Source organism: Nuphar pumila, chromosome 3 (assembly GCF_984573655.1).
Source record: "Nuphar pumila chromosome 3, dmNupPumi1.hap1.1, whole genome shotgun sequence".
In the NCBI taxonomy this organism is placed as follows: Eukaryota; Viridiplantae; Streptophyta; class Magnoliopsida; order Nymphaeales; family Nymphaeaceae; genus Nuphar; species Nuphar pumila.
In genome coordinates, this window is record NC_143251.1 from 27,970,774 (window position 1) to 28,042,862 (window position 72,089).

Consider the following 72,089-nt stretch of genomic DNA (forward strand, 5'->3'; position numbering starts at 1 on the left):
ACTATAAGTTTACACCTTATGAGGAGGCAGAAGGTAGAGCAAGACTCTTAGTATCATTGTTTTAGGAGAGCATTGAACTCATTGTGCATGTCATGTCGCCAATGGTAAACTTTATAGGCTTTTTAGGAGAGCATTGAACTCATTGTGCATGTCTTGTCGCCAATGGTAAACTTTATAGGCTTGGAAAAAACAAGTAGGTTCAAATTCTCCATAATTTGGCAAGTACAACAATTGAAATAAGATATTAGGTAGAAAGAAAGGCTTTTTGGGTTTAAGGGATCCTGTTTGGGACCTAGTGATAATGTAATGGATACCAGCCTAAAAAGGTTCTGATGATGGGGGAAGCCAAAGCAGGAGAGAGGAGAGTGGTTTAGGATAGAGTGGGGTAGTGGGCATGGGTGTGGAAGCAGGGCCTTGTAGGGTACCAGGGAAAGGAATAAAAACAGGGTGGGATGACTTAGATGTTGTGGGACCCACAACAGTATGAAGTACGGGTTTGAAGGGAAAGTCCTCATCAAAGATAGCATTCCTGCTCAAAAGCACTTTCTCACTCTGAGGATTATATCATAAATATTCTTTATGCTGACAACTTTACCCCAAGAAAATGCATTTACTGCTTTGAAAGTGTAACTTCTGAGCATTATAAGGTCTCAAGCATGGAATGCTTTTAAAAAACTTGTAGTTATGTGCACTTTCTAAAAGAACTTGTCCCATAATTTATATGGAATTATGGAAGACCATAATGAGCAAGCAAACTGAAGACAATTTGCACATCCATTCTGCTCATGTGTGTGGCTAGGTGATTCTATGCTTTATCCCACTTGACTTGAGGTAGGTGGAGATAGGCTTGTATTCATCTTTCCAATCACTTTGTAGAGACTTTATTAGATAATTAAACTTATTATTTTGAAAATTTTGAAAAACAGCGAACACCTCATAGTGGTGCTTAATAACATATTTTCTAGAGAAAGCATCAACAGAATTAACATAATAATAATATCTATGCAACGTTGGCACAGGAACATGTCTTAAATCTAAAAGTCCAAAAATTTTATGACACACCTCACATCTTATTTTGAGTCTCATGATAAGAAGGTAAGTCATATTTGCTAAGAATGGACAATCTTAAGCTATGGATGCCACATCCACAAGTGCCACCGGTAAACCGACACCCTCTCAACAATGAAAGCTCCTACATCATGCACGTTATCGGGCTGGTTCACTTTATTGATCTTTGTATAATCCTCTAGCATTGGTACTAGGGATGGCAGTGGACCGGGGCGGGGGACAAGGTCTCCACCCCCACCCGTTTCAAAATCCGAACCTTCATTCCCGCACGGGGATGAATTTTAACCTCCACCCTCGCCTCCATCCCCGTTTCATGTCCTCCATCCCCGGTCCAAACGGGGGCGAGGTGGGGGCAGGGCCCGTTTCCCCTTAGTCTATAGTCATCCCTTAAAGGATTGGGGACGGGGCGGGGCGGGAAAAGCATAAGTCCATCCCAGCACGGGGATAGATTTTAACCTTCATCCCCGCCTCCATCCCCGTTTCATGCCCTTCATCCCCGGTCCAAAGTGGGCGAGGCGGGGCGGAGCCCCGTTGTCCCCCGGTCCACTGACATCCCTAATTGATACCCTCCAAGAGAACTTTCCCCGTTTTGCATGCCTTCACGTAACGTTGGTCAGGATTCAAATAAAGCTTTACTGTCTTTAGAAAATTTATGCACATACAAAGGCGGAGCTAGGGGGGGGGGTGTGGCAGCTGTAGCCCAGTCCTGCCTCCAGAAACAGTTAATTTTTTTTTTTAAAAGCCCAGTCCTAGCCCAGCCCTGACTGCAGCAAATAGTTTGATTTGTCCATATGAAATAGATTTTTATTAATAATTGTAGCCATTTTTTATTTTATCTCAAAAAATTTTTTCCGGGGGCACTGCCCCCGAACCCCCAACTATCACACCATTTTTTTTTGCTACACCCCTGTTTGCCCCCCCCCCCCCCCTTCCTCACATGAATCCTAGCTACGCCACTGTGCACATACGATAGATTTCGAGAAATAGCAAGAACATGCAATGTCATTTATGACGAAACTGAAATATAAAGTACAAAGAACTGAATTATCAATGCTTTTAATGTTCAGACCTATGCCATTGCCGATCCATACTTGGTCGCTCCCCTGCTAGTCCGAGTGCACCAAGAGGTTATTGAAATCAGCTGAGTCGAGTCAGGATAACCACCCACCATCATCAATATGACTAGCAACAATAGCATTATAAACCTCAGGACTTGCTGGCTCCTTTTGAAATCGACAAGCTTGGCAAGTGGTCCTGCAGTTGGCTGCTATGTGACCTCGGTTGGTGCAAGAATGACATGTGACAGGGCTGGACAAGGTTCATCGGTGATTGCTGATTGTAACTTATATTTCCATTGTTGTAGTTTTTATTCTGACCGTTCCTGCCTCCATGGTTATATGATCTGTTCTGACCACCACGGTTTGTCTGACCGCGATAAAATTGACCTTGATTTGATTTCCTAACAGCCATGTTGGCCAAAAGATGTTTTGGTCCGTTGGTAATAGGAACCGCTCTTGTGTTTAACGAGGTTCTTAGAGAACTGTATTCACTCATGGGCAGACCAGCAAGAATGTGAAGAACGAGATCGTCATCATCCACGGGTTTAGAAGCCATAGCACTGTACGAGGTATTCAGGCCTGTGATTTGACTATGAATCGTATCAGCTAACGACAATAGGATCCAGCTCAAGATGAGTTGATCCATCCTTTGCCAACCAAGGAAAGCTAGATTTATAACAGTTTTTTTTCCTGGTTCAATTGAAAGGAATTCATGGGGACATGGGAGCAACCCATCTATGTATGCCATCAAATCGTAACTCTTTAACCGTGGGATAAATTGTGACTCCCACAAGAGAAAGTTATCAGCATTAAGTTTCACTGATAGAAAATACTGCAGGTTTGTTGGAGCAGGGAGAATAGCAAAATCACCTGAAAACGCAGCACTTGATCCAACTATGGTGTTTCAATTGTTGCTGTTGTTTTGATTGCTGCTGTTGTTGTTGTTCCCATCCACCATGGCTGAAACGAAACAGCAGGATCAGACCTCAAAGATCGCAAGATGACACTACACACAAGTTACGTGGTTCGATTCTCACTAGTCTACCTATCTCAAACTCTTTACATTTAAGACAAGATCCATCCTAATCTTCCTGTGAGTTGGAACTCTTATCAACTTGATCTCCTGATATGGCCAAGCATTTGGTGCCTTTGTTGATCTCATCTGAATTGGATCCCATGCTTTGGTAATGCAGATCCAAACCTGCATTATCCTTAACAGCACTCAACTGAAGCAGGAAAAAGAGGAAAAAAAGACTAAATCCATACAATCCAGCTTTTAGCAGTCTTATCTTACAAACCAACATCTTGTTTAATATAATATTGGTTGTAGCTCTTGCCTGTGTATGTCGGGAAATTATGCTGCCAAGGGAACAAACTTTAAAGTCAAATATGTATCCTGCCTTGTTTAAAGTGACATAGAGTCAGCTGAGGGGGGGCAATGATGCAGCTAGTGAGGTAAATTTGGACCTAAATTAGAGCCTTATTTGTGAATGGCAAGGGTTATGTTCCAAGCAATGGCACTCAACAGCTGTCACATGGACAGGTAAATCAGACACTTGACACAAGTTCAAAATATGAGTTCGTATTTTTCAAAATATAAAAAGTTTTTTATTGAAAATTATTTTAAAACTATTTGAAATAATAAAATAATATAATATACATCTGGACGTGTCCCATAGGCCGTGGGAACCTAGATGGCGTGTCCCAGTGACAGCTCAACATAGACGCAATCAAGGCTGGCTCCCTAAACAACCATGTTTCCTGTTGATTGCTGTCTATCTGAAACTGCCATTACCCCAAAAATGTAGATCTAATATAACTAAGACATCATTGGATTGACTTTATGCGAGGTATATGAATGCAGAATGGACGTTTTGAGGCTCAAATCAAGCAAAACCTATATTGGCATCAAGCCTGCCTTGTGCCTTCAAATAAATCAAAATGTACTCAAACAAACAATGGATACATCATTCATTACTTTTCATGTATTAATATGGCATCCAAGACTCAAAATGACAAAATTGGCAATAGACAAGGCAATTGTCAATGGGAAGTTGTAGCAAAAAGGACTCCTCCCCCTTGACTCATAAGCATCTTATACATGTTTAGTGATGAAAGGACTAAGATGACACTGATTTGGGCCCTGTTTTAATGGTGAACTCCAGCATTTCCTATTCCATGGATGGGACTCCTTCACAATGATGACAAAAAATGGAGGTGAATCAAAGTTCGAAATCAAGCAGTTGCTTGAAGGGGCCAACGATTCGGTTTTTCTTCATCATGATTCATATCAGACATGCATTCGCTCAGCAGAGACTAACAAGATACCGGTTTCTCCATCTTGATGCCATAAAACTCCAACATCTCCTCTTCCATGGGGTGCGTCTCCCCAACTATGACGAGGCAATGCAGAGGTGCACCAAAATCTACATCAAGCAGTAGCTTCATGGAGCCAGCAACTACCATCTGGCTTTCACTTCCAAGGCGAGCAAAGCCAACACAGGTGGAATCCTCATTGTATACTGCAAACAATAGCATAACTGACTGAGCCAAATAAGAATATAAAGAAACAAATAAGAGTAAATAAACTAAAAAGAGAAGGCACAACAGAGTCTAATGGTGCAGAAAGAGACATAAAGGGAAGATGACCCAGTACGAGAATTTGTAGCAGTTGATAAATATCAGCCATGCAATTATGAACAGATTTCTATAATACTTATAAAGGAGCAATGTAAGTGGATCAAAAGTTTTTTATGTTGTAACAATTTTAAAATGACAAAGTCAATTATTGGGGGTTTCATGTCATTTATTGATTTGTTTTATCATTCTTTGTTTTTCTAAGAAATATCCCCATCACTCGACTTTTTGCAAATGACATGTTGAGCATTTGGAGTTCAATGTCATTTACTATTTTTTTGTGGTTTTCATGTCATTTATGTTTTTTTAAAGAAAGGGTGATACGTTGCCTCTCTCTCTCTCTCTCAGGGTTTCTTCACAATGAAAATGGAAACTCCAAAAATAATAGTTCCCTTCTAGGGTTCCTTCACAGCCGTCTTCGATATCACCCCTCGCCTTTCCTTTAAATTGATTCTGCTCTCTGAGTTTCTTGGTGCTGCCCTTTAGCAAACTCCCCCCATTTTTGGTGATGTTCAAAAACAAGTAAATAGAGAGGGAGGGAGGGAGGAGAGGATGGTCCTTTGAAGAGCATTGAAGAAGTCTTCAAAGATTTTAGAAGAGTGATGCAGCGAGACACCGGCCTTCATGCGAGCTTGAATGTGGAGTTGAAGAGAACGACTCCCACGACGTGCAATGAACAGAAAGAGGCTCAAATAATACCCCCCCCCCGAAACACAGTGGTATGAATCTTTATTTTTATTTCAGTAGAGATCAATCGAAATAAAGAAATCGGTCTTAAGAGGATACGATACGAATAACATTAAACTAAAGAAGGAACAAGAGATGAATGAAGAATGGCTGACAAAAAGAAAAGCAAAACAAAAGACAAAGCTGCTGCAATATTTTTATCTTCTCTGCGCACAAAACCCTAGGAGAGGGTATTAATAGGCTGCGAGTGGACCCGGGTCTCGGGTCTCGGGTCCAGTCATGGGCCCGAGACGTGCCCCCAAATCCACCTTCTGCTGGATATGTGGCGTTTGGATCCACGCTCGCCTGGAGTAAGTACGCAACACATCCTTGCATTAGGTCACCTTACCTGCGATCGGATCCAGCTCCTGGGTCTGACCGTCCATCCTCTGAAGTGGATCGGGTTCGTGGGCCGAGTCCGGGTCACGTGGTACAGACCCAGTCGGGTCCTGCTCTGCATCATTCTCCCCTGGTTGAGAAGAAGTCAGCTCTGACACATTGAAGATGGGCGAGATATGCCAATCATCGGGCAGTTCAAGGAGGTAGGCATTCGGGCCCAGTCGTCGAAGAATCTTGAAAGGACCATACTTCTTAGGACTCAACTTACCATAGGCACCTACTGGAAAATGCTCAGGACGCAGGTAAACCCATTCTAACTGACCGACTCGAAACTGGACATCACGACGGCCCTGGTTTACGAAAGCTTTGTAGGCTTCGTAACTCTCAATTAGCTTGGCTCAGACTTGTTTGTGGATATCACACATGTATTCAATGACATCAAATGCATCTGGGGCTGGATCAGGGATATTAGACACAGGTGCTAAGTCAACTACATGAGTGGGTGACCGCCCATAAACCACTTGAAAATGAGACTTGCCTGTGGACCTGTTGATGGAACTGTTATATGCAAACTCGGCCTGAGGCAATACTAGGTCCCAGGTTTTGACATTTTCCCCTACTAGACTCTGTAACAAGTTCCCTAAGGTGCGGTTCACAACTTCGGTTTGACTATCGGTTTGTGGGTGGTACGTACTATTGAACTGAAGCTTGGTTTGCAACAAGGCCCATAACAATTTCCAAAAATGGCTCATAAAACGCGTGTCACGATCGGAGGTGATCGTGTGGGGTAAACCATGGAAGCGGGCGACGTCCTTGGAGTAATAGGAAGCTACTAATGAACCGTCGGTGGTTCGCTTACACGGGACAAAAATAACCATTTTGGAGAACCGATCAACGACGACTAAAATTGAATCAAAACGACGCGGGGTTTTGAGAAGACCCACGATAAAATCCATGGACACGTGCTCCCACGGACGCTCAGGGATGGGTAACGGAGTATACAGACCACTATTCTGACGATGACCCTTAGACACTTGACACACATGACAACTTTAAACGAACTTGACAACATCTTTGCGTATTTTGAGCCAAAAGTATCGTTCATCTAACAGAGCGAACGTCTTATCATGTCCAAAATGCCCAACTAACCCCCCTTCATGTAACTCGGAAATTAACTGAAGCCTAAGAGAGAAATCAGGAACACATAACTTGTTCCCACGAAAGAGGTAACCATTATGAATACTAAAACGGTGGTCGACGGTGCGATCAGAGGAGAGGCACCCTTCCCAGGCTTGCTGGAAATCAGGGTTCGTCGGATATACCTCCTTGCACTGCTCGAACTCAATGACTTGCACTGACATAGTCATCAAAAGGTTGTTCTTCCTACTAAGAGTGTCAGCTACCTTGTTCAGAGTACCAGATTGATGGCGAATCGTGAAGGTGTACTCTGGTAAGAAACTGACCCACTTGGCATGACAAGCACTCAGCTTTTTTTGACTATTCAGATACTTCAATGCATCATGATCCGTGTATAAGACAAACTCCTTATAAATGAGATAATGCCTCCAATAACGAAGGGCTTGTACAACGACATAAAACTCAACGTCATAAGTGGAATATTGGCACCTGGCCTGAGTCAGCTTCTCACTAAAGAAAGCAACAGGTCAGCGGTTTTGACTCAAGACGACGCCAATTCCCACATTAGAGGCATCGCACTCCACCTCAAAGACTGCACCGAAATCAGGAAGGGCTAAAGATAGGGGCACTAGTCATTTTTTCTTTGATGATCGTAAAGGCCTTTCCCGCTGCAGACATCCAATGAAAACTAGTACCCTTTAGGCATTCTGTGATAAGGGCCATGAGGGTGCTGAAATTTCACACAAAACGACGGTAGAAAGTGGCTAACCCGTGGAAACTACGAATCTCTCCTATAGTCTTTGGGGTAGGCCAATCTACGATCGCACGGACTTTCGCAGGATCTCCCTTAACTCCATCGGATGGCACAATAAAACCAAACATGACACTGGACATCATAAACTCACACTTTTTGGTATTGACGTACAACTTTTCGCTCCTTAAAATCTCTAGGACCTGACGCAGGTGACTCCAATAGTCAGACAAAGACGAGCTATAAATCAAGATATCATCAAAATACACAACGACAAACTTTCCTATACAGGGACGCAACACTTGGGTCATCATATTCATGAAAGTACTTGGGGCATTAGATAACCCAAATGGCATGACTAATCACTCATACAATCCATCACGTGTCTTGAATGTCGTCTTCCACTCATCCCCCTCCCGGATACGAATATGGTGATACTCGCTTTTTAAATCTATTTTGGAGAAAATGGAAGCACCAGACAACATATCAAACATATCGTCCAAACGGGGGATAGGAAAACGATATTTGACAATGATGCGATTGATCGCTCGACTATCGACACATGCGCATGGACCCGCCTTTCTTAGGAGTGAGCAGGGCAGGCAATGCACAAGGGCTCACACTCTCACGAATAAAGCCCTTTCAGAGCAACTCCTAAACCTGCCTCAACAACTCGGCATGCTCGGATGGGTTCATGCGATATGCGGGGAGATTGGGGAGACTCGACCCTGGCACAAAATCAATAGCGTGCTGCACAATTCGCGTGGAAGGAAGGCTATATGGGAGGTCTTCTAGCATAATGTCGCGAAACTCATCAATAAGGGCCGCGATATCCGCGGGAACGGGCAAGGGCGTACTCGTCGACGGCTTGGCCACAAGGGCATAACAATAACCATCCCCCCGATAATGGTCCAAAAAAAGATCGGTAGGATAGGCCTGCAAGTCATGGAACTCGCTCAGGCTTATCCACGGTGGGAAACCCGGTCTCCTTGACGGGAAGGACTATCTTATGACCCTTAAATATGAATGAGTACGTGTTCCTACGGCCATCATGAATGGTCATGCGGTCAAACTGCCAGGGATGTCCCAAAAAGATGTGGCACGCGTGCATAGGGGCTACATTACACCACACCTCATCGTGGTAGTGTTCCCCCATGGAAAATCAGACTAAACAACGCTGGGTGATGGAGACCTCGTTTTCCTTCTTAAACCAAGCCATCTTATAGGGTTGGGACAATTTCTCGGTTTTTATGTTCAAGGTAGACACTACACTCTTGGACACCATATTCTCGCATGCTCCGGTATCAATGATAACGTCACACGCGTGACCCTCACAGTTGCACCGAGTTCTAAAAATATTATTCCTTAACCATTTTGATGGGGCCAACTCCCGGGCTGCGGTCAACACATGACGGATGGACAACAAATTTTTTATGTTACCGTCGAACTCTACACCTTCCCTCTCGTCATCCCCCTCAATAAACGACTCACCCTCACTCCCACTATCGGACACCGACTCGACAATACCCTCTATGAAGTGCGTATTCTTGCTCATGGTAGGGCACTTGGACGCAACGTGACCTAACTCCTGACACCTAAAACAACGAATAGTAGACTCACTAGACTTGGCTTTGTATCTAGTGTGGTAAGCGGGTCCAGACTGGTCGGGTTTGCTAGGGTCAACTCTAGGGTGGACTTTGAGTCTTCCTTCCTAAGGGAGCTCGAACCCCTGGTTGGGAAACTCGAGTTGGGTCGACTAGACTGGTCACTACGGGTGGTCCTATATTCCTGTCTCCTCTTCAACTTTTCCTCCACGTTCATGGCATAATTGTTTGCCTGATCTATTGACTCGACTGTGATACAACTAAAGTCATCAGAAATGTCAGAACGGAGACCAAAAATGTACCTCGTGACCTGCTAGCAGACGGTCTCCTCGATCTGCACTCGTAGAGAAAGACGATGGAATTCAGCAATGTACTCCACCACAGTTCGGGTGCCCTGACACAAGGTGAGGTACTCTTTGTAGGCTCGCTCGGCGTGATCTGATGACACGAACTTGGACTACATCAACCTTTGTATCTCTTCCCACGACTACACACGCTCTAGTCCCTGCCGCTCCCTCGACCTCTGCAGCTCAACCCACCATGTTTGTGCTAGTCCTCTCAACCGAGTGGAGGCTAGAGAGACACGACGGTGCTCAGCTATATCGTGGTAATCAAAGAAAAATTGGACGGCATAAGACCAGTCGAAGAACTGCTCCGCATCGAACCGACCTGCGAACTCTGGAAGCTCTAGCTTCACCCCGTACGTGGAGGGGCGCCCTGGTGCTCTCTGCTGACGGGCCTCCACCATGCCTGCGGGGTACTCGTTCCAGAAAGTATCATCGTTTCACACTGCTTCATCATTGCGGTCTTGCTCGCCTGGCGGCTGGAGCTGACGTACTTCGACGGGTGGTCGGCGCTCAGGTCGCGCCGGTCCCTGCTGAATCTGCCTCGGTCTGGCTTGCCCATGGGCAGGAGCCATCTGCGGCCGGCGTTGGGGCACTGGGATGACAGGAGGTCGAAAGTAAGGTGGATGGGTATGTTGGGTCTCAGGCTCTAGGTGGGTAATATGGATCTGGATTAAGGGTCGAATTGGGGTAGGGGTAGTGGATTGGGTTTGGTATTGGGTTTTGGATTGAGGCTGTGTTAAAGACCTGGGTCGGGTAAGGGTATTGGTTTTGGGTAGTGTAGTGTTGGGATGAATCATCCGATAGGATCTGGATCGGGTAAAGTCCTAAACTACTCGTCGGACCCAGATTTGGATAGGTTGGATTGGGGATCGAGTTGTGGGGATAAAAAACTTGGTTTGAACTCGATCCACGATCCATTCAATAGCACCACATGCATTGTTAAAATGTATCTCCCAAAATCGTTGATGTAAATATAAATATATATACTTATATATATAGAGATACATATACATATAATATTTATAATATACATAGAGATACATATACATATAATATTTATATGTATATGTATCTCTATATATATAAATATATATATTTATATATTTTTTCTTTTTGTTTACCCGATAAGGGTATAATTGTAATTTTCCTTCTTGCGCATATTCCATTTGGAATATGCTGTATTTTTCTTCTTTTTATTTTTCGTATTATTTTTTATTTTTATTTTTATTTTTGTTACCTTTTCATAAAGGTGCATTGGGGGTCCCCCAATAGAGTCGTTGGGGGCTCCCCAACGACTCCTTTGGGAGCTCCTTTGCACCTCCTTCCTCTTGTATAAATAGGGGTGTTCCCCCCTTGTTTTCTTCAAGCTTGAGAGTCTCAAGCATTTGCTTCTTTCTATAAAATACATGCCATAGTGCATGTTTATTATTTTTACGCTTTTGCGTACTTTGTTCAAGTGTTGTGAGAGTGCCTTCGTGCACATCCTTTCTAAAGTATTTGTGCTCGTATGCGTATTGTCTTATCATAGACAATTTTACATGGTATCAAAGCAAGGTTGATTATTGAAGATCGTGGGATTCTCCTTTTTTCGAGTGCCTCGAAAAATGTGCCTTCCGATCTTTGAAGTTTGAAGTGGTGGATCTCTCTTCTCAAATATTTTAGAAGAATCTTGTGCAAAGTTGGTGTTGGAAATATTGTGTTGGTACGCTTTTCTCCCTCCCCCTTTGTTCTCTAAAGGGCGAAAAAAAGTCTCATTTTGCTCTTGGGTCCAACTATCATGTTTGGGCCGGAAATATGGAGGCTCATATAAAAGGGAAAGGGCCTATGGGGATATGTACTTGGCACAATTCCGGAACCGGAACCCAAGATTACTGTGGTAAATGGAAGCGAAATCAAGATTCTTGAGGGAGAAGAAAGAACCAAAGCCCTTGAAGAATACTCCAAAAAGCACGATGAATGGGAAATAAAGAATTTCAAGATTCTTTCAAGGTTTTTCTCATCCGTGGAAACCAAGATTAATGTCAACATTATTAAGTTCAAAAAGGCATCGGAAGCTTGACATTATCTTGAAAAAATGTACACATCAAGGGATCTATCTCATAAGTATTATCTTCAAAAGAAGGCTATCTCCCTTACTCAAGGTGAAATGATGATTAGGGAATATTTTGCCGATCTTTCCTCTATTTGGGATGAGCTTGCAATGCTTGAACCAAAGTGGAGTGGAGAGGCAATTGAGCTCCGTCACAAGCAACTTGAAGAAGATCGGTTCTTCAACTTTTTGAATGGGCTAAGGCCCAAATTTGAGCAAATAAGGTCATCTCTTCTTTCCTCCTTTTCCCCCCTTCTCTTGAAGATGTTCTCACCAAATTAAGTGGTGAAGAGACTCGTATGAATTTATGTAAACAAGGACCAAATGTTCTTGCGGTTCCTTGTAGTATTGAAGAAAATAGTGAGGTTAATGCCGTATCAAGACCCGAAAACAATGTAAGAACCTATCGTCCCCCTCACTTTAAATTTCAAAATCAAGGTGAAAATGGTCGTCAAAGAGGAAAAAGGGATTATAGCAAAACTATTTGTCATTTTTGTAAAGAACCGGGGCATATCAAACCCGTATGTCCCAAATGGAAGAAGCTTCTAGCCATGGCTACCACTGGTGTACCGCAGAAAGAGGAGGCATCTTCAAGTGGGACCCTCTCCATAAATCAAATAGTGGAAGCTCTTCAACCTCTCCTCAAGGGATCTACCTCCGATGCGGCCGTATCCACTTCTTACTCTCCAGGTAAAATCTCTTGGCTTTTGGACTCCGGTGCATCCTTTCATATGTCCCCAAACATTTTTTCACTCTCCGATTACTCGAAAAATGGTTCCCCATCTTATGTCTCCACTGCGGATGAAACCTCTCTTGAAATTAAAGGAATAGATAATTTTGAAACTCAAGAGTTCTTTATTCCAAAAAACAGATTTATACCTAAACTAAACTTAAATCTCCTCTCTGTTTCTCAACTCACGGACCATGGCTGTGATATTAAATTCCCTTGTGATAAATGTTTAATACAGGATCGCCAGTCCGGAAAATTGATTGGGGAAGGCTTTAGAAGAGGAGATTTATATTATATGGAATCTCTTCAAGTTCCAAAAGTTTTGTGCAATGTTGCCCGACATAAAGATATAAATGTGTGGCACAAAAGACTTGGTCAACCTAATATCACCAAGTTATCATACTTACATTTTGCAAAAGACCTATGTAAAAGCTCATTTTCTTGTAATGACTGTCTTCTTGAAAAAATGTGAAGTTTACCTTTTGAGCAAATAACTATGTTCTCTTCTAAAACTTTCGAAATTGTTCATTCAGATGTTTAGAGACCTGCACCTGTTGTTTCAAAAGGAGGTTTTTCTTATTACGTAATATTTGTGGATGATTTTTCCAGATATTCGTGGATATATTTTCTTAAGTTTAAACATGAAGTATTTTCGTGTTTTAAAAATTTTCATTCAATGATTAAGAATCAATTCAACAGTAACATAAAGATTTTTAGAAGTGACTCTGGAGGAGAATATCTCTCCAATCAATTTAAGGTATATCTTGAGGATCACGGTATTGTTCACCAAAGGTCTTGTCCTAAAACGCCTCAACAGAATGGTTTGGCTGAAAGAAAACATAGGCACAATATCGAGACCACTAGGACTCTCCCTATATCTCAAAATATTCCTAAAATTTTTTGGGCTGAAGCAGCTCTTGCTTCTGTTTATTTGATAAATTGCTTACCATCTAGGATATTAGGAAAAATATCTCCCTTTGAGGTATTACATAAGCTTGAACCTGATTATAATAGGTTACGAGTCTTTGGATGTAAGTGTTTCATACTTACGGATAAGAATGACAAGTTCTCTCCCAAGGCTATTCCTTGTGCCTTTCTTGGTTATTCCGAAACTCAAAAAGGTTTTCGTTGTTATGACCTTCGAGATGATAAGCTATATGTCTCTAGAAATGTAACTTTTTTAGAAAATGAGAGTGGTTTTGAAAAAAATGTTTCTCAACAAGAAAATTTTGATTACTCCTTATTCGACTTATTGTCTAGTAATGATGATATATCTAGTGATGATGATGTATCATTAAACCATGATGAGGAAAATGATGGAGATATTGGTGAACATAACTCAATCAATGAACAAGAAAGTAGAGTTCCAAGTGAGCCAATAACCTACTCTCGTAAAAACCAAAACACCTTTAGAAGTGCTATTGATCAATATAGTGAGCTTTCTACTACTCTCGACCATAGAAGATCTGAAAGGAATAGAAGACCTCCAACTCGTTTTGTCTCTTTTGATTCTTTTTCACCCCGATATAGGGCTTGTCTTAGTGCCATTCACTCTTATTTTGAACCAAGAAATTTTGAAGAAACTAAAAAATGTATAGAATGGCAAGAAGCCATGCAAAGTAAACTTGATGCTCTTAAAAGGGCAGAAACTTGGGATTTCCAAACTCTACCTATAGGAAAGAAAACTATAGGCTGTCGATGGGTCTTTAAAGTTAAAACTAAGAGTGACGGTTCTCTAGAAAGGTATAAAGCTCGCTTAGTTGCAAAAGGGTATGGGCAAGAGTATGGAATTGATTACGAAGAAACTTTGCCCCGGTAGCTCGAATGGTCACGGTTAGGTGTCTTATTACTATTGCATCTATTAAAAATTGGAACATTTTTCAAATGGATGTTAAAAATGCCTTCTTGAATGGTGATCTTAACAAAGAAGTATATATGGATGCCCCACAAAGCATGATAATTCCTAAAGATAAAGTTCTTCGTCTTCGAAAGGCTCTCTATGGTTTAAAGCAGGCCCCCAAAGCCTGATATGATAGGTTTACCAGTGTAATGCTGGAAAATGGATTTTCCTCATGTTATACTGACACTGCTTTATTTACTAGAAAATCTAATGCAGGGATTGTAATTTTGTTGCTCTATGTTGATGATATGTTAATCACAGGTGATGATATTCAAGGAGTCAAGGGTATTAAGTTCGTCTTGACTTCAAAATTTGAGATGTCAGACTTAGGTTTTCTGACATATTTTCTTGGAATTGAGGTTGCCTATTCGCAACGTGGATATTTTCTATCTCAGTCTAAACTTGTCTGCGAGATTATTGACAGGTCAGGTATTTCTAATAACAAGGTGTGCGAAACTCCTAAAGTTGTGAGAGCAAAAATGAAGATTGACGACGGGGTTCCTTTAACCGATCCTACTCCTTATAGGCAGTTGGTAGGTTCTTTAATGTATCTTAGCATTACTCGACCCGATTTGTCACATGCTATACACATCGCCAGTCAGTTTCAGCACGCTCCTACAACCGTTCATATGAGTGCTGTGTTTCGCATCATCAGATATTTGAATAGAACTGTGAATAAGGGAGTATTCCTATCTTCTTCTTCTGAATTGAAATTGCTTGCTTATACTGACTCAGATTGGGGAGGTGACCCTAGTAACCGTCACTCCACCACTGGTTTCTGTGTTTTCTTAAGTGAGTCTTTGATCTCATGGCGATGTAAAAAGCAACAGAAGGTCTCCCTGTCATCCACTGAAGCCGAATATAGAGCCATGGCATCTACCACCATGGAAATTGTATGGATTCGACGCCTTTTGGCAGATATGGGAGTGTTTATCAGAGAACCAACAAAGTTGTGTTGTGACAACAAAAGTGCAATTTATATTGCCAAGAACCACACCTTTCACGAGCGAACAAAGCATATAGAGATGGACTGCCATTATGTCAGAGAAGAATACTTGAAGAAGGTCATTGATCTGCCATACGTAACGTCTGAGTATCAGCTTGCTGACTTCTTCACCAAAGCTCTATGTTCGCCCAGATTTCATTTCCTCCTTGGCAAACTTGCGGTTATCACACCGTAAGTTTGAGGGGGGTGTTAAAATGTATCTCCCAAAATCGTTGATGTAAATATAAATATATATACTTATATACATAGAGATACATATACATATAATATTTATATGTATATGTATCTCTATATATATAAATATATATTTATATATTTTTTCTTTTTGTTTACCCGATAAGGGTATAATTGTAATTTCCCTTCTTGCGCATATTCCATTTGGAATATGCTGTATTTTTCTTCTTTTTATTTTTCATATTATTTTTTATTTTTATTTTATTTTATTTTTACCTTTTCATAAAGGTGCATTGGGGGTCCCCCAATAGAGTCGTTGGGGGCTCCCCAACGACTCCTTTGGGAGCCCCTTTGCACCTCCTTCCTCTTGTATAAATAGGGGGTGTTCCCCCCTTGTTTTCTTCAAGCTTGAGAGTCTCAAGCATTTGCTTCTTTCTATAAAATACATGCCATAGTGCATGTTTATTATTTTTAAGCTTTTGCGTACTTTGTTCAAGTGTTGTGAGAGTGCCTTCGTGCACATCCTTTCTAAAGTATTTGTGCTCGTATGCGTATTGTCTTATCATAGACAATTTTACAATGCATGTCTACTTTGGATTCAAGGCCACCCACCCGGCTTCGACCCCGTCCATACGCTTCGACAAACCAGCGATGTCCTTACGCGCATCATACCCTCTTGAACTTTGGTCATCATGGCCATCAGTTGCGCCATTGGATCTTCGTTGTCGGTCGCCACCCGTTCCTTTCCAGTCGCCGGATCGCTCCTCGCCTCTTGACCCATATCGCTGTCGAAGGAGGAAAACCATGGGCTCTGATACCACTTTGATGCAGCGAGACACCGGCCTTCACGCGAGCTTGAATGTGGAGTTGAAGAGCACAACTCTCACGTCGTGCAATGAACAGAAAGAGGCTCAAATAATAACCCCTCCGAAACACAGTGGTATGAATCTCTATTTTTATTTCAGTAGAGATCAATCGAAATAATGAAATCGGTCTTAACAGGATACGATACGAATAACATTAAACTAAAGAAGGAACAAGAGATGAATGAAGAATGGCTGACAGAAAGAAAAGCAAAACAAAAGACAAAGCTACTGCAATATTTTTATCTTCTCTGTGCACAAAACCCTAGGAGAGGGCATTAATAGGCTGCGGGTGGACCTGGGTCTCGGGTCCAGTCATGGGCCCGAGACGTGCCCCGAATCCTCCTTCTGTTGGATATGTGGCATTTGGATCTGCGCTCGCCTGGAGTAAGTACGCAACACGTCCCTGCATCGGGTCACCTTACCTGCGATCGGATCCAGCTCTTGGGTCCGACCATCCATCCTCTGAAGTGGATCGGGTTCCTGGGCCGAGTCCGGGTCACGTGTTACAGACACAGTCGGGTCCTGCTCTGCATCAAAGAGGGAATAGGATGGCATCCTATGGCCAGAGTGACCCTTATTATAAGCAGGACCTGATGTTTCCTTTACCAAAATAATAGCAGAAACAATCAGAAAAATATAAACATAATTGATAATGCTGTTTGTGATCCCTTTATTTTATTCCAAATTAGGGCAGTTCTGTGGTTGAATATGATACTTGTATTTTACTATAAATGCAGCCTAGCAATTTTGCTTGCTTTAGAATTCAAATGTTTTGCTCCTGCACTGAAAATTCTTCATTTGTTACAGTGGTTGTTCCTCACCTGAATATGTAGTTATTTTCTTCTCAAAGGGTTGGTCTGAAGATTCTGGACCCCATTATCATGATTCATGACATCAAGGGTTATAACATTATGTAGGTGGTTTTGTTCTATGTAGGGGATGTCACTTGGCAGCCTGCATTAGTGCTTTCAAGATTTTTGAGGAACTGTAATTTTCTAATAATGTAATAATGTGATTTTTTTTTCTTTATATTGGTGGAAGCATATTTTTCTTTTCCGCTTAATTAAAGAATGATTTGATATTCATGTCTTAGATAATCTATCAGTTTAGTCAAATTCAGAGTCATAATCAATATAGATACAAGCTTGTGTTTCAGATCTTACATGCATCTATTTTCCAGTTATATAGAACAAAATCCCTTGATTAGATTATGATTTGCTTTCCTTTCTTTTTTCCTACTTTCAGCAACTCCACACATTAATTTGCACATTGAAATATTAAAATTTCACAAACTAAAGCATCTTCATGTGCATATATATATGTAAATTTTAAAAATGCAACATGACCATGTGATTACTTATATGTTGCTTTCAATTATAAATGTTACCACTGACATGACCAAGAGGTTGTTTGCTCGAAACCAGTGAGCAGCACAATGATTTGATAGATTTCCAACCAGCTCTATGGGGAATATCAAGACTATAGTAAAAGGCTATCAAGGATGGGTAGGTTGCAGGTGGGACAAAACGATCAGCAACAGTAACTATGAAGGCAAGTCCTATGTAGAAGGATTACATAAGATCCTCTATGGCACACCATATACATATCCCTTTTTTTGTTTTTTCTTTGAAACATGATGATGTACCTTGGCTTGTCAGTCACGAATTTTGGGAGAGCACGATTTGTCCTTGGAAGCTATCTCAGCTAGTTTGTGAGTTGCAAGATGAGTGCATTTAGTCTCCAGCTATGCAATGTTTTGTTCCAGCATATTAATTTAAATAAACTTGTCAAGATTCAGTTGCTCCTCAAATATTCTCTGTGAGATATTTCCATGTGGTACATAAGCATTAGTAGAACAATCTATACTACTATGATGAGGGGCATTAAGAAGCTGAAAATTAGTTGTGCCATAACGTTTTTCCTGTTGCTCTGCTCAATAAGAGCAAAAAGCCTCAAGCAGTCAATATTGATATACTTGCTGGCCCAAGATGGGAATTCTCATAGGCAAAATGAGATCCCAGGATTGTGGTTGCAGGTGAGGATGGTGAGGGACTCTCCTCTTCTTCTATATCAAGTTGTATGTTGGTGGTGAGGACATTTTTAAACTGAGAGAAGAAAGCGTGCATGTATTCATTTATTCTGGCTGTGTTATGTAAAATTTGGGATGGAGGCTAGCAAAGATGAGGTGGACCATGAATGCTAATTAAGAAATGGGATCAAGCATCAGGAAGGGGTGAATAGACCTATATTGTTCATGATTTTCATAAATTTCTACAATTTTTTTTTGATATTTTCTTGTTTTTGTAATTTCTGACATGGGATGATATTGCCACTCATCCGTTTTGCATTTTGCGGACGAGAGTTTTATGTCTTGCCTGTATATATTTTGTATGTGGGAACACTGCCAGTATCTGTAACAGATTTTTTTTTCAAATGCTTGCACTTGTGTATTTCCTCTCTCTTGAGCGTGTGCAAGGACGGGCCATTTTCTAGTCACTTTAAAGCAAATTGAAGTAATCAGGACATGCTTATTATAATTATATTCCTTCAGATATAACATACAAGGATGCAACCAGCTGATCTCACTGCCCTGCTCAAATCGCCATCCTCATGCAAGCTTCTGAAAATCTTTTTCCTGATGTGTTTTGTTTTGGGCAGCAAGCCACGGGATTCTGGCCCCCTCTTTGATTGATTGAATTCAAATCTGACATAAAACATTAAGTGTTACATTGTGAGCTCTCCTTCTCAGGAGAGCAGTCCAGAGGTTTATTTTTCAAAACATTGTGTCTCCCCCAGGGTTACCGGAAGCGCCTACCTAAAAGGGGAAGCGCGCTTCGGAAGCGTGAAACGTCACGCTTCCGAAGCGTGGGGGGGAAGCGTCCCCCTTTTTTGGGAAGCGCGCTTCCCTTTAATGGGGGACGCGTTTCCCTTAAATGGGGGACGCGCTTCCCTTTAATGGGAAGCGCGCTTCCCATCACGCTTCCCCCTCGCTTCCCCCACGCTTCCCCCTCGCTTCCCTTGTTTTTTTTTCAATTTTTTGTATTTTTTATTTTTATTTTTTTCGCTTCCTCTCGCATCCGAGACGCTTCCTAGGTCGCTTCCGAGACGCTTCCTAGGTCGCTTCCGAGACACTTCCCGAATCGGTCCTAAGTGGTCCCACGCTTCCCCGCTTCCTAAAATTTTGAAAGTGCCTCGCTTCCCGCTCCCGCTTCCCGTATCGCTTCCCGCTCCCGCTTTCTCAACTGGCAACCATGGTCTCCCCAACTCTTCTCAAAGAGAACAGAACATTACAAAGCACCATGTGGGGATTCGTGTACTTCACTTGCCAACTTGCTTCCTCCCGATGTGTTGCAAGGAAAATCTGTTCATATGGATTTTCATAATTGTGTCTTTCTTCCAATCCAATTTCTTGACTGATCATCAAACCAATTAGAGCTCCAGACATGAGCTAACTGCAGCAGCTCCATCAAAATTTTGGTGCAATCACTACATACATTTATCCAGCCATTCGCAAAACAGGATCAACTTGCAGTCATGGAATACTCACTAAAATAGGGACTTGGTGCTTGCATGATAGCTCAATATAGGTCTACAAACCAATGACAATAATTTACTTTCTCCATAAATCTTGAGAAAATATTAGCATTTTAACAACAACTATGCCTTCATCCCAAAACAATTGGGGTCGGCGACATGAACCAAAAAAGAAAATCATTCTGGGTCTTCTACATGAATCCCTCTCCTCTAATCATTTCTATCCAATGCCATGTCCTCGGTGAGGTTCAAAGCATTCGTATCCTTTCCTATCATCTCCATCCAAGTCTTCTTAGGCCTACCCCGACCTCTTTTAACTAATATATTTTCCCATTTCTCCATCCTTCTAACTGGAGCATCATTAGGCCTTCGCCGAATATGTCCAAACCACCGTAAACGATTCTCTCTCATCTTATTTTCAATGGATGCAACGCCTACCTTCTCATGTATCTTCTCGTTTCGAATCTTATCTTTTATTGTATTTTCACACATCCATCTAAGCATACGCATCTCAGCTACACTCATTTTTTGAATATGATGTCTCTTGACAGCCCAACATTTCGTACCATATAGTAAAGCGGGCTTAATTGTAGTCCTATAAAACTTTTTCTTCAACCGCAATGGCATTCTACGATTGCATAACACTCCAGTTGCACTTTTCCATTTCATCCACCCAACCTTTATCCTATGATTTACATCTCCATCAAATACTTTTGAATGATACAACAACAACAACAACAACTACACCTTCATCCCAAAACAATTGGGGCCGGCGATACGAGCCAAAAAAAGAAAATCATTCTGGGTCTTCCACATGAATCCTTCTCCTCCAATCATTTCTATCCAATGCCATGTCCTCGGTGAGGTTCAAAGCATTCATATCCTTTCCTATCATCTCCATCCAGGTCTTCCTAGGCCTACCCCGACCTCTTTTAACTAATATATTTTCTCATTTCTCCATCCTTCTAACTGGAGCATCATTAGGCCTTCGCCGAATATGCCCTCTGTAAATGATTCTCTCTCATATTATTTTCAATGGGTGCAACGCCTACCTTCTTATGTATCTCCTCATTCCGAATCTTATCTTTTATTGTATTTCCACACATCCATCTAAGCATATGCATCTCAGCTACACTCATTTTTTGAATATGATGTCTCTTGGCAGCCTAACATTCCGTACCATATAGTAAAGTGGGCCTAATAGTCATCCTATAAAACTTTCCCTTCAACAGCAATGGCATTCTACGATCGCACAACACTCCAGTTGTACTTTTTCATTTCATCCACCCAACCTTTATCCTATGATTTACATCTCCATCAATTTCTCCATACTTTTGAATGATAGATCCCAAATATTTGAAACAATCATCCACCGGTATTTCTTGCTCACCAAGCTTCACTACACTCCATCACTACTTCGTTGCTTACTAAACCAACATTCCATATATTCTGTCTTACTCTTACTCAACTTAAAACCTCTTGCTTCCAATGTCTGTCTCCACAATTCTAACTTAGCATTAACCCCAGCTCTAGACTCATCAATCAAAACAATATCATCAACAAACAACATACACCACGGCACATTTTCTTGAATTGATCTCATAAGCTTATCCATCACTATAGCAAATAGAAAAAGGCTTAAAGCAGATCCTTGATGTAACCCAACCGTTATAGGAAAATTGGTTGTCACCCCTCCACAAGTGCAGACATTGGTTACTACTCCTTCGTACATATCTTTAATTATACTAATGTACTTGAGAGAAACACCTTTCTTCATCATTATCCACCAGAGAACATCCCTAGGTACTCTATCGTATGCCTTCTCCAAATCAATAAAAACCATAAGCAAATCTTTGTTCCTCTCTATATATCTCTCAATAAGATGTCTAAGAAGATGTATAGCTTCCATAGTTGATCTTCCAGGCATAAAACCAAATTGATTCTCCGATATCATGACAACCTTCCTCAACCTATACTCAATCACCCTCTCCCAAAGTTTCATAGTATGACTTATGAGTTTTATACCACGATAGTTTGTACAATCTTGTATATCACCCTTATTCTTATATAGAGGCACCAAAGTACTCTTCATCCACTCATTAGGCATTTTAAAATTAATTAAATTCCTTTTCTTGGAATAATATTGAAAATATATTAATAATGCATATAAAAAGCAAGGATATGGACAAGAATAATGCTTCATTAAATTTTTTTACATAACATTGTGATCAGAAATATTTTTGACATATCGCTGACATCGCCCTACGTTTAAGATATCACAACATTTCAGAAAAGAGTGAAGATAGGCACACAGTCTCCGGAGGCTAGAGCCATTTGAAGTTATCACAATATTCGGTAGATGGTGTATCTTACATTCTTCAGGCTCAGTGAGAATTGAGCCAAGAGAGACCAAAACTATCCTGCAAGAAAGGTTCCTTAAACCATCCCCATCTCCTCCCTCCAATTAACACAATAATTATGTGCCAGCATTGCTAGGAGATCGTACATATGAATTCTCCTTCCCCTAGCAATGAGGAAAAGACCATCGTCTGCTGATCTGATTGTGGTCCATCTGATAACTACCAAACCATGAAAAACTTCCAGTTGGTCTAAGTATAATTCTTACAAGCTATAACTCAGACTGGCACTCTTGCATCAGAGTAATTTGAACCCATAGAGCCTACAGCCTCTTTGCCGCCTACTTCACTTCCATCCCTAGACCTGATCTTTCAAGCATACCTCCTTTTTGGCTAGTGGAACCCAAAGCATCACAATATATGCTGCAGGGAATTCTCTTCCAATATTAATTCGATTCACATACTGGAGGATCTGCTACTAAAATAAATTGCATTTCTCCATCATCTAAGCACCCAAACAAACTTTCCATGCTTTGTTGTTGCACAGCTTTCTATTAGTTTGGTATAAGATTGTCTTCAGAGTCATGGGTTGTGAATTATGGGCCACTGGTCTTGCCTTCCATTAGCCTAAGACATTTCTCTCTCTCAGATTATACTGGAGTTTGAGCATGTTTAGTGTTGCACATTGATAAAGACACTTACTATAATGCAATATGCAAAATTTACTGAAAACAACAAACTTACAATGAAGTTCTCATTGGTATAGAGCGCACATAATAACTAAAATACTCAGTGCTAGACTGCTATCAGCAATGTATATTTTTCAAAAATGAGATATGGATGCTTCAAAGAAATACAACAGATAAGAACTATAGCAGTTCAAAAAGCCTAAAGCTTGTGTTACCTGATTCTGCGTGTGACTGTTCAACCTCTAGAAGTTGTTCGATCCCAGTTTTTATTGTCATGAACCTTGGTGGTTCATAGCTTTTCTTTCCTCTGGGTAAACTCACAAAGAAAGAACCATTTTCCATATTAGCTTAAAGATTACCACGAGGTGAGAAATGAATGAGACATATGCTTCATTTACACAGGCACAGGGAAAGACAATGGATTATTCAACTGGCATGAAGAGTGTATATCTTTCTGATAGTACAGCATAGATATCCTAAAAACCTGACTGCTACGCTCCTAAACATCAGTTGTCAAATAAAATCTGGCCATGATCAAAGAAAATGGAATATGGCCTTTCTGTGTACCATAATCACATAAATCTCAAACACGGCACTTGAAACACAATGCAAAAGTAAATGCAAGAAAGCACAAAGCATGAATCCCAAAATATTCATCTTCTAGGTGTTTACCTGCATAAAGATTCTAAAGACGGTTCCTTCACGCGTATATCTGCAGTTGAAATTATTTCCCATGAGATGCTGGATATACAAAAATAGCAGATCAATGTAAAAGGAAAGAATACATAAACATGTTCCATATTAACTGCAAGAAGGTGACAAAATTAAAGAAATATGAAATACAAAAAATGGATGTGCATGCGTTACCATATAAATCAGAAAATGGTAGGAAAAAATTTTCACTGATGAAGGTTATACTAATTTGGCAGAATCTGTGACTTCAAAATATAAACAAAGGACTATTTTCTTAGGGAGCATTAGCAACATGGACATCTCATAGCCAAACAAAACTAAATTTACAGCACGCAGATGCCATATGCTCAAGCATGCGTGTGCATGCAAGTCTGCTCACTATTCACAAACTTATCTCTTGACATAGACAAGGGTTTCACCTTTTAAGAACTAAAAATGAGAATGGCCAAGCTACAAAAGCTAGGGTTTGGAGAATTCAATGTTAACTGATATCAGCAAAAGTTTTTTTTTCCACAAAGGCACGATCCAACCAATGAATGAAATTTGTTGCAAGGCCTGCCAACACTAAAAACAACAGTGGCAAATAATAAGTCTCCATCAGATCTACCACTTCAATGAAGGGCCAACATGTTCGATCATGCCTTCATGAACTCCCCAAATGTATATATATATAAAAAATCGCCCAAACAAAAGAACTACTATAGGACTTTGAACTGGCTTATCCTAAGAAGACTTCTTATGTTGTTTCATCTGATATCAAAAGTTCATACATCAAAAAAGGCTCACAGGAAAAAGAAACTTTCAGTTGTAAGAAAATGAATTTGTTTCAATTTTTTACCATTTAAAAGAAATTGCATATTTTCTGGTTCTTATGGGTGTGCAATCATTTTCTAGAAAGACTGACTATCTTTCACCAAATGATCAGGCCTTTAGGTTAGGGGAATTGACATTTACTGCTAATATTTCATCACTTATTCACATCTTCCTGATTTCCACGTGTTCCTACAAGAGTTGCATCCACATGATAATGATGATGAATCTCCAGTGTTTCATGATAGTGAAGCACATCATAATGCAAAAAGATAGTGTGTGCATCACCTCTCAGGTTCTATCCTCAACATTGCTGGCTTCCCCACAAATGTCAACCTTTCCCCATCTTAAAAACAGTTGACTTTAAAATCTCTATGCACCCTTGCACCCTCAAGAGATGGATCAAGAATGTTATCATTATACTTTTACATTTCATCTCTTTCTCAACCTCATCTAGATAAAAGGGTGAACAGACTATATATAGGGCTCTTGACATACAGGGCAGGATTTTGTACACATAAAAATAGATGTTCTAACATATCTCTTATTTTCATGCACATTAGGAAGAAAACAAAGTGATACAACCATGATCTGTAATAAAACACAAAAATACAAGTAGATGCCTCTTATGGGCTTACAAGATATACAAGAGTGAACACAACCAAGGACCACTTATGGGTCAATACAAGAACACAAGCACAAAGCCACTAAAGGGCAAGAGAGAGCATAAAAAATATAAAATGAATTTTATATAAATGCGTGAGACAAGCATAATCATACAAGAGGGGGTTCACATATGCGAGGACACACACAAGGGCCATTAAGACCTTCCCCAATGGCTAGAAATAGAGTCGTTGGGGAGGTCCCCAATTACAATAATGCCCTTAACCTAAGGTTAAGGAACAATAAAACAAAAACAAAAATATTAAAAAACTGTTGTGCCCCTAATGGGCACAGCCTATTCCAACTCTGTGAAAAGACTGAAATACCCCTAATGGGTATTTCCTATTACAACACAATAAGTAGGTAATATATATATACTATATATATGTATAAATATACTATATATATAGGAAAAGTGGTAGGTACTTTAACATTAGGTACTTGAACATGCTGGCCGTCCATCGCGCGCTTGATGGACGACCAACATAAAAAAAAAATTAACATAAAAAACAAGTATTTCCGCCCAAATGAGCAATAGCGGCGACAAAAATTGCTGCTATTAACCTTTAGTGGCGATTTTTGTCGCCGCGATAGACCTTTAGCAGTGACTTTTGTCGCCACTATTGCTCGTTTGGCGGCAAAACTTGTTTTTGACATTGAACGTCCTTCAAGTGTGCGATGGCCGGCCAACATGTTCAAGTACGTGTCAAGTACCTAATGTTCAAGCACCTACACACTATTATATATATATATATATACAACTTAACACTCCCCCTCAAACTTATGATTGGATGACTGAAAGTTTGTCAAGTGAGAAATGAAACTGAGAAGAAGGAAACACCTTTGTGAAGAAATCAGCTAACTGAAATTCCGATGCTACATACGACACGATAGTCTTCTTAAGGTACTCTTCGCAAACATAGTGATAATCCATCTTGATATGCTTGGTCCATTCATGAAATGTCATTACCAGCTATGTAGACGACACTTTTGTTATCACAACATAAACTTGAAGGTGACTTCATCTGCACCCCATGTCTTCTAATAATCCCAACCACACAATTTCAGATGTCGTGGTGGCGATGACACGCTATTTAGCTTCAGTTGATGACAAAGATACTTTTTGCTGCTAGTCTCTTTCATACATACTTCAACCAAGATTTCATGTAGAGGTGGGGGCTCATCTTTGTTACGATGAGTAACGGTGACCCTCACTTGTTTGAATTCAGGTATAAGGCCTTGCATAAATTAAAAGGATTGCTCCTCTAAAATTTGTTTATTCATTAGACGAGAATCATTTGATATGTCCCGAATAAGCTCAAATTTAGCCATTTGGTCCCAAAGCCTCTTTAATGATCCATAGTATTCTTGTATACTTTGGTCATTTTGTTTACAATTGTGGATCTTGTTACATATTTCCCATTTATGGGCACCATCTTTTGGGTATAGGTTTGCTTGATAAAAGTCTAAGCCTCATCCACTCTCTCAAACTCTAAAATGTTCTCACATGGTTTCTTACACATGCTTCCCATGAAAAGAGAGTACTTTAGCATGGTCTACTTCCTATGCTTTATATGTATTTTTGTAATCTAAGAGAGCCTTATCTCTTTCTTGACCTTTAAGAGCTTCTGCTTTAGTCCCATCTTCTCCCACAACTGTTGTAAGAGTGAGTTGAGGTTCTAGAGTAGAACCATCAACCAAGTGTCGTAACTCTTTTTCCACTAGTATTCTCTTTACCGTAGTGGCCCATATGTTGTAGTTGGTCCCTTTGATGGGAACAACAGTTACAACTTCTTTGTCGACCATTGAAGCAAAGAGAAATCAGTAGAAAAAGGGAGAATACAAGAGGAAGAAGATAAGAAAAGAATAAAAGGTTGAATAAGGTTGATAGCATGCTTCCTGAAGCAACAAACCAACACTCCTCCAATCTTCATAGTCCACCACGCAATCTTCCAATACAAATTTTAACAAGAGAGCACCAAAGCTCTGATACCATGTAATGAAATACAAAAACACAAGTAGATGCCTCTTATGGGCTTATAAAAAACACAAGAGTGCACAAAATACAAGAACACAGGCAGAAAGCCACTAAAGGGCAAGAGAGAGAATAAAAAATATAAAATGGATTTCATATAAATGCTTGAAATAAGCACAATCATACAAGAGGGGGTTCACCCCTATATATATACACCACACACACACACACACACACACAAGGGCCATTGGGTCCTTCCCAAACGGCAAGAAATAGAGCCGTTGGGGAGTTCCCAATGACTCTAAAACCCAACTACAATAATGTCCTTAACCTAAAGTTAAAGGACAATAAAACAAAAAGAAAAAATATTAAAAGACTGTTGTGCCCCTAATGAGCACAGCCTATTACAACTTTGTGAAAAGACTGAAATACCCCTAATGGGTATTTCCTATTGCAAAACAATAAGTAGGTAATATATATATATACAACTTAACATGATCCACCTGGGCAAAAGAAAGAAATGAACATAAGAACAGTCAAATACATAGACAAATAATAAAAAATATGAATGCAAATGCAAGTTTTTCCTAAAAGAACAATGAAGTTTCATCAGTGCATCTCAACATACAATTAATGTAACATGGCCTGTGTTTACACTCAAAGAAACAATTTGAGTACCACTAGTACAATCTAAAGAGAAGCTCACCTAATAAACAAAGAGTATGCAATCCAAGTTCACGGTTTCTCTTAATCTTTTCATAAAAGCTATCAGGTCTCCATGTCTCTGTAAAGAATGGTATTGAAACTGTCTCACCGTAGCGATAAAGTTGCAAGCCACAAACTCCAACAGCATTCACTACAGAAGCATTGTGTACCACCTGAACTTCAACACCTATCTTTTTTGCCCGAAGAACCAGATCGGCATGAGTTGTTGCACTGTTCATAATAATCGTATCTCAATAGGCACATAAGCATATATTATGCAACAATTGTATCATATAACTGCCTTTTTCTTAGATTTCTACTTTCTGGACATGTCCAGGTAGAGGGGAAATCTGCCGAACTGAGAAAGAATAAGGCTGGCAAAAGCAAATGCCAAGGAGGGAAAACAAATATGAAAATGATGCACACACTCATTTGCCTAATTCATCCCACCAAGATTTTGAACAAATGACTGACTAACAATCACACTAAGTAGAAAGGGAAAGGGTTTTGATGACGGCACATCTGGTCTAGCATATCATGCAAAACATGTGGTTCTCAAGATCTTAGCATTCCCAGCCAGCTAGCTGGTCATGAGATGTAATTCGAACCATTTAATCACCAATTTGGGGAAATCATACTTAAAACACGAAGTGACCAATAGCTCTATCTGACACAATCTAATTGCTTTTTTGTTACTGTGATTTGTAACAGAAGTTTGCATCCTAAAGTTACATATAGGAATAAACTTTTCATCTTTAAATATATATAACAAAAAATAAAAACTTTGTTCTTTTAAGTCACACAAATTAGAAACTTCTATGTTATCGAATACTACAAACTATAGCAGGCAAACTGACCCGTGATGCTTAGTTTTCACAAAAGAAACTATCTGATTATAAAGTTTCTTTGAAGAAAAAAGGAAAAGGAACTCTGTGAAGTAGTTCCATACTAAATACTGGCCTTTGCTCGTGATACATTAAGATTGAATATGAAAACAATAACATTATTGGAGCACAAATCACACTGAAAATAGTGCCTCTAGTTTGAATAATGACAAACAAACAGTCTACCAAAAATCTAAATGAATCATAGGTGTAATGATGTATGTTGCAATCCCACCAATTTATGGGTTTCAATGTTGTTTGACAAACTGTAGGCAGCATGTCCCCTTACCGTTTCATCACTACCAAGTAGAGTTTACACAAGGATAGTATGCAAAATAGGTAACTTAAATCCATGCACATGCTAGAATAACCACACACACAGACTATAGCTGATATTTTAAAACTGCTGCAATACAGTGGAAAACAATCTGATTATGAATTAATTCATGGAAAGATACTTCATGCAGTTACTAGACAAGTCAAAAGTTCTCTTAGAACAAACCAATTTAGAAACAGTCACAAATATTGGCATCGGCCATATCCTGGCGAGGCTATTTCTCACGATATTATAGTTTCAGTGATAAATCTCGAGGCTAAAAAATTTAAAATATATATAAAAATAACAAAAATAAGTTATAAAATATCATGTTTAGACAATAAAATACATTATAGTAAAGAAAATATGTAAAATGTAAAAGAAAGAAGAAAAACATATTTAAGATGTAGAAAATAAATAAAACAGTGAAAATAATTGATAATATCATGATATTCTCGTGATAATATCGCGATATAATTAAAGTAGTGACATTTTCAAAATATCATGATATTTTGCCTTTAATATTGTTTGCTGAAAATACAGCGATAATATCGTGATATTTTGAAAATGTCACTGACATCTGTGACTATGGCTTGAAATTATTTTAAAACAAAAGGAAACTACAATTTCCAAATAAAGTGTAGTATGTCTACAGCATCAATTACCTTGTCTACAGAAAGAACAAATCAGCAATGCAGTCTCTCAACAAATGAGTCATTAAAAAATATATACATTAAGGTCATTATCCAAATAAAAATAAGAGCACGAAACAAGCAACCCTATGCCACAGTTAGGTTTCTGAAAGAAGCACATGGTGCTTGTTGGAACGAAAAGGAAAAGGCCTTGCATACCCAAAAGGATCACCTACAACCAGGAAAGCCACATTCATTTCAGAAGCTTCAAACAGTATAGCATCTGCCCCTTCCTCCACCATCTCTCTATCTGCCAAAATTATTTGCTTCCCATATAGTTCTTCCTATAAAGACAAAAAAAATCACTTCAAATAATTCCTTCCACCCTAACATAAACTAGCAAATATGGTATACAACAACCAAAAAGTTACTAGAGTCCTGCAGGTAAAAAGAGTCAACCAAACAACAATAAAATGATAAAGAAGTTAGAACACTGAGAACAGTCGAGAACTCACACTACGGAGCAATGCAATATTGCATATTATTCAAGTATTAAACATGAGTGAGTGCATTCCAATAAAATAAGAACAGGAAAAGTGGTGGTACCAATGTAGAGAGGCCAGTGGGGGAGAGACCAAAGGAGAGCAAAGAAGTGTAGGCCTCCATATAGACTTTGTGACATCTTTTGATAGCTTCAAGGCCCTTCAATGTTATATCTTTCCCATCACCCAAGCCCAGCCCAATTATGTAGAGCATCTCTACCTGCATGACAGTGATGTTAGAGGCCTCATATAATAATGGCAAGCACAACATAATATGTAAAATAAAGTAGTTCTCCCAAGCGTGAGTTGTACAATGAGGTGTGGAACCTATGGATCTATTTCCCATTGTATAATTTGTTTAGTCCTTGTCTACATAAATGGAATAAGGGTTCATTTATTCCAAATGTGGATGTAATGAAACAGTGTCCTCAAACATCTCAATCGGCTAAGTCACAGGGACTCGGCAAAGTAGGTGCCGCACCCGCGTCGACGCGATGCGATGCGGGTGTGGCACCCGGTGTGATCAACACAACTGTGGGTGCGGTCAATGCACCCAAGGTCATTTTCGTCTAATTTTTGAACGTAAAAAACAAAAAAAAAATATGCTTCCCGATCAAAAGGGGCTGCAAAAGAGGATTAGGGCAATTTTTTTTTGCCCTAATCCTTTCCTCTCCCGCGCAGCTTCGCTCTCTCACTCGTCTCCTCTCCTCCCGACGTCTCGCAGGGGAGCCCGACACCACCTCCTCCTCTCCCTCGTCGCAGGTACCCTCTCGCTCGCTCTCTTGTTGGGTAGGTAAGGGAGGGGCCGAGCCCCCCCCCTACTCCCTCTCGCTCTCTTGTTGGGTCAGCAGGGGAGTGGTCGAGCCCCCCTGCTCCCTCTCGCTCTTTTGTTGGGTCGGCAGGGGAGGGGCCGAGTCCCCCTCCCTGCTCCCTCTAATTTCAGGGAAGGGACCGAGCCCCCTCCCTGCACTCTCTGATTTTAGGGGAGGGCCGAGCCCCCCACCCTGCTCCCTCTAATTTCAGGGGAGGGGCCGAGCCCCTCCCTATTTTCGGCAGGAGAGCCGGGAGCTGGAGTCGATATTATAAATCTTGATTGTCTGTATAATTGTTTTTAATATAATTTTTTTTGTGTTTTCAGGATAAAAATGACGGATAAAGAGAAAGGATTTGCGTCATCCTCATCCCCACATATGAGTTTTGCTGCTAGTTTTGTTGATAGTTGTAGTGGGAGTAATGATGTGGGGCCACTATAGGTACATGTAGATAAACTTGCAAAAACTGAAGAAGGTGGCGGAAACAAGAGATTTTGATACAAGCTCTGTGAAAGGGATTTTGTTGGGTCTTACATAAGAGTGAAGGCTTATTTGTTGAAGATACCGGGACATGGCATTTCAGGATGCAGAAAAGTTGATGAAGCAATGCGAAGACAATACAAGAAGAATATAAAAAGAAAAAGACAATGAGTGATTCTTGTGCAATTAGTGTGCCATTTGGAAGCCACCAAGAAGATGCTGAAAAAAAAAAAAGTCAATGTAGGAGGTAGAGGAACGATACATGCAACATTCAATACATATGAAAGGAAGGATATATATAGAAAAGTAGGGTGATATTTTTATTCTAGTTCACTCCCATTTAATGCGGCTAGAAATCCTTATTGGAAGGATTTAGTAACATCTTTGACAAATTGTAATTTGAGTGTCTATGTGCCTCCAAGCTCAGAAAAACTACAAACCACACTTCTTGCAGAAGAGAGGGCAAATGTAGAAAGGTTGCTGAAGATTAAAAAATATTCATGGGAGGAAAATAAAGTTTCTATTGTTTCTGATGGATGGACAGATATTCAAATGCGTCCACTGATCAATTTCATTGCTTGTTCGCTTAGTGACCCAATATTCTTGAAAGCAGTTGATGCATCTAGGGAATATAAAAATGCAGAGTATTTAAAGGGGTTGTTTACAGAAGTCATAAAAGAAGTGGGTGATCTGAAAGTGGTACAAATTATTACAAACAACACTCCAGTTTGTAAAAGTGCAACTTTGAGTTTGGAGAGTGAGTACCCTCATATTTTTTGGACTCCCTGTATAGAACACAGCTTAAATTTGGCCCTAAAGAGCATCTGCAACCCCAAAGAAGAAGAAAATTCACAAGCATATGCTTTATGTTCATGGATTGATGATTTAGAAAGAAATGTCAAAAGCATTAGGAATTTTGTTGTTAACCACCATTGTGCTAATACTATATTTAATAGGCATTTTGACCTAAAATTGTTGACAGTTGTTGAAACATGTTTTGCGTCCATCATTGTAATGGTGAAGATGATTAAAAAAGTAAAAAATGCTTTGGTTAGCATGATAATTGATGAAAATTGGACATTCTATCGTGTTAATGATGATATCAAAGCTCTAGAAATTAAGAAATTCATTGTTGATGATGAGTTTTGGGACAAAGTGGTATACTTCCTTCAATTTACACAACTTATTTGGGAAATATTAAGAGAAGTTGATAAGGATGAACCCATGCTTCATAGAGTTTATGAAATGTGGGATAATATGATTGAAAAAATACAAATTGTAGTTTTCAAGCATAAAGAAAAAAATCTTGCATTGGATGATTCAGAATTTTTTAACTATATTAATTCAATTTTAATTAGAAGATGGGATAAGAGCAACACTCCTTTGCATTGCATGACACATTCTCTTAATCCAAAATATTATGCAAATAAGTGGCGGGCAGGTGCCATTGGTCGTGTCCCTCCAAATTTAGACCCAAAGCTATCAAAACATAAAAATATGTGTATGATAAGACTTTTTTCATAAGCATATCTTTTAAATCAAGTCACACAAGAGTTTGAAAAATTTTCATCTTCGAGATTATATGGACCGACATTATTCGCGAGGGAGGAGGATAATATAGATCCTATCACATGGTGGTCAACATTTGAATCAGAAACACCTCTTCTCCAACGTCTTGCATTAAGATTGCTATCACAGCCTGCTAGTTCATCTTGTTGTAAAAGAAATTGGAGCACATATTTTCAAATCCACAACATGAAGAGAAACAAACTCACCAATAAGCGTGCAGAAGATTCAGTATATGTTCATTCAAATCTTCGACTACTTTCGCGAACCAATGATGAATACAGGTACTAATTTGCTCATTCAGTTATTTGATTATTTCTTAGTTTTTCATTTAAATACACTTGTATTGTATTTAACATTTTCAAATTGGGTTTGTAACGCAGACAAGAAACATCCAAATTTTAGGATGTAAACCCACAAGAGTGTGACTTCGAGGGAGAGCATGATTTCAACATGACAAACATGAATTTAACTGAGCCCAGTATTCCTTTTAATGATGCATTTGATGATGAAGAAGAAAATTATTAAGATCCATTACTTCATCGTCATTTATATAATTATTCATGATCCTGCTGCGACACCTCTTTTGGTATGTAATTTAGTTCTTTTCTACTTTACTTATTTGATTGATATTTTGGTTGATTTATGTAATTGCTTTACTTATTTGATTGATATTTAGGTCGATATATTTCATGCATGATGAATGATATTATGACAATGTTAATTGTTAAAACTTCAAAAAAAAATAATTTTTTTACATTTTTGCCCTGCCACACCCCCGCACCCGCACCCGCACCCATGTGACATAGTCAATCGGTCAAATTCCGACCAATTGAATGTTCATTTTATGTTCGCGATGGTTTATACATGCCGGAGTCATGATCATTCTAAGTTGTGTGCTTCATTTCTCTGAACAGTGAAAAATTAACATTTGGTTGTATCAGGATTAAGGTTCATAAGCAAGTTTGAATAAGTTGAGCTTTCTTTGTTCAAGCTTGGCTTGATTTCGTTTGAGCTAGAGCCCAAGTTGGAGCACATGCTATCATGAGCTCAAGTCAAGCTTGAATCAACTCATCACAAGTTTGAGTGAAGTCTAAGTTGGCTCATTTAAAGGAAAATATTATTCTTTTGAAAAGAGATGGGAAGAAGATATGACATCTTAGGCTGTTTTTTTCCCTCTTTTTCTATGAAAGAATGATAAAGTGAAGCAATACTCCCAATCTGTTGTACCTAAGTCAGCCCATTACACACACACATTGTGAAAAGCTGTCACATAGGTGCGGGTTCGGATACGGGTGCGGATGTGGTGATGCAACACTTTAAAAAAACTTGGGTGCGGGGTGCGGGAGTATATATATATATATATATATAAACTTTAACGATTTTAAGTTAACACTAATGAAATAAAAACAATTATCATATCATCAATTCATCATGCATAAATTCATGCAATAAACCAAATTAACAATCTACAATTGCTATTCCTCATTAATAAAAAATAACACCACATTGGTGCATATATATAGCTTATGGTGGTACACTTGATTTACATAGATCTATGCTCCAAGAGAAAAATCTAACTGTTGGATCATGTTTAGAATATTCTATTTATTATTTTAATGTGTTAAAGTTGACTCAAATGCGACTTTTATATTATTTTTAAACCGCCCTTATTTTCATGAATTGTGAGTCGTTGATTTTCATTGTCTCAAAAATAAAATCTTATGGTGTATTAGACATGATAAAACCTTATAATATAGTAAATAAACTATGTTAAACACATTTGTACAGTTAGATTTATCATTTGGTGGCTAGATCTATACAAACAAGAGTGTGTATCACAATATGGAATCGTGGTACAAAACCACCATATATTTTTCCCTATTTTATATCATAGAATGTAGTTGATTGAAGCGATTGGTTACAAGCAAAAAGTTTAGAGTTCAAATCCTATTCCTTACAGTATGATACAATGTATTCATTTTATAAATGAACCAGTTTGAGCTTGACTTAGTAGGTTTAGAGTCCAAATTCTATTATTTTCAATTTTAAAAAAATGTTTATTTTTCAAACGAGTCAGCTCAAACTCGGCTTGGCTCACCACAAGAACAAGCTAAACTTGAACACCCTCTGTTCCCTGTGTCACAATGATACGGGTACATATGTGTATGTGTGTAACGCCCCAAAATTTCGAACTTTATAAACTCTTTGAAATAGTTGAAAAATTCATCTTCTTTACAGAGTTTATTTCTAAAATCAGCGAAAACGATTTCTTTAAAAAAAAAAGGACAAGTTTGACAACTTTGGGCACGTTAGCGAGGAAACAAGGATTTACCATGGATGATCGGCAATTATACTTAGGAAACCATTTCTTCTATTAAAAGAAAGTGTCAAGTTTGTACAAAATCTGGATTCCTCTAGGAAAATCGTAACAAAAACCCAAAATGTCCAGGAAAAGAACTACGAGCAGAAACAGTGGATCCTGAGGTCATCTCGCAGTCGTGTCATCGCCTGTTATGCACCTATTCATCACTTGTACCCATGAAATGGGTTAGTTTTGCGAAAAACTAGTAGGTGAGCACATGAACAGAAAGAACTGAATAAAACATAAATAATTAATGCAGAAAACAATAACTAAGTCTAACATAGATATTATACATATCAGGTAAAGAACTAGCAAGAATATGCAGGAATGATCACATTTAGGTAGCAAGCTGAAAACTACTGAGACACTAGTAAGTCATATGCTAAAATTTATCACAACACAATTTTCAAACAGTGTGGACAGGTTAATTTATAGATCGATAATAGCTGGCCTGCGGGTACACGCAGATGTAGAAACAACTGAGACTAGTTCAGGCGTCTGTTATTCTATGTACATTTGAATAACCCAAATAGCTAGTTGAGTCTACTCCAAAGGGGACGACTTTCAGTCGAGAGAGGATTCCTTAAAGGCTAGAAAGTGGCAACGGATGCATCCTACTTCTGCAAAAGTTCATGTGATCTACCCACCTAGGATAATGTCTGGTAGTCCCATCCCCTAACTCCAATGACCGGAGAAGCCGGATCTTTGGCCGTGGGTGGTTGTTAACAACCTATCCATTGGAGTGTGTGTATCGATCTGTCATCTCCCTTGACAGATTACAAGGAGTGAATAAGTGTGTCAGGGGTAAATTAACTAACGACTCATTCTATATGCTCTGGTCTTTTGACCAAATGAGCATCTTGCCTGTGAAGGCGATCCCATTTTTATGTGTTTCCAACAACGTGCGCAAAGCACTAATCGAGGTCATAAGACCATCTTATCCAATCGTCATAGTACTAACATGCCTCGCATGTTCAAGAGTACACTACGAAGAAAGGGATATAGGTCATCAATAGGAGCCTCAATAGTGTGTTTCGCAAAGATATAATGTTTTAGAAACTTATTTTAACATTCTAAATCTTTCTAAACGATCAACAACTTGCCTATATATGGCATGCAATTTTCTCGAATCTCGCATCCGATAACGCAGTGTCTAGATGCTACGCAAGTCTCGACACTGGTCTCGGAAAACGGGCTTCGCAAAAGAACCCATCGCCCATCAGCTTGATCTTGCTCCAAATCAAGGATTTTCCTGAAACATATCGGGTATACGAAATAGTAAAAAAGGTACTCCTCCCGAATACGCTGAGTCGGGGAGGCTTAGATGCAAAGGTGCATCATTAAAAAAGGGGGCTTAAACTTTACGGGCAGAACTGTGCAATCGAAGAACTGAGAACCTCGCAAATGACCCAATTAACTTCGAGGTTGCATCGTTTAAGCCTCAAATCCACCACGGTTGCGAGAGCGAGAGTGGTGGGGGCCAAAGCACATTCCATGAGGTCAAAACAGAGTTACCGGAAGCGCCTAGGCAAAAGGGGAAGCGCGCTTCCCCGAAGCGCGCTTCGGAAGCGCGAAACGTCGCGCTTCCGAAGCGTGAGGGGAAGCGTCCCCCTTTTTTGGGAAGCGCGCTTCCCTTTTATGGGAAGTGCGTCCCCCTTTTATGGGAAACGCGCTTCCCATAAATGGGAAGCGCGCTTCCCCCACGCTTCCCCCACGTTTCCCCCACGCTTCCCCCACGCTTCCCCCTCGCTTCCCCATTTTTTTCATTTTTTTCGCTTCCGGTTCTCTTCCTAGGTCGCTTCCGGTTCGCTTCCTAGGTCGTTTCCGAGACGGTTCGGAATTTTCTTCTAAGTGGTCCCACGCTTCCCCGCTTCCTAAATTTTTTAAAGTGCCTCGCTTCCCGCTCCCGCTTCCCGTATCGCTTCCCGCTCCCGCTTCCTCGACTGGTAACTCTGGGTCAAAACCATGGAATTCTATGTGAAGAATGCAACAGGAAAAAAGCATGTGTGATGGCAAGGCGAAAACGAAAGACAATAATGCGAAAAGCAGGAGCCTGGGCGCGAAGCACGACGGCAAAGCAAAATGACTAAAATAAGAACTGCGAAAGCAAAGGACAAGGATCGCGAAACCGCGTCTTTAAGCAAAAGAACATAAAGCAGTAAAAAGCCTGGGCACAAAGCACAGTGACAACAAGAAACAGGAAATGCGAAAGCAAAGGACAAGGATCGCGAATCCGCGTCCTTGAGCAAAAGAATAGGAAGCAGTAATTGTGAAAGCAAAAGCCTGGGCGCGAAGCGCGACGGCAAAGCAAAATGACAGAAAAAGGAAGTGCGAAAGCAAAGGACAAGGATCGCGAAACCGCGTCCTTGAACAAAAGTACATGAAGCAGTAAAAAGCCTGGGCACAAAGCGTAGCGACAACAAGAAATAAGAAATGCGAAAACAAAGGACAAGGATCGTGAAACCGAATCCTTGAATTAAATACATACTTATATACGTATATGTATATAAATATACCCTTTGATCTTTAATTATCTAAGCTTGATTCAATTATTTAAGTCCTTATACAACTTCCCCGACCTTGGGGTATTGCGAGGAAGAAGCCGTTTACGAGCGCAGGTGATCGTTGGTTCTGTTCGCGGGGTGCGAACGGGCTCCGTTGCGCAACTGCAAATATGTGATATTAGCATAAAATATAAACGAACAAGCAAAGGACAGGAAGAAGACTCAGCTTCTTCGCAACACAAGGCAGGGGTCAACGACCCCTGCTAACTTGAAAAAGAATGGGGCAGGGTCCAATGACCCGTGCTGCCAAAGGAACAGGTGTAGGGGCCATCGACCCCTGCCGGGTTTCAAAAATAAGAGGGGTAGGGGCCGTCGGCCCCTGCTGGGTTTTCAAAAGAGGGGCAGGGGCCTATGGCCCCTGTCGGATATTTGGAGTTGGGTAGGGGCCATCAGCCCCTGCCAGAATGAGAAGAAAGGGCAGGGGGCGATGGCCCCTGCCGGGAAAATGAGCAGAGAGAGGGAGCGCAGGGGCCAAAGGCCCCCTGCGGCATTTGGGAGAGGAGGCAGGGGCCACTGGCCCTTGTCAGGCTTGAGAAAAAGGGCAGGGGCCATCGACCCCTACTGAATTTTAAAAAGAAGAGGGGCAGAGGCCGATGGCCCTTGCCGAAAGGTAAGCAGTGAGAGAGAGTCGCAGGGGCCTTTGGCGCCTGCCTGCAGCTATCAGGAGAGGAGGCAACGAGAGGGCGGGGGAAAGGATAAATAGCCGAGGGGACGCACCTGGGGGCTGCCGGAGAGGGGGAACCGAGCTGAGAGCTCACCGGAGAGGAGGGAGGTCGTCGGGCTTGTTACGACAATGAAGCCTTACATGATACTTCAAGTATAAGGTTTTGATGATGAGCAAGTGAAATCAACTGCATTTCAGCTAAGGCAATGAAGAAATTGAAGAATTCGATAAAGAATCTTTGAAGACTAGTGTGCAAATGTTAAATTCATTAAAAGTCTTAGATTCTTTAAAGAGTCTTACTTAGAGTGCATATTTAGGTTGCATTTTACCTAAAAAGTTTTTAGAAAAACTTTTCTAAAAGAACCCTTCATGAAAATCTTTTTAGAAAACTCTTTTCTTAAATTTTCGTGTTTATTAGTCGACCAATAGACTCACCAGTCGACTAATCCTTTCGCGCCATATTTTCTAAAAAGTCATTTTTGTCAAATTAGTCGACCGAAGGTTTTATCAGTCGACTGGACAGAATGTCTGTTTTCTGGAAAAATTTAACAGCAGTCGACTAATGACTTTATCAGTCGACTGGACAGAACATGTTTTTTCTGGAAATTTAGCAACAGTCGACTAATGCTTTTATCAGTCGACCAGACAGAATGTATGTTTTTCAGAAGATTTTAGCAGCAGTCGACTGAAAAGTTTTTCAGTCTACTGATGATATTATCAGTCGACTAATTTTATCTCTAGTCGACTAAGTTTCAAAAGTTCAGATTTTCAAACAGCTCGATAAACAGATCAGTCGACCGACGATAACTGTCAGTCTACTAATAACTAACTACTGTTTCAGTCGACTAATTTTGTCGTTTTTCCTGAAACTTCAAAAAGGCGTGTCTTTTCATTTTTCAAACGTTTTGATCGTTCAAAATGGACTGTTTTGACACCCTTTCATACCCTCAACGTATGAAAACTTTCAACTATAAATATGAGTGCATTTTACACTCAAAAGCACTTTAATTCAATCAATTTGAATCAATTACTCTTTGCTTTTCACTCATATTCATTTTCTCACTCACGTGATATTTTTCACTTCAGTTTTTCACCCAAATTCCTTTGAGAGATAGTGAATTCGTGAGTAGAGTATTTCAACAACCTCAAAAGCCAATTGCATCTCATTTGCATTCAAAAGAATGACTCATAGGTTGTATTGTAAGTTGTTACTTATTTCCTGTAAAAGGAAGGACTTCTTGGTTTAAAGGAGTTGTTTGCTTTCAGTAGGTGTGTTACTGAAAGTGGGACCAGATTTGGTCTATATGATCTTGTAGTTACACAAGGTTGATAGTGGAAATCTCAAGCGGGTTTTGCTTGGGGACTGGATGTAGGTCGGGAAAGACCGAACCAGGATAAATTCTATGTTCTTTGTATGTTTGTTTTTCAAATTGCAAAATCCGTCAAAATTCCGCAGACAATTTTTAAAAGCACTACTCACCCCCCTCTAGTGCTCGTTGCCTCGATCCTACTGCACTTTCAGGGCTGCCTCGTCGAAGAGGAGGAGAAGGGGAGTCGAGCGGGAAAGAGAGAAGAGACGGGGGGGAAGCTTTGAATGCTTCCTCCTTTCCCCTTTTGCGTCCTTTTAAAGACGAAGGGGGGGGGGGGGGGGGGGCGACGTGGTTTCGATGACGATTGTGAGGGCGACGAGGGTCACGCCGTGGGGCTTTTTGCCGGCAAGGGCAGCCATTGATCGGCGGCATCCTTGCTGATGTCGCCGGGGCTGCCACAGGACTGGCAGGCGCTGCCATGCTCTTCAGCCATCGGACGGCAACGCCGTGGATCGTCGTCGTCGGGCGACGTCATCTGACAGGGAGGTTGACGCCAGACCGGCGTCACCGTGGGGTGACGCAAGTCGCCGGCCATCGGACGCCGGTCGCCGTGACGGCGACGTGGGTCGCCGTGGAACCGAAATAAGGGGAAAACCCCCCTTTCAGTTTCCTCGTCGCCCTCACAATCGTCATCGAAACCACGTCGCTGCCACCACCGACATTTCTACCAACACCCACATTTCTGCCACCAATCCATAGACAAGATCTCTGCCCCCAACTTCGAATTCTTGCTCGTTATCGACGATTCATGCTTCTCTATGTCCATGGATGTGCAGAAGAGGTCTTCTTGTTCCCTCTCCTCCTCCACCACCAACGCTCATCTTAATGAAGTCGGCACTGAAAGGCATGGCGAAGAAGGCGGTCTTCTGCTCAAACCCAGCGAGGTCGTCAGAGATGACCCGTAGCTCGGTCTTCGATCGACATCTTCTTCGGGGCACAATAGTAAGGGTAGAACCATTCATTTACCTGCCTTGAACAGTTTCCATCAGCACAAGATTAACATTAAGGACTAATGTGCAATAGTTAAACAAAAAGGAGGGGAGTTTTAATTTGCAAATCGATGAAAAGGCGGGGACTAATTTGTAAAAGACCTCTTCTTTGAAGACCGACAAACCCTTGTCTCAAAACACATTTTGGTCAAGAGGATTTAATTGGATTCAACATAGGAGAAGAAATTTATGGCACACATATGGCTGACGACACCCATAGGGTACATTTGAAAGCAAGAAAACTATTATAGGGTAGAAACTTTTGCTTATGAACACTTTGATATGATATATTTTTTAAATTAAAAAAAAAATTGCTTGTTTGGGGGTAGCATGAGAAAAACAAAATAGAAAATCTTTAAAAAATGAGAGAGAAGAAGAGGGGGGTGATGGTGGAACTTTTCCGAATCAGTTTTTCCCGTGGTGAGTGATGGTGGGTGGTGATTGTGAGAGGAACGGTGGTAGTGAAGATGGACGATAGCAGGTGGTGAAATGGAGAAAGGGCTCACAAAATTTTTCTTCCACCCCTATAGAGGATAGAGGAATGTTTTCTATAAAAAGTATAGTTTTTTTAGCAAAACTTTTTCAGTGAAAGTCTTTAGTTTGGAAGGGTTGAAAAATTCGTACCAATTTTTAAATTTTGTATCACTTTCCCTACCTATTTCCTACTTCCAAACATGCTCATAATGATTGCTTCAGCAAAGGTTCCTCGTTATATATATAAAAAAAAAATTATCATTCACACAAACTTGGACGAGTGTACATAATCAAAGCAGTTGCACAACGAGCAGGATTCATATCGTCTCTAGGTTGGGACCCCCACTCGGAGCATGTTGCTGAGTAGGGCCGGTTCAACCCAGGGAGTGTGCCAACCATGTTAGATATGTCATAGATGCTGGTCAAAACCCAACGTATCATTTCTTATTTGGACCAGAACTCCGTTGATGTGAGCTCATACAATGTAAGAGGGTAGTTTGAGTAAAGGTATAATTGGAAGACTTTAAAACGTTAACCATAGCTGTGAAGGTCCTTATTTGTCCTTTGTCGGAAAAGTTTGGTCTATTCCAGGCATTTTGGAATGGTGGTACCTGACATGAAATTTAAAATAAAATATGGATCTAGATCAGAAAATTACCCCCAACGAAAAACCAACGTTTTCTTTACCCTCAAAGCCTCAAACCCTTCTGTCCTCTTTCATCTCCTTCCACTGTTGACGGCGACGGCGAGGGCTTCTCTGGCAAGGGCGACGGCGAGCACCGTGCAAACCCATGCACACTCTCTCTCTCTCTACGTAAACTCTAAAATTGTGGCTGTAAGGGGAGGAGAAGAGTTGTTTGTGTTATACACGAGTCATTTGCATCTATAAGGTTTTTATTAATGGGTTTTTGAACATTCCGATTTTTTTTTAATAATGTCGATGGGGTGGGTTTGGGCATTCCGAAAGTTCCCTGCTAATAATGCTTTAGAGATAATATATAGTTAATGAAATTTGCATTTGATTTTTGGGACGTTTGGACTATTTGATTTTGGGGCTTTTGATTTTATGCTAAAATGGGTTTTGTGGGGCTTCTTGTGTTTTTTTTATTTGCTATGTTTTTCTGTGAGTTGCTTGTGCTTAATGAGTTAATGGCTATGTTTTTATGTTACAATGTTATTTTTGGATATTGGCAAATGCTTAATGAGTTTTGTGGGGCTTGTTGGTTCTCCTGTTTTTATCTCTGTAGGTGCCTATGATTCAGTTGTTGTGAAGTTTCAATTATGATAGTGGTGTAATTCTATGTTCTGTGAAGTCAGCCAACTCTGTTTGTAAGTACGAGCAGCAGATAATTTCTCTCTAAAAAGCACGAACGCCGTGCGCCTCATTGAGTTTTGGGTCAAATCATTTAACCCAAATTAGGGGGAGCCCTGACTGATCAGGGCACTCCTCTCTCTCTCTCTCTGCCGAAAGGAGGAATAATAAGGTATTCTAGTCTCTCTCCCTCTGTTCTTCTTTCCCTGTTTTTCTTGAAAAATTGGGCCTGTTAATCAGAAAATTATTTTGTTCTTGTTAATTAATTATATATATATATAGTAATTCATTGATTTGTTGCTTACAACTATGTGTGGTGTATAATTTTTATAGGAGTTTTTTGTTTTTTAGTTTTGTTTCTCATATGGATATCGAATGTATATCACCAGTAACTTAAACCTTGTGAATTTTGTTGTACTTTCAATTTGTAAAAGTACATTAACTTAATAACTCTAGTTGTTGATATTTTATTAGTTTTTACTTCACAATTCACGCATTTGTTTCTTTATGTTGTATATATTAATTGTCTCATGTTTCTTGGTTAAATAATCACATCTTCTTTGTTGGATCAGTTACATTATTGTATTGTAGTCATTGCATGGAATTCGTTTTATAATTTTGTTTAGATTCTCTACTTAATATCCAATTATTAATTAATAGTACACAAATGATGCTTCTTTTTTGTCAACTTTTTATATATTTTTTTAAGCTTACGCCTTACACCTCGCTTCGTGAGCAGGTCTTACGCTTTGCTACGCCTCAACGCTATTCACAATATATATATGTTGTGAAGTCGCAGTATCTTTTGAAATTTTTTCTCGAATCCATATCGCATGCGTGAGTCACATTGTAAAACCCAGTTAAAAAAAAAATCGGACCCGGGTTGGATCCAAACCCGTCATGGGCTGACGGTGGGCCGCCCAGGGGACTATCGGGGGGCGCCTCCCCCCCCCCCCTTCGTCTTTAAAAGGACGCAAAAGGGGAAAGGAGGAAGCATTCAAAGCTTCCCCCCCGTCTCTTCTCTCTTTCCCGCTCGACTCCCCTTCTCCTCCTCTTCGACGAGGCAGCCCTGAAAGTGCAGTAGGATCGAGGCAACGAGCACTAGAGGGGGGTGAGTAGTGCTTTTAAAAATTGTCTGCGGAATTTTGACGGATTTTGCAATTTGAAAAACAAACATACAAAGAACATAGGATTTATCCTGGTTCGGTCTTTCCCGACCTACATCCAGTCCCCAAGCAAAACCCGCTTGAGATTTCCACTATCAACCTTGTGTAACTACAAGATCATATAGACCAAATCTGGTCCCACTTTCAGTAACACACCTACTGAAAGCAAACAACTCCTTTAAACCAAGAAGTCCTTCCTTTTACAGGAAATAAGTAACAACTTACAATACAACCTATGAGTCATTCTTTTGAATGCAAATGAGATGCAATTGGCTTTTGAGGTTGTTGAAATACTCTACTCACGAATTCACTATCTCTCAAAGGAATTTGGGTGAAAAACTGAAGTGAAAAATATCACGTGAGTGAGAAAATGAATATGAGTGAAAAGCAAAGAGTAATTGATTCAAATTGATTGAATTAAAGTGCTTTTGAGTGTAAAATGCACTCATATTTATAGTTGAAAGTTTTCATACGTTGAGGGTATGAAAGGGTGTCAAAACAGTCCATTTTGAACGATCAAAACGTTTGAAAAATGAAAAGACACGCCTTTTTGAAGTTTCAGGAAAAACGACAAAATTAGTCGACTGAAACAGTAGTTAGTTGACTAATAGTTAGTTATTAGTAGACTGACAGTTATCGTCGGTCGACTGATCTGTTTATCGAGCCGTTTGAAAATCTGAACTTTTGAAACTTAGTCGACTAGAGATAAAATTAGTCGACTGATAATATCATCAGTAGACTGAAAAACCTTTCAGTCGACTGCTGCTAAAATCTTTTGAAAAACATACATTCTGTCTGGTCGACTGATAAAAGCATTAGTCGACTGTTGCTAAATTTCCAGAAAAAACATGTTTTGTCCAGTCGACTGATAAAGTGAACTATGATAAAAATATGGTGATTATGACAGTTCAAAAGTGAACTATCATAAAAAGAAGAGAAGAATTTACAGCGGTTCCTGAGAACCACTTGTAAGAAATGATAACAAAAAATATGATGATTATGATAGTTCAATAGTGAACTATCATAAAAAGAATGAAAAAGGGGTTACAGTGGGGATTTGTTATGAACATCATATTGTTGTGGCACTTGGCGCGATTATGAACACGTGATGAATCACCGCAGTGGTATTGTGAAGATGGCTGTAAGAAATTACAGCAACTGTTGTTGATATGAATAATGGTGGTGGCTGTATATTAGTAGATGTAGCAGTGCCATGGTGACAGCATGCTGAAGATGGCGACAATGCGCCATAAGTGGGAACTACACAGCAATGTAGAGGCGTTGTTGTAAGTGTAATAAACGATGAGACGAAGCAGCAGGTGGCTGCTCGTGTACAGGCACTTAACCATGTAATGCACTGTGAACAACAAGTGATTCTGTATGATAGTGAAGGTGCTGGCGCGATTTGGCGCGTGCTGGGTGGTTATAACAGTGTAAGGGTGCTGAAACAGGGAAAGTAAATGGGCTAATAATAGTCATGTGGTGTGGGAATGCAGGTGAATCATAGTGGTGTAGGGAAGCGGTCATGGCCGAGGATACAAAATCACTGAGTCCAAGACAGAATTTTAAACATGGAATTTCCATAATGATAATGACAATTACACTTTCACTATATACACTTTTACTTAATTTATGGGCAGATAGATGAATCTTTAGATATACAGAGAATCGTGGCAAAGTGTAGACAAAAAGAAAAACAAAAAAAAAGAAGTTGGGATATACTTACCTTTGACGAATGACCCTTAACTTGGCCTGTGATAAAATATCTACAGTCATAGACCATCATATCCCAGACGCTTGCTACTCTGCTTGAACATTTCTCAGATTATGTAAAGAGCATAAGTTAATGATCTAAGAGTTACAGTGATTATATATATATATATATATATATATATATATATATATATATATATATATATATATATATATATATACAGCGAGAGAGAGATTAGTTAGGATCCAAACCTGAAGCGATAAATGAGTAGATGGAGTTACTGCCAGATTTAGATATTGATAATCATTGCCTACTTGGGTTCCATGGCATGAGCGCATAAGAGCCATTGATGGGGGGGAATACTCATAGGAGAGAAGGGCAAACTAACTTAAAACTACTATGTCAGAGACCAAACAGTTAATGAACAGGCTCAGTGAAATGCAAACCCATTTCCTTCTAAAGATTACCAGATTCCTCCTAAGACAAATACAAGACACAAAACTCTAGACTTTGATCGAGCATCCATGCAACAAATCTTGGGAAGCCGATTACACCTTTTAGGCACACTATGCTTCAACCATGGATCTGTCAGAATGACTTGAACTCCTAGGGAAGTTAATGAGTGCTTATAATCACTCAAATGGCAGACTAACTGTATACTGAAATGCCAAGAGTTGTTGTGGAAAGAGCAATTTAGTGGGTGGTTGATGCAAAGTTTGACATGCTGGTGATGGTACAACGTCATTGTGTATTGATAGTATAATGAACATGCAAGACGAAAAAGGGAATGACATATTGTGCAGCTAATGCTAACAAAGATATGGAGCTGGAGGTAGGGAGCAGGGGAAATGTGCCACCATATGTTCAAGCTTTCTGTAAGTGGCACCATAGCAGTGTAGTGGTAAGTGACAGGGGTGATGCACAATGGGATGCTATGTAGGTGATTAACTATCGCAAATCAACTAAGTATTCTAATTACGAAATCATTGAGTGAATCTAATATCAAACTAAGGAAGTTAGTTAAAAAAAAAGAAAAAGAAAAAAAAGAACTAATTGAATCTCATTACTAAGTGTTCTGATTATGAAATACTTAACAACTAGCTTAATTACTTGCTAATAACCAGTTAATTACTTAACTAGACAACTAATCAACTTTTCCTAACTAATGACCAACAATTTGTTTAATTAGTCAGCTAACGATATTGACTAACCAACACTGAAGATTATATTGAGAATTAAAACAATAGAGATCAGCAAAGAATACAGATAAGGAAAAGAGAGAGAGAAAAAAAAAAGGATTTCCTGTTCAAACTTAGCAGTAATCAGCAATGCTTAACAAAACTAATTCAACGATACTGAAGTTGCAATAGGCTCTTAACATCCAAAATCGTAGTGAGATTAGATTACTCACCAGAACTTCGAATGATAGCGGGAATCCAAATATGTATCGGAGATCAACAGCAAATCATAACAGAGGTCAAATGGAAAGTGATTCCAAAGATCAGTTAATATAACCAGATGCGTACCCCCAAATTTGCTCGGGCTCCTTCAGACACTGTTTAAGTGAAACGTTGGGTCGACAAATATAGCATTCAATAAGCCTGCAACTACCACTGCATCACAAACCTAAAGGTGCTACTGATTTAGATCACCTTCGGCTTTGATAATAAGATGATCCTTTCGGGCAGGAAGTCTTCTATTTGGACAACATAATTGGAGAAAATAACCATTCATATGACCATTTCCACAGGACATTCGGGTTAACCAACTTCTCTCTAATTTCTACAACAACAAAACTATAAAGAACACATGCTATTAAATCCTAAGGAACAAAATTATAATGAATCAACTCTCCCACGCGACATTTGCAGGGAATGGCTAGAGGCACTAGGAAACTAACTGTAGAAGTTACAGATGAGGATACTAAGAAGTAGCATCTGATGATGTCAAAATTACATACAGGCAAAAAGGGAAAGAAAGAGCTATTGAAACAAATGCAATAGCTAGATTAATGATAAGTCAGACCGATGCACGAAAGAAAAGAGAAAAAAAAAAAAGAGAAAGATTAAGTAAAGACTGAAAATCAAACTGGAAAGGAACATCAAACCCCTAACACAGCAAGGCAAAACGATGTAAATACCTCTTGTGGTTTATATCCAACAAGACTGAAACGATATAAATTCAGAAACACAATTGGAAGCAGCGCAAACTGGAACTTAAAATACATAACGAAATGGGAAATCAGAATGAAACAGAAAAAGTGTCCTGCTATACATGGGATGGCGATGACAACGATGGAATAACTAATTTATAAAAGATCAGAACAAATAAGATGATACTGAAAGAAATGTAACCCGGGAAAGGGTGAGATTCTGTCGCAAAATGCAAGTCGACGCTGCCACAGGCAGATCGACATTGCATCCCTTGCTTTAATAAAAGAAAATAATGAAAGAAAACCTAAAAGAAAAGAAAGGAAAGGGGAAATATGAATTTACAAAAAAAAAAAAAGGAAACAGAGTGAGGGAATGTTCACTCACGATTTGAGATGATCGGGTGATGCTTCCCCTGTGCGGAGGAGGATTCTTTCCTCTCGCTTCGTAGATGGAGCTGGCTTTGCTGCAGGGCCGGTCTTCCTTCAATGATGCCAAGAAGGAGAAGAAAGGGGGAGAAGAAGAAGAAGCCGATTGGGAGCCATGCGCGCTCTTTTTAAAGAGGAAAAGGGGAAGGTTCGGGAGGGTTTGTTGGAGATGGGCGGCCGGAGGTGAATTCGTTGGTGATGGAGGGCTTATGGAGGAGAGCACATGGGGGTTCCAGTGTGTCGTGGAAGGGAAGACGAGAAGGGGGGAGAGGCGAGAGTGAGGGGGCGGCGTTCTTTCGCCCCTTCCTCGTTTACGAAGGGTTTTCAAAACCCTAAAATCCATTTTTACAGAGGAGCCTCCTTGAATTTTCAAGATTTTACAAAGAGGGACTCCCCTTAAAAAAAAAAAAATTTGATTTTCTCGTAGCTTTTTCCATTTTGTTTTGGTTTTTTTTTTTTTTGTGTTATTCTTCTATTTTTTTGTAAAAAATCCTAAGATTTACGAGAAATAAAGATTTTAAAAACTGATTTTTTGTAATTTTGCAAAAATATTTACAAAAGAGAGTCTTTTGAGAATTCAGGTTCTTATTTTTGAATTTTTTCTCAAAGAGGGGGATCGGATCCAATTTGGATCAAAATTGGGTCAGAGCTAAGACTTTGGGTCCGAATTCTAACGAATCCAAGGGATGAATGAAATTTTTGGTTAAAAATTTACCCGATTATTCAGAGGGCGGAGGTCAAGGGCAAAAAGGTCATTTTTGGATTTTTGGGAAAATTTGGGGTGTTCACACAGCCCTAACTGTTCGGGTGTGGCTTCTCATGTGTGCCTTGTTCCCTGTGCTTGGATCTGTAGAGTCGACCTCTCGAGAATACATAAATTTATGTGATAAAAATATTACATAGTAATAATAACTAAAACAATGACAAAATTTTAAAAATCTAAATAAAAAGGCATGGCAAAAAACATAAGAGTTTTTAAAATAGCAAAATCTTCTAAATAAATACCCACGACCAACCAAAAAGCCCAAAATCGTAACAAAGACTTCATGATGCTAAACAATCCATAATACTTTCCCATACACCCATTTTAAACCTCTACATTACCATTAATGATTGAAGTGATGCCGCTTCTCTTGATGGCATTACTATGGTCAGACTGCTTGAGAGAGAGAGAGAGAAGTGAAACTGCTTTAAAGAGAGAGAGAGCACCATGTTTACTCAAGAGAGAAAGATAAGTTAGCCGAAGCGAGAGAGGTTTCTATTTTTTTAGAAGCTAGAGAGAGAATGAAAAAAGTAACCATTTTTATGCAAGAGAGAGAAAGATAAGTTTTAACCAAAGAGAGGGAGATTCCTATTTTTTAGAATTGAGAGAGAATGAAAAAAAGTAACCATTTTTACGCAAGACAAAGAAATATAAGTTTTAGCCAAAGAGAGAGAGAGGATCCTATGTTTTTAGAGGGTTTGTGGGTGCTTTTTATATAATAATGGATTAAATTTTTTTAAATTACAATGTGTCATATAAGTAAGACCTACTTTTTATCAATAATTTATACAATGTGTAAGTAATTTATCGACTTTTCTCTCCACACCAACCATATGGAGTTCTCGCCAGCTGCTTTCCTTTGTCCTCCACCAAAGTGTGTGATGAAGCATGACACTTTGCATAGACTTGGTGGATCTTCTTCTTCTTTTGGCCAACTCTCTTGGGCTAACATAGTGGATGGTGTCAGTTCTTTAAAGTCTGCATCGAAATCTCTTATGGTACTCCATCCACTTGGAGATTTCCTCTGATCGTCATGACAAAATGCTATGTTCTTTCAAATGGGTGGTACTAGCAGGTTTTTTTGAAGGCAACCCTAGAAAACAACTGGAGTACCAGTTTGCCTTCGAAGTTCTTCGTTCTCTATGGCAGTTCATGAATCTGTTGAAGTTTTCTTTGCTCCAATGAGGTTTGTTCCTAATCAGGCTAAAGTATCATGGATAATATGGCATGAGTCCGTCATGGAGGTCCCTAGAAGGTGGTTGGTCAGACATTGGTGGCTCACCAATGGATGCCGAGCATGGAGATGAAATTCCAAGTGAGCAATTGAGTCCCTCTTTGGATTTAATAATCAGGTCTCTCCACGGAGTGGTGGACGAAGGATGTATTCGAAGGAGTGGCTGCATTCCTGCAAGGTCAACTTCCGATACTCGAGACTTAGAGAGATGCGCATTCGCAAGAATATGTGTTGCAGTTCCTCTTAATTTTATTCCCAAACCTCATATTGAGATAGTCATTCTCTATCAATGCACGTTTCAACAAGAGATTATATACGATCAAAGATTTGCTTATGCATGGATTGTGGATCAATGAATCACTCGGTGATCACATGTCATATTCTAAGAAGTGAACCTAAGGAGAATCCAGTCCCTACCCTACAGGACGAGTGGAGACAAATTAAGTTGTTTCATAAGCCAAAACCAATTACAAGTAGAGGTGGCTAATGGGCCGGTTCAACCCGTTAACTGGACCACAACCAGCCCGTTGGAACCCAGACCGACACGACCCAAGAGCTACAATAACGGTCTGGGCCCAACACGTGAATCGTATAGTGGGCCGTGTCAGTTTTACCCCCCCGGCCCAAAAACCCGTTTAACCCATGAACCGGATCGGACAAACCCTCAAACCCGCTTCAACCCATCTAACAACCCGTTCAGTGAACCGTATCGATTATAAAATGGCTAGTTTCAATTTTTTCTAAAAAAAAACTTTCAACAGCTATAAATGACTAGTTTGAAGGGTTTTTTGGTCAAATGAGCTTAAAACACCCAAAAAACATTTTTAACCCTCTCAACAACTATATTATAAAGGTATTTTGGAAAAATAAAAGTTTAAAAAATCTATAAATACCCTCCACCCTTTATATTTTTTCTACCTTTTCTTTTTCTAAAACTCTCATTCTCTCACTACTCTCTCTACAAGTGTCAAATCTCTCTCTACAACTTTCAAGAATAAGTGCTCAAGATATTATTTTTGAAAAGCTTCAAATTTTGAAGGTTGAGGTAATTCAAATTTATTGTTAATTTTATTTTTCTTCTTCTTCTACCTTTCTTATTTTTTAAACAAGATCTCTCTATTCTACATTTCTTTAAAAAAGGTCACTACACACTACTAATTCAATAGTCACTATAGTATATTATTTATTTTTAAAAAATACAAAACCACTACTTTCTAATTTTTTATATTTTATTATTTTCAAAAGAATGGCCGAATTTTCTTATATTGATGAGTTTACTAGCTCCAACCAAGTAGAAGACAACCAATTACCAACAAATCCCTCTCCATCCACATCTACTCAAACAACTAGCACTAGGAGAAAAACAAAAATATTTTAGAATTGAAACAATAAATGACCAAAGAAAAGCTATATGTAATGAATGTGGTGACACATATAGCCATCCAATAGGAGTCGGTTTAGGTACACGTACCGTCATATTAAAAATAAGCATCCTATTAGAGAAGGCACCCAAACACAAATAGCTACCACTAGTGGTGGATTAGCTAATTTTTCTTATTCTAAGGAAAGTGCTATGGATTGGGAAAATGGATAATTCAAAATGAGTTATCATTTCAAATATGTGAATTCAAAATTTTTGAACATATGATAAAAGATTCTTTTGAACCTTCATATACTAAAATTCCTAGAAGTACATTGCATACTAAATTATTTAAATTATATAATGAATCTAAGAAATTTTAATAGCTACACTAACTTTACTATCTTATGCAATAGCACTTACATCTTATATATGGACATCTAGATATAGTTATAGTTTTATTTGTGTTATTGCACACTATATTGATAGTGATTGGCATTTGTAAAAAAAAATAATTAGTTTTAAACAAATAGAATATCTACACACTGCACATGCCATTACTTATCATATTTTAAATACTATAAATGAATATAATATTTAAAATAAAATAATATCAATTAGTTGTGATAATACTAGTAATAACACTTTAGCAATTGATTTATTAAAATCAAGACTAAATCCTATTTTAGGTGGACAAATTTTTTATTTAAGATGTGCATGTCATATTTTAAATTTATGTGTTAAAGTTGACTTACAATTACTAGAATATTATGTTTTAAAAATAAAAAATGCTACTGTATATATTAGATCACACCAAGCTAGAGAACAAGAATTTAAACAATTGTGTATATAAAGTGGTAAAAAATATAAAAAATTTAAAACAAATGTTGTAAGTAGATGTAATTCCATATTTGATATGTTAAGATCTTGTTTAGATTATAAAGATGTTATTAGTATTTTTTATAATGAAAGAATGCCACATGATATTTTAACTAATGAAGATTGGATTCAAGCATCAACACTTAGTGAATTTTTAGAAGTATTTTATAGTCTTACTAATATATTTTCCGGTTGTTATTATCCTACTTCTCATTTAATTCTCACTCAAATTGTAAATATTAGTATATATTATATGAAATATAAAAAAAAACTTATTTTTATAAATCCTGTTAATCTTACGGAAATGAAAATTTTAAAATATTGGAAAAATATTCCACTTTTATATTGTTTAGCTACAATTATGGATCCAAGAATTAAAGAAAATAGATTAGATGCTCTTTTACAAACTTTTAAAGAAAATATAGCACCCAAAATTATTGAAATTGAAAAAATAAAACAACAAACTATAACCTTATTAAGAGATATGTATACTTTATATGAAATAAAATTTGGTAGTAAAAAACAATCTAACATAATTGATCAACCACGTAGTAGTAAAAATTTAGCATTAGTAATTATAACAAAAAAACAAAAACAAACACAAACACAAACACAAACACAAACACAATCATCTTTTGTGAGTTTAATTTTTATTTACAACAAGATTATCTTAGTTTTATGACTAATGAAGAAATAAAAATTTTTGATATTTTAGAATGGTGAAAAGAACATCAAAAAACATATCATATTCTTGCCGTAATGGCATGTGATCTACTAACCCTTCCGGTGTCCACAGTTTCATCGGAATCCACTTTTAGTGCAGGTAATAGGATTCTCGATGAAAAAAGAAGTCGACTTACCCATGATGCATTAGAAATGTGTGTATGCTATAAAGATTAGCTTGCCGCGAAAGCAAGGAATGGTTCCAAGTTCAAGTCCATCTGAAGAAGAAGATGGTAGTCTTAATTTTATTTTTAGTTGTAATATTTGTAGTTTTAAAAATTTTTTCTTTCTAATTTTAATTTGTAATCTACTTGTAATTTTTTTTCATAGTGAAATTTTGGACTTTGCTCCAGTGGTTTTTTCCCAATTCGGGGTTTTCCACGTAAAAATCATGGTGTCCATTTTTATTTTTTTCAAATTTTCTGATTTTTTCAATTATGCCAGTTTGGCCGGCTCAACCCGTGAACTGGCCCGCCTAAGCCTGGCCTAACCGTGTTGGTTCCACTGGACTGGTGCGGTTTGGCCTTCTCACAAACGGTCTGATTCAATGAACTGGCCCATCTCAACTGATCCGGTTCATGAACTGGCACGTTAATGGGTCTGAACCGGCGGGCCGAGTGCCGGCTCAGGCCCGTCTGCCACTCTGATTACAAGCAATGTTCCTAAAGGAAAAGGGTTCAATCGCTTGTCTCTGTGCTTAATGATCTGGATAACACTGTGAATAGCACCTCTAAGGAACTAGAGATGGTGCCAGAGGATTGCAGCAACGTAATCAATAAGGGAGTAGTGATGGAGGTTGAACGTCCTTCCTCATCCAAAGATGCAATCGATCCCTCGAGAACTGGAGGACACCCACCAAAGTCTTCGCTAGAAACATCTGTGATGGAGGTCGAGGTTCTACTGACCTTGACAGCTTCACCTAGGAACCAGGTTATCTCCTCTGATAATCTGCTAGGTCACCTAACAAAGGATCGAAGGCTTCTCTACGTGAGAATTGTGTTGCATTGGTGAGGGGAAGATTGGAACGTCTGCAGAAGAGACGAGCATCCATCCTTCCTTGTGATGTTCACACACCAGACTCTGATGAAACCAGGGGTGACGATCAAGTCAGCGTCCCACCCTCTCTACTAAGACCTGTGGTTTAGCCAAAACCATGGCTAGAGTGGCAACCTTAGGTGTGTCCAAAGGGTGGTCGCACTATGAACCTGATTGGGTTACCACAAGATAAATGTCAATTAGCGACGGCATTTTTCCGTCGCCAATTAGCGACGGCTTAGCGAGCGTCACTAATCCGTCGCTAAGTTTCGTGATATTCACAGATGTAGCGATGGAAAATATTTTGATGCTAAGTCGTCGCTACGTTGCGATGACTTAGCGACGGACCATTTTTGTCGCAACAACACGCTGCGGTTAGCGACGGATTGGGTGACGACATTTTTCCGTCGCTACTTAGCGACGCCGTTAGCGACGAACATATTCCGTCGCTAAGGAGTTGTATATATTTACGCCGGCTTAGCGACAAAATTATTTCGTCGCCAATCCGTCGCTAATTTTTGCGTAAATCTGATCAGAACCCTTTTCCCTCTTTCCCTGATTCCTCTCTCCCGCCCTCCCTACGCAGCCCGACGCCTTCCTCCGCCGCCCGCCGCCTGTCGCCCCGCGTTCCGTCCGAGCCGTCGCCCCGCCGACCGAAGCATTCCCCGCCGGAGACAGGTTCGCCCGCCCTCCCTACGCGTTTCCAGCATGGGTTAAACCTCCTGTCATGCCAAAAACGCAGGGGTTTAACCCCTGCGTTTCCGGCATGGGGGGTTGACCCCCTACCGTAAAGGCAGAGGGTTAAACCCCCTGCGTTTCCGACCCCCCCTGTCGGAAACGCAGGTGGTTTAACCCCTGTGTTTCCAGCAGGGGTTAAACCCCCTGCCTTACGGCAGGGGGTTTAACCCTCTGTCGTGCCGGAAACACAGGGGTTTAACCCCTGCGTTTTCGGCATGGGGGGTCGACCCCCTGCCTTTCCGGCAGGGGGTTAACCCCATGCCGGAACAGGCAGGGGGTTAACCCCTTGCGTTTCCGGCAGGGGGTCGACCCCCTCTGCCTTTCCAACAGGGGGTTAACCCCATGTCGGAAAAGGCAGGGGGTTAACCCCTTGCGTTTTCGGCAGAGGGTCGTCCCCCCTGCCTTTCCGGCAGGTCGACCCCGGCAGGAGGTCGACCCCCTGCCTTTCCGGCAGGTCGACCCCGGCAGGGGATCGACTCACTGGCGGAAAGGCTGGGGGTCAGTTAACCCCCTATGTTCCGTAAGGGGATCGACCCTCTATCGGAACAGCAGGAGAGTCGACCCCTTGCCGGAACAATTTCTTTTTTTTTGTGGCGACTTTTTTTTAAAATTGCATTTTTTGTGGAGATTTTTCAACGGAACCAGCTCATGCTCAGCCACCTGTGGTAAGTAAGTGACAAAAACAATGCAAATCGGGTAAATACCCGTGGTGAGTAAGTGATGCAACCGTATCACATGTTATTTAATTTATTAGATGTAACACTTTATTGTTCACACACTCACTTAGTTGTTGATATTTAGGGTTGCTTTGTTGAAGTTCGGAGATCATGCTGAGCATGATTTTAATGTATGAATATGAAAGTGTTCTTATTTTTGGAGTGCGGAGTTCATGCTAAGCATGATAGTAGTTAGTGAGATATTGAAGTGTGTTTGTTGCAGGTACATGTTTGCCATTTATTTGATATGAATGATTACGATGTATTGCAATGTTTGATGTAATTGTATCCATGCTTGCATGTAGTTACTTTCAATTTGATTTTGACTTCCATGTGAAATTTTATAATAAAAGCATGCTTCAAATGATTGTATCGTGTCATTAATAGTTTGCACATGAAAATATTAAGTTATCAATGCATGCATTAAAATTCTTGTTATTGTTTGACATAGTATATTGCATGATAAATTTGATATTTTCTTCATCGTAGCATTCTGATTGTTTTCTTTTAATTCGTTAGGATACTATTCGTAACATCATACGACAGAATGACTGCAAACCGTGAATGGATGTACCGTAGGATAGTGGACAACGAGTTATCGCATGAATATATGGATGGTGTTGACAGTTTTATTGAATTTGCAACGACAAGTGTCAGTACAGTGGATCCTACAAGTCAGATTAGGTGTCCCTGCAAGATTTATAAGAATAATTGATTTGTAGATCCTCATAGCGTTAGACATCACCTATACAGAAAGGGTTTTGTGAGTGATTATCAGAACTGGATGTTTCATAGAGAAGAATTTAGAAACGATTTTGATGCATGGGTGAATGTGGTGCACGATAATCCATATACGGATTTGATATTTGATGCCGCAGGAACAAAACTGGCTTCTGCTATGAGTTCTAGTGATGTAAGAACTGCCGTAGATGAAGAATCACCAAACGATGCAGCTAATATATTTTATGATTTACTTAGAGATGCTGATGAGCCACTTTGGAACGGTTGTGAGAGTCACACTATCTTGTCTGCAGTTCTTCAACTAATGAATTTGAAGTCCGAGTATAATTTGAGTCAATCATGTTTTGATCGTTTGTGCATGATTGTGAAGAGTATGTTGCCCAAAGATGAGAAATTGCCACAAAATTTCTATCGTGCGAAAGTTATGGTCAATGCTCTAGGTATGGGTTAAAAAAGATTGATGCTTGTCCAAATCACTGCATGTTGTATTTCAAGGATCAGAAAAACAACATATCATGCCCGTCATGTGGGCATCCTCGGTTCAAGCCAAAGAAAAGAGGCAATGGTAGCACGAGATCAAAGGAAGTTTCATACAAGTCGCTCCGCTACTTTCCTATCACTCCTAGATTGCAACGATTGTATATGTCTTCAAGGACAACTAAACACATGAGATGGCATGCAAATAAAGTTTGACATGATGAAAACAAGATCACGCATACTGTTGACGCTGAAGCTTGGAAGCACTTTGATCGTACTCATCAGAACTTCGCAATGGAAGTGTGAAATGTTAGACTCGGTCTATGTACAGATGGATTTAATCCATTTGGGGGTAGATCAACTCCATACTCTTGCTGGCCAGTATTTGTAACTCCATACAACCTTCCACCAAGCTTGTGTATGAAACGTCCAAATCTTTTCTTGTCTCTGTTGATCCCTGGTCCGACCTCACCTGGCCAAAATCTTGATGTATATCTAAGGCCATTGATTGATGAACTAAAAGTACTGTGGGATGACAGTGTTACCACGTATGATGCCCACAAAAAACAAAATTTCAACATGAAGGTCGTTGTTCTATGGACAATCAGTGACTTCTCTGCATATGATATGTTATCTGGTTGGAGCACACATGGGAGGTTGGCTTGTCCGTACTGCATGGAGGATTCCAAAGCTTTTAGATTGAGGCATAGAAGGAAGCCTTGCTGGTTTGAGTGCCATCGTCGATTTCTACCCAGCGATCATCCGTTCTGACGTCAAAAGAATGCATTTAAAGCAGACACAACTGAAACGGAAGGTCCATCCTCAAGATTGTCCGGCATAGAGATTTTAAGAAGATTGCGATACTTTCCAAATGTATTAACAGATGCCCGCAGTCTTACACCCTTCCGTGGATTTGGGAAGGATCACAATTGGACGAAAAAATCTATTTTTTGGGAACTACCGTATTGGCCGACCCTATTGATACAACATAATTTGGATGTGATGCATGTAGAGAAAAATGTGTTTGATAATGTGTTCAATACAGTAATGAATATTAAAGGAAAAACGAAGGATAATCCGAAGGCCCGGATGGATTTAAAATTAATATGTAAAAGACCAGAATTGGAACTCAAAAAGTATAATGGCAAAGTACTGAAACCAAAGGCGAAGTACGTGCTCGGACCTGATCAAATAAAACATGTATGTCAATGGTTGAGACAACTGAGATTTCCAGATGGATATGTCTCTAACATTGCTCGGGTTGTGAAGATTGACGATGGACAGTTATATGGGTTGAAGAGCCATGATTGTCATATCTTTATGCAACGATTGATACCCCTAGCATTCCATGATATGTTAGACAAACCTATATGGGGGGTATTGTCTGAGTTGAGCAGATTTTTCAGAACATTGTGCGCATCGGAGGTCGTTGTATCAGATGTAAAGAATCTCGAGGACTCTGTCATCACCACTGTTTGTCTGCTAGAAAAGATATTTCCGCCAGCATTTTTCGATGTTATGGAACATTTGATCATACATCTGCCATATGAACTAAGGGTTGGTGGCCCTGTGCAATATCGATGGATGTACCCATTTGAAAGGTATATGTTTTTTTATATTTGTCTCTTTAATGACAGATATTTAAAATTTGAAATGTATATTATTGTCAGATGCATGTTCGACCTAAAAAAAAAGGTTGGTAATAAAGCCAGAGTAGAAGGCTCTATTTGTGAGGCGTACACTTTAGAAGAGATTTCAAATTTCTCATCTATGTACTTCGAACCTCATATTCCAACACGTTACACATGCCCACCCCGTAACGATGATGGAGAACAAGTAACTGTAGCTGACAAGCTGTCGATATTTCAACCACTTGGGCATGCATTTGGTAGTTGCCGATCAAGGCTATTGACAGATCGAGAGCAAGATGCAGCACACATCTATATTCTTTTTAATTGCTCAACGATCGACCCATACATCGAGTAAGTATATGTATATGCAACTCAATTATAAATCCTTTTATATTCTATATGTGGATACATGGCTCAGTAATATAAGTATTTGTGGTTTGCAGACGATTTGATCTGGAGTTGCAAAGCGAAGTTTCACATCTCACTGATGCAGAAGTACAAAAAGAACGTGAAACTAAGTTTGTGGAGTGGTTTAAACAGTTGGTAAAGAAGCTAACATAAATTTTGTACTTATAAACAACACTAAGTTACTTAATTGATCGTGATCACAATCATTGTTTATGTATGTGCGTAGGTTCGCCATGATGATGTTAAAGATCAAGGAATATGTGATTTAGAAAATGATCCGACCAAAGTTGTGCAATGCTACAACGGGTATATCATAAATGGTTATCGATTACATACAAAAGACTACGGTATAAACAAATCAACGATAAATAGTGGCGTGTGTATCTAGGGTAGCAGCTACGGTGAAAATGAACATGATTACTACGGTGTTATAGAGTAAATAATGGAGTTGACTTACTTAGGCATGAATAACAGGGTTACGATATTCAAGTGTCATTGGTTTGATCCAACTGCAACAAGACTCGACAAAGCTTCAGGCATTGTGGAGGTGAATCATAAATCCAAGTTTGGAACATATGAACCATTCATATTAGCCTCGCAAGCTCAACAAGTTTATTATACTTCATATCCGAGTATAAAAAAGTCAGATAGAAATGAATGGTGGGCAGTTTGCAAGGTGAAATCCAAACTATACCCCGAGTATGATCAGTTACAGGAAGATGAGTTAGCTGAAGACAGCGATTACTATCAATCAGATGATGTCTATGACTTCGCTTATGGTCACGATGTTGCGCATGATATGCATGTCATATCTCCATTGGCCGATGAAACATTCATAGAGGAATGTGATCCAAATGATGTACTAAGTGGATGGGCAAACAATGAAGAAGAAAAAGAAGAAGAAAAAGAAGAAGAAAGTCAAACTAGTGACGAGGAAGAATTCTCAAGCTAGTGAGCAAAATCTTATACTACAAACCTCTATTTAAATGCATTGCAGTACTTGATGTGAGTTGTATTGCAATACTTGGTGTGAATGATTAAAAATTTTATTTGAATGTATTGTAATACTTGATATGAATGATTCGAATGCATTGTAATACTTGATGTGAATGATTTCAATTATTTGAATATATTATAATTTATGCAACGAATGATTTGAATTAGTGCAATACTTGATGTGAATGATTTGAATTATTTGAATGCATTGTAATACTTGATGCAAATGATTTGAATGCATTACAATGCTTGATGTGAATGACTTGAATGCATTGTAATACTTGATGTGAATTATTTGAATATATTGTATGACATATGTTATTTGTTAGAATATGGTTCGTGGAGGTTATAGTGGTCGCTCATCCAGTAGTAGTCAGGCTCAGCCTTCATCTTCACGGGCTCCTGTGATAGGTATATCATATAACTAATTGGATGCTTGATTAGTTCAAATGCGCATTCTGAGAATTTCCAATGTATTTTTTTACAGATAATGTTGCGCCTGTACACGACCCACCTACACCAGTTGATCACACAAGTCAACAGCCAACACATGAAACAAGGTCTTCTCAGGCTGGCACAAAAAGACTCATTCGAATAGTGTATATCGATAATCGACCGTAAGTATTTTGTTTTCAATTATTGCATATCTTTTAAATATTTTATATTGATATTTACTGTGTAACAATTCATGTGCAGCATGAGGTTTGAGCCACAAGAAGTAGTACGGGAGATTAGGAATTCACTTCTTCAATATCTACCAGGACCAGTTGCTCAATGGAAAGAGTACCCAAAGGAGGTGTTAGACAGATTGTGATCCTCATTCATGGTATACAATTGTTCCTCATAGTTAATGTGTTTCATATTTAATTTATTTAAGCAATGTCTACTAACTTTCTGAAAATATTTGTAGGCTTCGAATCGCTTCGCAACTACGGTGGAAGAAAATGATGCAAGGAAGGTGTGGCAGAAGGTGGCTGCCAATCGATTTGCAGACATGCTGCACACTATGAAGACTGCAGAAAAAAAAGCATCTGGCGTAGTAGATGATCCATTACTGTGGAAGGGCCATGGTCCTATTACTATCAGAAGAGATTACTGGGATGAAATGTGCGATAAGTGGGCGGGAGATGCATTTAGAAATCGCTCTGCGAAGGCTGCATAAAATTGATCGAAGATGCCCAAAGCCCATCTATACACAGGTGGATCTAGGACATTTGGGAGCCACCTGAAGAAAATGGTAACTCATTAATATATAATATTAATTTTATAAGTATTGTTGCAAACTTGTGTAGTAAATCTTTTGTTATTTAACTTCGCAGGAAGCAAAAAAAGGAGGCAGTGTACCATATAAGAATGTGTTTGTTGAAACACATAAACGAAAGACCACGAGAGTCTTCGTATCAGAGAAGGCGAGAATGACAACGGTATGTATTAATTCTATTAATAATCATTGCAATATATATGCAAGTTATCATAATGTTATCATTAATTATTAATGAATACTTTAAACATTATTTTGTAGGAGGCATATGAGCAACAGATGGTAGAGCGATATGGCGATGACGCTACTCAACATCCATCATTTGATCCTACAGCATGGGTGACTGCAACAGGTGAACCCAAAAAAGGTCGTGTGTTCGGGTTTGAGAGTAATATGAACACTTCACCAGTTATTGGTTCTTCCAATTACGGCTCACTGACTTCTTGCGCCGACATAAGCTCCAAGCAGCCGACTATTCTTTCCGGTGATGATATACGCCAGATCGTTAATGAATCACTGAATAACTACTTCCAATACACCGTCACCCCCTTTCTCCAAAATGAGATCAAGGCCGCTGTTCTGGAAAGGGGATCTTCGATTCCAGGTCCCTCTCAGGTATAATTACATATTCAGTTTTTTGTCTGCCTTAGAACACATATGAGCATAATCGAATCACATATATAACTTTTTGCCTGCCTAAGAACACATATGAGCATGTTATAATCACATATTCAGTTTTTTGACTGCCTTAGAGCACATATGAGCATGCTATAATAACATATAACATTTTTTATTGCCTTAAAGCATATATGAGCATGCTATAATCACATATAAAGTTTTTTTGCCTGCCTAAAAACACATATGAGCATGATAGAATCACATATAAAGTTTTTTTGACTGCATTAGAACACATGTGAGCATGCTATAATCACATATTCAGTTTTTTGACTGCCTAAGAACACATATGAGTATATTATAATCACATATTCAGTTTTTTGACTGTCTTAACACACATATAAGCATACTATAATAACATATAGAGTTTTTTTATTGCCTTTGAGCACATATGAGCATGCTATAATAACATATAGAGTTTTTTTATTGCCTTAGAGCACATATGAGCATGCTATAATCACATATAAAGTTTTTTTGCCTGCCTTAGAACACATATGAGCATAATCGAATCACATATATAACTTTTTGCCTGCCTTAGAGCACATATGAGCATGATAGAATCACATATAAAGTTTTTTGCCTGCCTTAGAGTACATATGAGCATGCTATAATAACATATAGAGTTTTTTTATTGCCTTAGAGCACATATAAGCATGCTATAATCACATATAAAGTTTTTTTGCCTGCCTTAGAACACATATGAGCATAATCAAATCACATATATAACTTTTTGTCTGCCTTAGAACACATATGAGCATGATAGAATCACATATAGAGTTTTTTGCCTGCCTTAGAGCACATATGAGCATGCTATAATAACATATAGAGTTTTTTTATTGCCTTAGACCACATATAAGCATGCTATAATCACATATAAATTTTTTTGCCTGCCTTAGAGCACATATGAGCATGTTATAATCACATATTCAGTTTTTTGACTGCCTAAGAACACATATGAGCATGATAGAATCAAATATAAAGTTTTTTTGACTGCATTAGAACACATATGAGCATGCTATAATCACATATTCAGTTTTTTGACTGCCTAAGAACACATATGAGCATGTTATAATCACATATTCAGTTTTTTGACTGCCTTAGCACACATATGAGCATGCACAAATCACATATAGAGTTTTTTTAATGCCTTAGAACATATATCATTTATGATAGAATCACATATAATTTTTTTTTCTTTGCCTGCCTTAGAGCACATATGAGCATGCTATAATCACATATTCAATTTTTTGACTGCCTTAGCACACATACGCGCATGATCGAATCACATATATAGTTTTTTGCCTGCCTTAAAGCACATCTGAGCATGGTAGAATCACGTATAGAGTTTTTCTAGATGCCTTAGAACACATATGAACATGCTATAATCACATATTCAATTTTTTGACTACCTTAGCACACATATGAGCATGATAGAATCACATATATATATATAACTTTTTGTCTGCCTTAGAGCACATATGAGCATGATAGAATCACATATAGAGTTTTTTTATTGCCTTAGATCACACATGAGCACATGATAGAATCACATATAGTGTGTAATTTATTTCATTATATTTTGTTTATCAATACTGACTGTTCTTTTCTTGTGTAGGCTGCTAGTGATAATCAGCGTAGTGGAGCTGAAGGGACAGATAAAGACAATGAACAAGAAGACGCACAAAATCTTGGCGATGATTAGAGAACTGTGTTGAAGAAGTTCTATTTTTTTATGTTTCCTAATTGTAATTGTTGAATTGTAAATAATTAAACTTGTTAATTTTAAGGTAGAACGATTAATTGTTGTAGATTCTTGTTATATGAAATTTTTTTTGTGGTTTGTTTTTTATTTACAGGAAATATAAATTGTACAGGAAATATAAATGGTACAGTTCTCGGTATTTAATTTTTAAATAATTTTTTTTTTAATTTTTTTTCGTGTTTGCGACGGAACCATCCGTCGCTATTCATATTAATCTAGCGACGGCATAGCGACGGAAGTAAATCCGTCGCCAAGCCGTGGTCGCCGTTTAGTACCGGCGGATTGGCGACGGAATATAGCGCTCGTTAGTCCGTCGCAATTAGCGACGGACCTGGCGACAGAATAATTCCGTCGCCAGTTAGCGTCGAAATATTCGCGATGTAAGCATACCGTCGCCTCGTTGTCGCTAATCCGTCGCTAACATGGGTAGCGACGGAATGTGGTCGTCACTAATCTACTGCTTTGTTGTAGTCCCAAATTGTAGAGTCTGTTTTCTTTTTAGTTTTTATCAGAATAAACACGTAGGGGTCTGCCTAATCCCAATTTTCTACTTTGAAAGAAAAAAAATACTTTATACAAATGCCCCAATAACTTTTTAATTATATTATCAATTCACGTGACAAAAATATCAATTAAAACAAAGTTATAAAGCATTCAAGTTTTTGCACATGATATCTTTTCTTTTGCTTTTATAATATTTAAAATTAGAAAATGGCTAATCAATTCAATCTCTCTCTCTCTCTCTCTATATATATATATAATAATGATGCAAATATGTGAAAATGAAATGTGCTAAATGAAACATGCTAAATAGGTGTTTTCATATTTTTTTGTTTTATTTTTAAATTATGACCATGAAGAAGTTATCAACCCACTTGATTTTATAAGGATCAGCTCTTGGAGTGCTTGATTATGATACATGGGTAGGTTTTTATAAGGTTAAAAAAATCAACAGCTTAAGATATCAGTTTTCATAGAAAATACATGATGCAGTTGTCGATTCCTACAAAATTGATCATGCCAAACACATCTATGAGGAGGGAACCTCAAGAAAAAGAATCAGAAAAGCTGAAAAACTTAGCATATTTCATTTAGCATGTTTGTGTCTCTCTTTATATATATAGTTTTCATAAATTAGTGTTTAGTTGTACAAATTGAATTTTTTGATCGAATGTGCCATTTTTGTTATTTGAAGTTTGAACATCCTTTGCATGGGGACCCAAACTCAGATTTTCCTATGCATTAATGAAGTTTGGTACTTAGCTGGCTCTCTTACCAAATGGCTCAAATTAAGATCCTGAGGTCAAAGAAACCCCTCAGTGGGTCTTTCTAGAATATTCATTATGAAAGTGTACAATTGAAAGGGAAGAAATAATCAAAGCAATTATTGGTAAAAAAAAAACAGCTGGAAAGAGTGGTCCTAGGGAATCAAGTATCCCAGTTTGCCTTGCCCCAATTTTATAGACAAGTGGGTTGCATCCAAAGACAACCCCTTATGTGCAGCAATGCACATAGGTCCAACATGGATCTAGCCACCTAGGTATCAATAATTCTGATGTAAATAGAGGCAACCTAATTTAATCCTTATTGGGTTGGATTTAGATCGGTCAAACTAGGGATGTAAATGGGTTGGATTTGATTTGAATGTAGGCATTCCTGAATCCAACTTAATCAGATATTGCGCCTTGGATATGGATTCAGATTCATAGTTGGATGTAAATGTAATAATACTGAATCCATATCCGACTACCAATCAAATATGTTTTACATGTAATCGCTTCAGATTATCTGGAGGATTCAAATTTAAATTATTAATTGGATTCTACCTGCTCTAACTGAATCTACATCTAAAATTGTTCATAGTCATGTGGATATTTGATCTAAATTCGACCTATTGGCATCCCTACAATTGATCAGACCCACAAACTTAATTGAACTCATGCCCTTATTGTGACTTGTTAGAATTCAAACCTTTTTGGATTTGGATTTGGTAATCTACAGGTGGGGTCACTGACACCCAAGCCCTCACGGAGGCTACCAGTTAAAGGCACCCCCGCACACCCGGTGAGAGTTGAACCTAGGATGAAAGGGTCAGCCCTTTCTCCCCAGGACTGCTGCCACTTGGGGGATACAAAATTTGATGTATCATATTTAACCAAACCCAAGTATATGATAATATTTGGTCATGTTTTTTTTTTTATGTAAAAACATGTTTTTCTAATTCATGTAATTCGAACATATTGTGGGTCAATGGATTTTCAAACCATTAAAAAACGTGCTTATAACATCGCAGTCATATTATCAAAACCTGTTTCCAAGTGAACGAACCTTGCAAATCACATCTATAGGGCCTGATCTAGCAAAAAATGAAAAAAAGGACAAAAAAAAGCATTTTCTACTCATTCTTCACCCAAACATTTTTGCCTAGTTTTTATATAGTTTATATTTAAATATATTATATATTTACACATTTATATAAACCGAATGTTCATGAAAGTTTCCCAAAATTAGTGTTTTTTTTTTAAATGTCACAAGATTTTCCCTTGCCCACATTATCCCGAGTAGGGTTGCAAACAGGTCAGGCTCGGGTCAGATATTGCCAGATCCGAATCTGAATCTGAAATGTAAACAGTATATTGGAATGTGAATCTGATCCGAGGAGGTAAGGTTGAATCCGAATTTAAAATACATGTGGTAATACTAGATCCAGAAAAAAATATAACAAATACAGACTATTTACAGGTAAAAAATGTAATCGGATCAGATTTTGAATCAGATCAATTTGAGATCCGACTTAAAACATTGATCCAAATTGAACCCAACTCCAAATCTGAAAATAATCACATTGAAGATATCCAAATCAGATCTGAATGTATATTTGGATCTTACTTAAAGGATCCATATCCAAAGACCATGTCAGACTCGGATCGGATATCCGGTCATATTCTATCCGTTTGCAGCCCTAATCCTGAGAACGAACGAGAGTTGTGACGTTCAATATCGGGTCTCGGGCCAGGTTCTCGATCCGGAAGCCCTAGCTTTGATTGAATTATGGGGTGACTGGTTGTTGGGTGCGGGCCGTACGAGAGACCAACCGAACCCGCCACGTCAGCACCTTCCTGAGCACCCTTTGTCCCTTCCACTGCCATGTTTAAGACAAAGGGGCCACCACGTGATGTGCTCCAGCACGGTAACGGCCTGCCTCTCCCGTGCGGGACCGGTGTGGGGACTATCCGGCCAGAGATCAGGGAGAGGTAAACCCCGTTACCGTAAACGATCAAAGCTTTCTAATGACTGAATTACCCTCAATTGACCACCACTAACGGCCCCGGCGGATTCTTTTTGCTGTTTAGAAAATAACTTGCTCTCCAACTCGCCATTTTGTTGCCTCCCATCATAACATAGGGATGGCACTGGGGCGGGGGACAAGGTCTCCACCCCTGCCCCGCCTCAAGATTTTATCCTCCACCCCTGCCTCCATCCCTGGCGGGGAATGGATTTTATCCTCCATCCCCGCCTTCCGTTTCATGTCCTCCATCCCCAGTTCAAACGGGGATGAGGCGGGGCGGGGCGGGAATATTGCGGGGAAAAGTGGTTGGGGCGGGGACGGGTTGGGGCGGGGATCATGGTGGGGACCGGGAAAAGTGCACGTCCATCCCCGCCTCCACCCTCGGACAGGGATGTATTTTACCCTTCGTCCCCGCCTCCATCCCCGTTTTATACCCTTCATCCCCGGTCCAAACGGGGTGAGGCGGGGCGGGGCCCGCTTTCCCCCGGTCCACTGCCATCCCTATCATAACTTCGCAGAATCATAAAAGCTGAGGAGGGCAAATGTGTCATTTTACAAAGAAAAAGATGGAGAGGATAATGTTCTTTTTCTCTTTTTGATCATTTCTCTAAAAGGTCGACACTATTTTCGTCATTTCAGGTACAAAGAGGTTGGACAAGGTCTCCACCCCGTCTCAAAACTATGCCCTCCAAATCAGTTTACATGTAAAAAAGCCTATCTCGTATGAGATTTTCATCATCCGAATCCGAATTTGAATCCATTTACCCAACATTCGATTAAACGGATATGCTATTCACCACATCCAATCCGAATCTGAACCTTGCTTGACCCTGATGAGTCTGCTCCCGAATCCACTTTTGAGGTGATAGTAACGGGTGGGTCCAGACCTGCCAAAGGCAAAATCAAGCCCAGGTCTTACCAAGGTATCTTAACCCAAATCCATGTCAAAACCGTTAAAATATTAATTGTTTGTACATTTTCAATTAAAAAATTCAAATGTTCATCGAGACTTGGGTTGGACACAGGTCTTATGTGAAATTTCATAAAATATGCCCAACTCAATATGCCAAGCGGTCTTCATATCATGGGTCCAACCTAGATGACAGTTCATAGGATCCTTTGTTTGTTACCAAACCCTGATCCTATTCGATCTGGCGTGGGTAGGGTCAAATCATACCTGACCCATTGACAATCCTACCTCTATGTATTCATCATTTTTCAATTTAGCCAGTAGCTTGACCTGTTCAAGCTTGGCATTTTGGCAGCGAGCCAAGCCGAGTTAGAGCCCATAATGAGCCACCTAGCCACGTTTGAGCTTATTATTTATATAAAAAAATGTTATAGGTCTGAAAGGAATATAATAAGATTACAAAAAAAAACACACATGGTTCTGTAGCTGCAAATATTTTATGTCTAAAATTGTGCTCACAAACCAAACACTTTAATCATTTGTTTTACACTACATGATTTATGATGTGAACCCTCACCTGAGCAAGGAAAACCTTTGTTTTACACTATATTATTTTTGTGAATAGGTGATGTTACACACATAAATGACAAACCATGGAAGCTTTGTCCACTCTCATGGCTCGAAAGCACTTACATTTGAATCAAATAAACAAAAACAAACAAACAACAAAGAACTCAATATTTACGTGGTTCAAAGATGAACATCCTCCACGGGGAGAGCACAAAGAAAGGACTTCAATATAGATCAAAACACTACAAGAAAAACTCTAATTAACGACGAAAATTTACGATGAATTTTTTTTGTCGCCAATTTGCGATGGATTAGCCAGCGAAAACTATCCATCGCTAACATTCGAATTATTTGCGAACTTAATGACAGAAAAAATTCTGCCAGGAATCCATCGCAAATTAGCGACGACAAAATTTCGTCTCAAATTCCGTCGCAACTTCGCGACGGCTCAACATAAAAAAAATTTGTTGCTACTCCGTCACACATTTGCGATGACGTTTGCGATGAAATCTTTCCGTCGCTAAATTTTTCGTAAATCTCTAATGTGAGCCCCTTTTTTCTTTCTGTTTTGTCAATCGCTCGACCGCCGCCCGTCTGCCTCCCATCGCATGCACGCTGCCCATTATCCTACCGCCGCCCACTGGCCACCAGGCGACCTCCCGTCGCCCGCCCGATTGGCGACCTCCCGTCGCCCGCCCGTCGACCTCTGTTGGCCTGCCAACCCGTCTGCCTCTCGTCGCTCGTCCGCCGCCCGTCGTCCTGTCGTCACCCGCCCGCCACCAGGCAACCTCCCATCGCCTGCCCGACCGGCGCCTGTCGACCTACGTTGGCTCGCCCACCCGCCCGACCGGCGTCCGTTGACCTCTCTTTCCCTGTCCCATTCTCTCTCTCTCGTTGCTCGCCCTTTGGATTTTCTGACGAGCCCTGTCCAGTGAGCCCCGTTCGCAGGTAATCATTCCCCTTTCCCCTATGGTGTAGCCGCCCTCTTCCCCCTACGGTTGTCGGAGGGCCAGCAGAGGCCCGACAACCTCTGTCGGGCCCTCCCCACCCCTGTGTAGTCGGCAGAGGCCCTGATCGCCTCTGCCAGGCCCTCCCCTTGCCCTTGATCTCTTCAGCAGAACAGGGGGCTCCGCCTCTGTCCTCTTTTTCTCCAGCGTGACAGGGGGATCCGCCCCTGTCCTCTTTTTCTCCGGCATGACAGGGGGCTTCACCTCTATCCTTTTGAATACCAACAGAGCCCCTCCTGTCCTCTTGACTTTGCCGACAGGGCCCCCCCTGTCCTCTTGACTTTGCCAACAGCCCCCCCCCCCCCCCTGTCCGCTGTCGGAGAAAAAAGGGCAGGGGGAGAAGCCTCTTGCCCTTTTATTTTCTCTGGCAGGGGGTGGCTTCGCCCCCCTCTTCTCAATAATTTCAACATGGGCCGAAGCCCCCCCCCCCCCTTGTCTTTTTTGCCATGTAGGGGGCGAATCCCCCTGCCAGGAAATTTTGCCCGGCAGGGGGCAGATCTCCCTGCCGAAAAATTTTGCCTCGGCAGGGGGAGAGACCCCCTGCCTCATGATTGATATGGGAGAAACGAGACCTCCTTGCCTTGACCTTACTGTCGATAGGGACAACACCCCTATTTGTCTCGCTTTCACCAAAGGGTTGTGTCTCCCTGTCAGGTCTCATTTCCGACAGGAGGCATCACCTTCCTTATTATCGGGTAATAAACTTCATTTTAACACAGTGTCTTTTGCAGATTTCTTAACGGATCCTGCTTGTGCCCCGTCACCCGTGATAAGTAAGTGACAAAAGCAATGCAAATCGGGTAAATACCCGGGGTGAGTAACTGATGCATGTGCATCACAGGTTATTTAATTTCTTGGATGCAACACTTTTCTGTTCACACACTCACTTAGTTGTGGATATCTAGGACTGCTTTGATGGAGTTATCAATGCATGCATCATAGTTCTTGTGATTGTATGACATTATATATATGTGTGTGTGTGTGTGTGTGTGATATATCAAATCATTACATCTACCACGAATGCATGATAAATTTGATATTTTCTTCATCATAGCATTCTGATGATTCTCTTTTAACTGGTTAGGATAATATTCGTAACATCATACGACAAAATGACTACAAACTGTGAATGGATATACCGTAGGATAGTTGACAATGATGTATCGTTTGAATATATGAATGGTGTTGAAAGTTTTATTGAATTCGCAATGGCAAATGTCAGTACACTAAATCCTACAGGTCGGATTAGGTGTTCCTGCCAGATTTGTAAGAAAATTTGATTTATAGAACCTCATGGCGTTTAACATCACCTATACATTAAGGGTTTTATGAGTGATTATCACAATTGGATGTTTCATGGTGAAGAATTTAGGAACAATTTTAATGTACGAGTGGATGTGGTGCATGATAATTCATATATGAATTTGATATTTGATACCGCAGGACCAGAACTGGGTTCTGCTATGAGTCCTAGTGATATAACAACTGGGGTAGAGGAAGATGCACTAAATAATGCATCTAGTAGATTTTATGATTTACTTAGAGATGCTGATGAGCCACTTTGAAATGGTTGTGAGAGTCACACTATCTTGTCTGCAGTTCTTCAACTACTGAATTTGAAGTCCGAGTTTAATTTGAGTCAATCATGTTTTGACCGTTTGTGCTCTATTGTGAAGAGTATGTTGCCCAAAGATGAGAAATTGCCACAAAATTTCTATCGTGCGAAGGTTATGGCCAACGCTTTAGGTATGAGATTTCAAAAGATAGATGCTTGTCCAAATCACTGCATGTTGTATTTCAAAGATCAGGAAAATAGCAGATCATGCCCGTCATGTGGGCATCCTCGGTTCAAGCCAAAGATAAGAGACAATGGTAGCATGAGGTCAAAAGAAGTGTCATACAAGTCGCTCCGTTACTTCCCTCTCACCCTTAAATTGCAACGATTGTATATGTCTTCGAAGACAGCTAAACACATAAGATGACATGCAAATAAAGTTCGACATGATGAAGACAAGATCACGCATCCTATTGATGCAAAAACTTAGAAGCACTTTGATCGTACTCATCAGACCTTCGCAATGAAAGTGAGAAATGTTAGACTCGATTTATATACAAATGGATTTAATCCATTTGGGGGTAGATCAACTCCATACTTGTGTTGTCCAGTATTTGTAACTCCATACAACCTTTCTCCAAGCTTATGTATAAAGCATCAAAATCTTTTCTTGTCTCTATTGATCTTTGATCCGACCTCTCCGGGACAAAATCTTGATGTATATTTAAGGTCATTGATTGATGAACTGAAAGTACTGTGGGATGACAGTGTTCTCACGTATGATTCCCACAAAAAATAAAATTTCAATATGAAAGTTGTTGTTCTATGGACAATCAGTGACTTTCCTACATATGATATGTTATCTGGTTGTAGCACACATGGGAGGTTGGCATATCCGTACTACATGGAGGATACAAAAACTTTTAGATTGACGCATGGAAGGAAGTCATGCTAGTTTGAGTGTCACCGTCGATTTCTACCCAGCTATCATCCGTTCCGACGATAAAAGAATGTGTTTCGAGTAGACACAACTGAAATGGAAGGTCCACCTACAAGATTGTCTAGCATAGAGA

The 72,089-nt window shown here is 39.6% G+C and overlaps 1 protein-coding gene across 2 annotated transcripts; it reads right to left on the minus strand.

The window, feature by feature from the left end:
- Positions 1-4,015: 4,015 nt before the first annotated feature.
- Positions 4,016-48,567, minus strand: LOC149842411 (Tetrapyrrole (Corrin/Porphyrin) Methylase). 2 transcript variants are annotated; one of them, XM_089999141.1, is made up of 7 exons: positions 48,246-48,567; positions 30,297-30,452; positions 29,910-30,034; positions 27,860-28,089; positions 23,685-23,724; positions 23,228-23,319; positions 4,016-4,648 (listed from the first exon to the last, which is right to left on the minus strand). In XM_089999141.1, exons 2-7 carry the CDS (start codon positions 30,444-30,446, stop codon positions 4,443-4,445), a joined length of 843 nt encoding a protein of 280 aa, XP_089855267.1. In that variant the 5' UTR covers positions 30,447-30,452; positions 48,246-48,567; the 3' UTR covers positions 4,016-4,442. The 2 variants fall into 2 exon arrangements, with proteins under 2 accessions (XP_089855267.1, XP_089855266.1); XM_089999140.1 differs by lacking the exon at positions 48,246-48,567 and having other exon boundaries at positions 30,297-30,578.
- Positions 48,568-72,089: the final 23,522 nt, after the last annotated feature.

What these genes read in the sequence shown, in the direction of transcription:
- LOC149842411 (XM_089999140.1), bottom strand. Translation starts at nt 30,578, where the DNA reads ATGGGAAATAGATCCATAGGTTCCACACCTCATTGTACAACTCACGCT. An exon ending in GCATACTCTTTGTTTATTAG is followed by an intron (nt 23,725 to 27,859) that starts GTGAGCTTCTCT and finishes TTTCAACTGCAG; the next exon opens with ATATACGCGTGAAGGAACCG. An exon ending in ACAGTCACACGCAGAATCAG is followed by an intron (nt 4,649 to 23,227) that starts GTAACACAAGCT and finishes TATTGTTTGCAG; the next exon opens with TATACAATGAGGATTCCACC.